Consider the following 68,413-nt stretch of genomic DNA (forward strand, 5'->3'; position numbering starts at 1 on the left):
TAAAACTTTTTTGTTTGATGTCATCCCATTTGTTTATTTTTCTTCTGTTTCTCCTCCCCAAGGAGAATATAAGAAAAAATAACACTAATAGATGTCTGAGGATTTACTGACATATTTTTACCTATGTTTCCTTCCTGGAGTTTTATGGTTTTAAATCTTACATTTAAGTCATTCATCCAGTTTTAGTTTATTATTGTACGTGGTGTAAGAAGATGGTCTAGTTTCTTTCTTTCTTTCTTTCTTCTTTCTTTCTTTCTTCTTCTTTCTTTCTTCTTCTTCTTTCTTTCTCTCTCTCTCTCTCTCTCTCTCTCTCTCTCTCTCTCTCTCTCTCTCTCTCTCTCTCTTTCTTTCTTTTCTCTTTTTTTGACATGTATCTGCCCAGTTTTCCAAACCCATATGGAACAGTCTGTCTTTATCCCACGGTATGTTCTTCCCTCCTTTATCATAGATTAAATAACCATATAGTGTGGGATTATTTCTGAGCTCTCTACTCTGTTGCATTGATCTATCTGTCTGTTTTTATGCTCTTTTGATCACTGTAGACTTGTAGTACAGTTTAACACATTATTTTCAAACTCTTGTATCTCAGCAATATATGCTTTTGTGATTTTTCTTCAGCCTTCCTTCCAAAATCTATTTTTATAAAATTATCTCACAAATACAACCCTAAGATAAGGTATAAATGATTCATACCATTTAATACCTTATTCTTTGTACATGAATGTTACTTTAAAAAAAGAAAATTCTAAAACAAAGTAATAATTTTCTATTAAATTTGGGCATTATTAAGTGAGATAGGCAATGTGGTTCTGGAACTAAAGGAGAAATTGTTTTCTGTTAATTAATTTAAATAATTAGGTGTCCAATTGCTTAATATTCATTGCCATATTTTCCGAGTGTAGAATGAATTTTAGTAGGTAACTTCAAAGGGAACATTGCCATTAGTTATATTATTATTTTCATCAAATCTTTGATATGAGAATACAAGAATCCTGGACAGAAATCCAAATTTTCTAAATTAAAGAGATTAAAGATATAACATATTACAATATATATGCTTTTAATTCATCTTTATATACAATAGAAATTGATATAGATGCAATCATAAGTATACATATACTTTCCAAAGTAAAAAGTATATATACATTGGGTATGTTACAAATATATACCTATACTGTGTCATTTATACACAGCATGTGTTAAAATGTATATAAACATGCATATATTTCCTAATACAAGTTTCTGAAAGCTGTAGGACTTAAGAATATTAGGGTAAACATGACTTCTTAAGTATCTTCCCAGTTGGGAGGCTCCCGACCAGACACTGACAAACCATTTCTGTGAGGGGCCAACTGGTAAAGGAAGCATTTTAGGCTTTGTGAGCTGTAATCCCTGGCAACTACTCAACTTGGCCATTGCAGCACAAAAGTAGCCATAGACGATACATATCTGATAAGAATTTCTGTTTCAATTAAACTTTACTCATGGATACTGACATTTAATTTCATATCATTTTCACATCAAAAATATTATTTCTCTTCTAATGTTTTCTAGTATTTTAAAAAATATAGACTTCATTCTTAGCCTGAGAGATGTAAAAACCAGAGAGTTGAGCCGGATGTGGCTCAAGCCAGCAGTTTGCAGACCTCTGATCTACACCTACCCCTTCAGGATGAGCCTGGCAGAGAAAGGATAGGCTGAGTGTGAGTTAGGCTGAGTGAGGTGACAATGCTCTCAGACAACAAGGCAGGAGAGCACCTCTGCAGCATTTCATCTATAATAGCAATAGGGACCCTCTCTTAGCTCTTGTACTGAGGCTGAATCTAAGTTTCTGCCTGTCTCTTGAGCTCAAAATCCCTTCCATCTGATTTCCCTATATTCAGTATGTTTTAGTCTAGAATTCCAGTTTTCTTTCTCTGCCACTGGCCCTGATGGTAAGAAAGGGAGAGGAGAGGTGCCTGAATTCTGTGCATTTTTGTTTTCCTTATATCTGGGCTCTCTATTTTGTTCCATTGATCTATGTGTCTGTTTTTATGCCAGTACCATGCTGTTTTGATTACTGTAGCCTTGTAGTATAATTTGATGTGAGGTATCGTGATACCTCCCACTTTGTTCTTATTTCTCAAGATTGCCGAGGTTATCTGGGGTCTTTTATGGTTCCATATAAAATTTAAGATTATATGTTCTATTTCTGTGACAAATGTCCTTGGTAGTTTGATAGGAGTTGCATTGAAACTGTATATTGCCTTAGGCAGTATGGACATTTTAACAATATTAATTGTTCCTATCCATGAGCATGCAATGTGTTTCCAACTTTTTATATCTTCTTTAATTTTTCTCCTCAGTGTCTTATAATTTTCTAAGTACAGATCTTTTACTTCTTTGCTTAAATTTATTCCCAGGTATTTTATAGTCTTTGAAACGATTTTAAATGGGATTTTCTTAATTACTCCTTTTGATATTGTATTATTGGTATATACAAATGCAACTGATTTCTTAACATTAATTTTGTATCCTGCTCCTTTATTAAATTCATTTATCAGTTCTAATAGTTTTTGGTGGAGTCTTTAGGGTTCTCTGTATACAGTATCCTGTCATCTGCATATAATGACAATTTTACTTCCTCCTTACCAATTTGGATGCCTTTTATTTCTTTTTCTTGTCTGATTGCTGTAGCTAGAACTTCTAGCACTATGTTGAATAGAAGAGGAGAAAGTGGGCAACTTTGCCTTGTTCCTGATCTTAAGGGGAATGGTTTTAGCTTTTCCCCATTGAGTATGATGTTAGCTGTGGGTTTATCATATATGGCCTTTATTATGTGGAGATACGGTCCCACTATTCCCACTTTCTTAAGAGTTTTTATCCTAAATGGCTGCTGGATTTTGTCAAATGCTTTTTTGTATCTATTAATATGATCATATGATTTTGATTTTTCATTTTGTTAATGTGGTGTATCACATTAATTGATTTGTGGATGTTGAACCACCCTTGCATACCAGAAATGAATCCCACTTGAATATCACAAGTTCTTAATGGAAAGAAAGCTACCTAAGATCAGACGACATAGCTTTCCATACAATAATACAATACAATAATATTTGTAATTAACCACAAGCGTGAACTTGCGAACATTACATCAACTCTCTGAACATCACCTAACTTATCTACAAGCAGACTCTTAGAGATATTTTCTAACTGCATCAATGTTGATAGTTCCTGTAAACATCACTTGACTGAAACCCTTAGGAAGAAAATAAGTTTTGCTAAATATGTAAGAAAATTATGGAAAGATAAGCAAAGGAGGAAAACAGCAGATTTAAACAGGAAATTCACATTTGTATTTTTGAATTTAATTAGTTCTGATTAAAGTATTCAGGATAAATATAGCTACACTATTTTCTTCCTTGTTTGTTTTCCTGGAACAAACCCTACTTTATCTGATTGAAGCACCTCTGATATGTATCCATTTCCTTGAAAGAAAAAGAAGAATGCATTTTTTTTTTAATTCTCTGAATTAAGACTGACATTTCAGATGTTTCTATGATTTCATTTATAATGCAGTTTTGCTTTATAGTTTAAGTTCATAGGAAACAATACAGTTCTTCAGTTTATTTTTATCTTAATTCCTAAAAAATGAGTTATTTTTTCTTTACTTTTGGGTTTTACTATTATTACGGGAGGAACTGTCTTTTCATTGGAAAAATCTACTGTAGGTAGTTTTGGGGAATGCCAAGTGCTTCTTTACACCAAATAATAATCAGCTTTTATGTCTTTTTTCTTTTGGGTATTTCTGCTTATTATTTACCATCCGTGTGTTGTGACTCTTAGTCAACTCACTTTGCTGTTGCTGTTCTTGAAGAAAATTGCTTCACTGAGAATTGGGTGACAAAGAGCTAAGGATAAAAAAATTCCGTATGAGAACCATTTCAAACTCAAATTTGTAATATTTAGGTAAAAAAGAAAGTTCCTGGCATTAAGCCACAGGAACTCTGGTTTATGTCAGAGCTGTCAATTGGAAAACAAAATTCAAAATATTTTGAAATTTAATTCATTTAATTTTTCTTGTAACAGGATTAGAAAATATGATTAAACCTAGTAGTATATGCATTCACTGGATGAGTCTGACCTTGTATGAAGCAAATAGAGAGTAAAATTTCAAAGTAGAAGAAAGAAAGGAGTTTTAGAGCTATTGTCCCTAATGGAACTTACAAACAAAATTAGAATACACTTACTAGAAATTTAAAAAATAAACAGAAAACTGGCATTTCATTTTGTTGTCCTTATAGTTTCCATGTGGCTGCATTTGCAGTTTAAACTCTGGATGCATGTGTGCTAAGCAACCTACTTTGAGATAAAAGCCCACCAATAGGTGTATACAAATGAAACTGATTTCTGAATATTAATTTTGTGTCCTGCCACTTTACTAAATTCATTTATCAGTTCTAATAGTTTTTTCGTGGAGCCTTTGGGATTCTCTTTATATAGTATGATGTCATCTACATATAATGACAGTTTTACTTCCTCCTTTCCAATTTAGATGATTTTATTCGTTTTTCTTGTCTGATTGTTGTGGCTAGAAACTCCAGAACTATGTTGAATAACAGTAGTGAAAGTGGGCAACCTTATCTTGTTCCTGATCTTAAGGGGAATGCTTTTAGCTTTTCCCCATTGAGTGTGACGCCATCTGTGGGTTTATCAAATATAGACTTTATTATGTTGAGATATGATCCCTGTCTTCCCACTTTGCTCAGGTTTTATCCTAAATGGCTGCTGTATTATATCAAATGCTTTTTCTGCATCTATTGATATGACCATAGGATTTTTATTTTTCATTTGGTTAATGTGGTGTATCACACTAATTGATTTGTGGATATTGAACCAACCTTGCATAGCAGGACTGAATCCCCCTTATCATGGTGTATGAAGAGAGAAATTAAAGGAGATAAAAAAAAAATGGAAATATATACCATGCTCATGGATAGGAGGAATTAACGTAGTTAAAAATCTCCATATTACCCAAGGCAATATATAGATTCATATAGATTCAATGCAATCCTTATCATATTACCAATGAAATTTTTCACATAATTAGAGAATATAATCCTAAAATTTATATGGAACCATAAAAGATCCCAAATAATGATGGCTATCTTGAGAAATAAGAACAAGTTAGAGGTATCATGCTACCTGACATCAAATCATACTACAAGACTATACTAATCAAAAAAGCATGGTATTGGCATAAAAACAGACACATAGATCAATAGATCAGAATACAGAGCCGAGAAAAAATCCATACCTATATGGTCATTTAATCTATGATGATGGATGCAAGAATTTACATTGGAGGTAAAGACATTCTATTTAATAATTTGTGCTGGAAAAATTGTTATAGGCACATGCAAAAAAATGAAGCTGGACCACCTTCTTACACCGTATACAACAATAAATTCAAAATGGATCAAAGACTTAAATGTATGACCCCAAAACCATAAAACTCCTAGAAGAAAATATGTGAAGTAAATTTGCAGATATTACCCTTAGCAATATTTTTACTTACATATCCTCTTGGGCAAGGGAAGCAAAAGAAAAAATAAACACGTGAAATTATATCAAACTAAAAAAGTTTTTTTATAGCAAAGGAAAGCATCAATAAAAGAAAAAGTCATCATACAGAATGGGAGAAGACATTTGTCAACTTACATTTGATAAGGGGTTCATATCCACATCTATGAAGAACTCATACAACTCAACACTACAAAAACAAACAATCTAATTAAAAAATGGGCAGAGGACATGAAGAGACGTTTTTTCTAAAAAGAACAACCAGATAGGCAACAGACATATGAAAAAATGCTTAACCTCACTAATCATTAGAGAAATGCAAATAGAAACCACAATGAGATACCACCTCATCCTGGTCAGAATGTCTGTCATCAATAATCTAAAAACAACAAGTGCTGGTGAGGATGTGGGGAAAAGGAAACCCTCATGCACTGTTGGTGGGACTGCAGATCGGTGCAGCCGCTATGGAAAACTATGGAGGTATCTCAAAAAATTGAAAATGGAACTACCTTATGACTAAGCAATCCCTCTCCTGGGATTTCAGAAATCCAAAACACGAATTTGAAAATGATTATGCACCCCTGTGTTTATTGCAGTGCTATTCACAACAGCCAAGATATAAACAACTGAAATACCCATTGATACATGATTGGTAAAGAAATTGTGGTATACTTATACAATTGGAGTATTACTCGGCCATAAAGAAGAATGAAATATTACCATTTGCAATGACTTGGATGGACCTAGAGAATATTATGCTAAATGCAATAAGTCTGACAGAGAAAGATAAATACTGTATGTTCTCACTTTATGTGGAATCTAAAGAACAAAATAAACGAACACACAAAACAGAAATAGACTCATAGATATAGGGGAAAAACCAGAGAGTTGCTAAGTCTGAGGTGCGGGAGTGGGGATGGTTGGAGAACATAACGGGATCTAAAGTACAAATTAGTAATCACAGTACAGGCATGGGATATGAAAGACAGTTTGGGGAATATAATCAATAATATTGTAAAGAATTTGTAGGGGGTCCGATGGGCATTTGTTTTATTAGGGAGACCACTTCATGGAGTGTGTAGATGTCTGAGCACTGCACTGTACACCTGAAGCTGAAGCTTAATAATAAGGAGTATCATCTATAATTAAATACACACACACACACACACACACACACACACACACACACACACAGTGCCCAAAAATGTATAGACATATGAAGAAAGGAGAAAAAGAAAACCTGTATTAAAATTGTAATGTTCATATTATATACCGATAACAAAAGATGAATACAAGGTATGTGTATACCTTTTTTTGGCACCCTCAGTATATTGTCAGGGGATGTAGAATACAGCATAGCGAATACAGTCAATGAATTGTAACAGCTATATCAGAGGGGTAGTAGATTGGGGGGGATATAAATGTGTGAGTGTTGTAAAAGTCTAACTATGACATTGTTTTTCACACATGAAACTAATAAAAATATAAAAAAAATAAAACATGCCAAGGTGGAAAAAAAAAAAAACAAAGTCTACCAGTAGAAATTAAGTATTTATCAATTAAGTATTTGATAAATAAATTCTATAAATGCTTTCTAAGTAGTTCTTGGCGAACAAGTATCAGGTGATTGAGGTGGAAATGTTCAAAAGCTGCTGTGGGTGTGGGCGTGTGTTCTGCAATGGGGGAGAAACAAAAATCACTGTGCAGTACAAGGACTTATAACAATAAAGGGTATAAAATCTAAATAGGACTACGCTTTGATTCCCTTTAAGTAGAAGTCTGGTAATTTCGTTTTGAGTCACGGAGATTGTGTGTGTGACTGTGTCACGGGAATGGTGATATTCTAACGCAGTGCTCTTCCTGCTTTTTACATCCGTGTGCATGTTGCACGAGCTCCGAGCCTCTTTGAAACTCGTACTGGGTTAGTTTCCACATAGAGGAATTTAAGGACAGAAAGATGGAAAATTCCTTCTAGATGCTTCTAAAATTAGGATAGATCTCAAGAAAGATGACATATGAATCAGGATCTAAACGAAAGGCATAAAAATAAAAAAGGCATAAGGATATTTCATGTTTTATAATAAAGAATTCTATACTTCTAAGCATCATGGACATAAGTGTTTGTTGCTTTCTAAATCTATTCCTTTACATAACATTCTTATTTTCTGAAGGAAGCCCAGTGTCCTGCTATAACACTATTCATTCTCCTGTATCGTTATTGCTGATTAAAGATTAAAACTTTTCTCATGAAACTTAGTACCTTTTGTTATTTAAAGAAGAGAAATTCTCCTCTTTATCTGTTACATCTTAAGTCACTCACTATAAATATATAAATCAGATATAAGGACAATTGAACAAGAACCTCTAGTCCTATTCATCCCGTGGGAGCACAGCTGTGACGTATTTCAGAGATCTTTGTGATTGCTCAGGCCTAAGCACAACCCTATAAAATGAGGGGCTTTGAAATGCAGGTCAGGGTAGACTGCGAAGCAACTGCTGGCAATAATACCAACCCTTAGCCAGGACGAGGTTCTGGTTCAGCTCTGAGGGCAGAGAACTGGTGGAGCCAAAGACAAGCTTCCCAGGTCAGAGAGTAAGTACAGAAATGTCTCACGCCCCACATGTGAAGGGCTTTTCAAATTACTTTTGTTGAAAGATGCTTTCCCTGCTTGCTCTCTTACTCAATACTGACTGTTTTTTAAACAATGTATTCATGTAGGGTCTTTTCTTTCTTTTTTGTTTGAATACAAATTTTTGACTGAAGGGATCTTTTATTTTGCAAGGCTACATTTTGTTTTTTAAGTGCTGTTCTTTCTACGTCAATTGTTGATTACATGAACCTGTGGAATATTTATTTTTCATTTTATTTTAAGTTTAAATGCTGTCATTTTTATAGACAGAGAGAAAAAGAGACCTTGAACTTTTAATGTTTAACTAGAAATTATTTGGAAATATAACGTGTATGTGTATTAGTTGTAAAAACACATTCAATTTTAAATATAAGGTTTTTTGTGTCAAAATTATTCCAATGGTAGTATGTGGGTGAATGATTTTTTGGGGGATATTAATTTTCACTATTAATTAGATAAAATGTTCAAAATCCCTATGTAAGGAAATACGTTCCCAGTGATAGCTACAAAAAGTGGAAAAGGAATTTATATATAATACAATATTTATGTTAATAGAAATATCTCAGTTTTATATTAATCAGATGCAAAACTTAAAGTAGAAGAACAATCAGATCTTTGAAACTGTCAGAAAAGATACTAAACTTGAATGCCACAATTCTGTTATAAGGATATGTTCCCCGGGGTTACTTCTAACAACATATGAATATGGTACTCAGTATGTACGAAGCCAACTATGCGCCTTGTGAGAGATCCGCACCAGTTGAAAGGGACGTTAATTTTTAATCAAGGACTTGTCACTGAGAGAAATCCTCTCGATTTAAATGAAACCATAATGCGTGCAACTCTTTCTATCAGACGAAAAGTGTTTTCCAAACACTGTAAGAAGCTTTAGAAACTTGTGCTGGACATTAGGATTCCTGTATATCTACCCTAAAAATTTAAAAACACTTATTTGTAAAGATAAGTGTACCTGTAACTTCATTGCAGCTTTATTACTGGTGTGCAAGACATAGAAAAGACTAAGTGTCCTGGGACAGTTGATTGGATAAAGAAGTACTGGTACATATAAACAGTGGAACACTACTCTGCCATAACAAATGATAAAATATTGCCATTTTCGAGAACACGGACAGATCTTTAGAGTATCATGCTCAGTGAAAAGATTCAGAGAGGAAAGGAGCAGAACTATAAGACTTCACTCACATGTGGGACATAAAACAGAAAGCAACAAATGGGCAAGAAAAAAAACAGTCATAGACGTAGGCAACAGTATGGTGGTTACCAGAGGCTAAAGGGCGTGGGGGGCGGATGAAGATGGGGCAAAGGTGTCAAATATATGGTGACAGACTGAGTACACCTTAGGTCATGAGCACACAATTCAATATAAACAGGATGTCTAATACACGATCTCTAATAGAATTGGGCACCTGAAAATAATATAATGTTATTAACAAATGTTACCGCAATAAATTTAAAATAAAAAAGGAATTACCTGTCTGTGGACACTGTGGTTGGAAAATCTGATGTGACTCTCTCCCTTTCGTGGTGCAGAGATGGCAACCCGAAGAAAGCCCCAGCTCCTTGTGCGCCTGACACTGTTCAGTGTGCTCTTCTCACAAATGCTGGCTTGGCCTCTTTTCGAAGCACCTTTTCTGAAGTAAGTTCTCTTCCAGTTCAGACAGTTGAAGATTCCATGTTTATCTAACTGAGAATTTTCTATCTGTTATATAGAACAACTCATTTTTTTAAATTTCATATTATTTATTTAAATATTTTGTTGATATATTTTGCAAATTTTTCCACACCATATCAAGATGATTGTTCTTTTGTATATCTCTTACTGAAATTATATTAATACATAAGATTAGAATCCTGAAGGTCCCATAAAGTTCATTGAGCCTTAGTAACTATTCAGAGATAGAAAGAGTCTTTGGATTTGGTCAATAAAAAGAAACATATCGGGGACGGCCCGGTTGCTCAGGCGGTTAGAACTCCATGCTCCTAACTCCGAAAGCTGCCGGTTCGATTCCCACATGGCCAGCGGGCTGTCAGCCACCAGGTTGCCAGTTCCATTGCTCGACTCCCGCAAGGGATGGTGGGAAGCGACCCCTACAACTAAAAATTTGAACCCGGCACCTTGAGCTGAGCTGCTGCTGAGCTCCCGGATGGCTCAGTTGGTTGGAGCGCATCCTCTCAAACACAAGGTTGCCGGTTTTGACTCCCGCCGCAAGGGATGGTGGCCTGTGCCCCCTGCAACTAGCAATGGCAACTGGACCTGGAGCTGAGCTGTGCCCTCCACAGCTAAGACTGAAAGGACAACAACTTCACTTGGGAAAAAGTCCTGGAAGTACACATTGTTCCCCAATAAAGTCTGTTCCCCTTCCCCAATAAAATCTTTAAAAAAAAAAAAAAAAAGAAATATATCACATCAAGGTGAATTTTGAAGTAAATTTTAGAAACTTAGAGAAAGAAAAGGAGTTAATACTCAGCCTTTGAGAAATGTTTGAAACAAATGATGTTTAACATCAACAAACAAATAAACAAATTGCTTCCAGTTTTTATATTGAATATTAAAAATGCTTCATGGGTTCTATTTAGTATAAAATCTTTCTTCTTGTCGGATTTAACTTTGCAAAGCGAAGACATTACGAAGGAAGTGTACTTGGGTTAATGTTCAGATAGGGTTGAACCGAGTAGCTCTTAAGCTTAGGACACGTCTTGTGAAAGTTTTATGGAATCTGTGTTATGGGATAAATCTAAATTTTACTGTTAATACTCTCATAAACCATAGAAGCCATTGTCAATTATGCTATCCATATTGTGTAAATGGGTGATACTTCCCAAGATTTTGCGTGCCTTATTTCAAATGACTGTAAAACCAAAAGTGCTGCCTTCTGAGAAAGGAATGTGTCTACTTCTACTGTCTTTTTCCTGACATGTTGGGTGACAGCATACCATCTGAAGGAGCAAATGAGCTTGATCCAGCTTTACTACCACTAAACCCTGACGTCTCGCCTAATGCATTTGCTGAAAATGACAGGTGAGTTCATTTTATTGAGTTTAATTTAGAAAATGTATCTCTGAAGTATAAATGTTTCATTTTTGTGTCTCCATGAGCTATTCCCGCAGCATAACACTGCAGGTTTCCACGTGTCATGGCTCCCTCCAGCCTGACTTACTGCAGCTCTTGCAGCTGTCCATGGTGTTCATGTGCAGAGGCTGCAACAAGCCAGGATGAGCCCATCACTCACTTACATTCTGTTGCACAAAATTCAACTTCAGAAATTGTACTAATACTAGCAAAACTTCACTATTTAGGATTCCATGATAGAGGAATTCTAAGGCCAGCGTTTCGTATCTATGTGAAGATGCCTAATAACAAAAGTTACTCATTCACAAAACCACTTGTCAAAAGCCCCATTAAACTAGAGGCAGAGAAGCGGTGTACTAAAGACAAAAAATAAAAGCTTCCTCATCACAGCAGAAAGGTTCTGGATAGGCCCTCAGATCCTCCCCAATTTAAGAGATTTTGTTTCCACATATTTTTGGAGAAGGGAAAGAAAAGCCATAATAGGGTTTGTGTGAAAAATAGGGTAGTTTTTTCTTATATGTTCTTATTCATGGTACATGAATAAAACATTAGGAATCAATCAATCAATCAAAAATAGGACCTAGTCTAAATATATTTCTCCCACGAGTATGTCTCATAGAATATTTAGTGTGAAAGCGTCCATCAGTGATCATTTATGTAGAGGTATAACTGTACAAAAGCTAATTTCTTTAATTTTTCAATATTTTGGACTGGGAATATTGAAACAATCTTGATATAAATCACAAGAAAACATTTTTCATTATGTTATTAAGAAATCCTTCTGCACTTAAGTTTGCACAAGAATCTGTCCTAATAATCTGATTAGTTTTTTTCTTATTCACTGAGCCAAATAATATTTAGAAAAACATTTTTAAAATAATGGTTATTCTTTCTTCGTTTTTTCAGGAATGCGAGACACACTGAAGATATTTTACCCGGTGACTATGAAAGACTTTTGGGTCAATTTCCTGCCAAAAGACACGTTGAGTCCTTTATTGGAAAACGAGATAGGTAAAGAAAATTTAATATTTTTACCAAATATGTTATGATTATTTAATCTGCAAATTATCTTTTCACTGTTCACAATTTATTTTTTTTGTTCCAAATTGGTAACTTTTGATAATATTCAATTTAGTTAAAAAATAATGTATATTCTTCAATAAAATATACCAGGCCCATGCATTAGAAAATCGGGCTTTCTAGTAATGTCATACTCACTGGTTCAGACACACTTAGTTTTGTAAATAACAATCATTTGTAAATCTGCAATCAAATTGAAGTAGACACTGTAAAATAAGACACCGTATAAACTGAAGCAAATTTTCGGGTCACCGTAGTACTTGTTTTTTAACTTCTTGCTCAAACCAAGCATTGGAAGATTCTTCTTTAACTGGACAATAGCTGGATATTTACTAGGTAGTATTTATGTCAAGTAGCTTTTTAAAAATCACTTAGTTTAAAGCAACTTCCTCCGAATGGCAGAACAAACTTCAAATATTTACCCAATTATGTTATTTTATAAATTTTTTGCTCGTTTAATACACAATATGTCTTCAGACACTCCCTGAAAATGCCAAAATGTGTTGGATTATTCCCACTTCCTCTATTTTTAGGTTTAGGTATATGTTTCTTTTAGAATTGTTGTGAAAGAAAATGAGTTGGGTGTTGGAATTCCTTTTTATCTGACACCAAAATATTTGGAACTTTGTTATATATACCATTTCTATTTAAAACTCTCTGATTTCTGTTTCCTCACATTTCACAGCGATGACGTCTCAGGGGACAGTGGTCCGAATGAATCTCAGTTAGATGACCAACAAGCACACCTTGAAAAGCAAGATTCTCTGAGAAAATACCTCCAGTACCTTCGTGATGAAAGGTAAAAACAAAAAACAGAAAACTTGGTATAATGAGTTATTATAAATGATTTTCTAAAAAGAAGCTACATAATGGAGACATACCTATCTCTGTTCCTCACTATCTATGAAATGGTAATTCTCAACCTAGACTGCCTGCCATTAGACTCCCTTAGAGAATCGTTCAAATACTGATGTCTGGCCTTACGCAAAACTCATGGCCAGGAAATTAATGCCTCTAGTGGTATGGCTCTAGACCAGGGGTGTCCAAACTGCTGCCAACGGGCCAACTGCAGCCCGCAATCCATTGTTAATTGGCCCGCAGCAAATTCCAAAAATATATTTAATTACCTTAAATAAACAAGATGAGGCAATACGTACTTCACCTCGAGTGAGGGGCCCGGCTGTGTGTGTATTTACCGCATATGGCCCGTGGTGAAAAACGTTGAAAAAAGTTTGGACACCCCTGCTCTCGACATTGGTATTTTCTAGGGCTCCCCAGAAAATTTTCTAGGGCTCCCCAGCTGATTCTATTGTGCCTCTAGAGTTAAAAATGATGAGTCTGAATCTGGAAATAGGTTTAATCAAAAGTGCTGATATTTGAAACATGTGAAGCTTTTTCAATTAGCAATTTGGTATCACATGGAACTCCCTTTATGTGCATATTCAAACCTGATTTTTACTAAATTCAGCCTTGAGTTCTTTTGACTGTTCAGATCCTGTAAAACTTGTGTCTCTCTGAGGTGATAGATATTGGAGAACAATAACAGGAAGTGGGGTGATCTCCCTTTTTATTCCAATTATTTTTGTTTAGATTGTGAGTACTAAGAACAATTCTGGTTGGGTGAGCTCAGACAAGATGACTATCTTTGCCTCCTGATTAAATTGTGTAAGAATAGTTATAGCTGCTTTAAGGTTGAAGAACAATTCATAGATAATAACTAAAATCAAAGATCATTATTTAGCCCCCAGAGCACTTTACGGAGCACAGATAATACCGTAGGTCACACATTATATCTTTAGATGCTTTGTCATCTAAGAGCCTTAACATGCACAATGTCTCTTTCTGATTGGCAGTGATGGGGAAGACTTTTCAGAAATAAGAAATAAGCTCTTTGGAACAAGCTGATGATAACTCCTCAGTGGAGTTATAAAAGGTCAGGGTCTCTGCACCCACCCACTGTGTGTTCTTCTTTTATTCTTACAAAAATCATTCAGTTATTTAAGTAGGTAAGAGTCACTTATAAGATACATCTTAGAGTTCTCACAGTAAGACCTCATGTAAGAAGGATACTTCTGGGGCCGCCCGGTGGCTCAGGTGGTTGGCGCTCTATGCTCCTAACTCCAAAGACTGCCGGTTCAATTCCCACATGGGCCAGTGGGCTTTCAACCACAAGATTGCCAGTTCAATTCCTCGAGTCCCACAAGGGATTGTGGGCAGCGCCCCCTGCAACTAAGATTGAACATGGCACCTTGAGCTGAGCTGCAACTGAACTCGCCTATGGCTCAGTTGGTTGGAGCGCATCCTCTCAACCACAAGGTTGCCAGTTCGGCTGAGCGGCACCCTCCACAATTAAGATTGGAAGGACAGCAACTTGACGTGGAAAAAAGTCCTGGAAGTACACACTGTTCCCCAGTAAAGTCCTGTTCCCCTTCCCCAATAAAAATCTTTAAAAAAAAAAAAAAAGAAGGAAACTTCTGCCTGAAGAGAACCCCAAGCCAGTAGACAGCTTAAAATGATTCATGCAGGGTGGTGATCACCTAACAGAGAAAGCTAAGAAGGAGTAAACAGTTTGATATCTCCTAGTTTGCTCAGACGTATTCCTATCCTTCTGTCAAAGATATAACACATAGAAGACTGTCTCACTCTAATGAGAAACACTGGCTTTCTTTGGAGAGCCAGCCATGCTGCTTTTGCTAATTGAAGTTTTAGTCCCACAATTGACTATTAGCACCTCACTGATGTACAGGAAATACGACCATATTACAGCATGACTCATTATTGTGAAAATACCAAGGTACTCTGGGTTTAATTGTATTCCTGAAGTACAGCAAACTTCCTACAGCAAAAGTCCAATTTAGGTTATTTTGCCTATGAAGTGAATATAGGTACTATGGCACCAAAAGCAGTCACTGTAAAATGTATTTTGTGAAGAGAAAACACAAATAAGTTTTTTTCTGTTTATTAATTGATATATTTGCTATCACAGTTGTTTTTATGTGTACATGGATACAAGACATATTTCTAACCTGAGTTACTTTAAGATAACATTAGCCCATAAAAGATGTTTATGAGACTTTGCAAGTGCTTAGTCATCACTGTATCACAAGTTGGCATAATTTTCTTTAAAAATTATGCAGTAAATATTTTTGGTTTTATTGCCTATATGGTTTCCATTGCAACTACTCGGCTCTGCTATAGTTGTGTGAGTGTTGCCACAGATAATATGTAAAATGACAGGGAGTGGATGTGTTACAATAAAACTTTATTGGTAAAAAATGAAGGTAGGTTGGCTCTACCCCTAACTAGGTCAAAAAGATTAAACTAGATGAGCTGAGACTGAAGACAATTAATGGTCATTCTTCAGTTCCTGGAGCAAATGTCTAAAGTTTTCATTAGACGCCTCAAGAGTAGACAGGGTGTCTGGGAAGGCACCTGCGCCATTGGTTGCTTCTGTCCACTGATTACAAAATCACCTCTACCAGAGATCAAGGTCAGGGGCTCTGCACCCGCGCACTGATTATTATGAAAGGAGATTTCAGGAAAGGATATTATGAAAGGAGATTTCAGAAAGGATAGTACTATGAAAGGAGATTTCACTTTGCTCAAAAACATACTTTAATTTCAAATGGGTAATTATTAACGACTTATCAGAGAGCCCCTTCGCATTGTAGTTCCATCTGTGACAAACAGGCCTTTGAAGATGCTCTCTTGATATTGCAGAATAGAGCCTCCTATCACAGGTCATTGACAAGGGGCAAAGAGAAAATGAAGTTTATCAAGTGAGTGGAGAAGGAATGAAACTAATATGCTGTAAATAAGAATATTTTACACTTACACACCAATTCTTCTTTTTCAGAGTTTTCGAAGAAAAATGATTAGGTGAAGTAATTATACTTTGATTTCTACTTAACTAATTCAAGAAACATCTTCAATATCAAAACCAAATAAAATACTGTGCTGGTCATGTTGTGACTTATTTTATTCCAACATAATAACTGTTGCTTACATTGCGAATATTATTTAAGAGTTCTTAAAATTGTCTTTAAATCATGAAAATCCTGTAATTCCAGAGGCTGCATATCTTTTCTAACAAAGATATATTTAATGACAAGTAAACACCAGGTTCATTCCAATTGTACGACGCTTTATGGAAGGGTAGTAATAGAGCAAAACTGATGTGTTTATTTATGGAGCACACTTAACTATTTAGAAGAACGGAGCAGATAATCAGTGTCTCCAAATTTCAATGTTAAGCAGATGGAATGCTGTGTTAAATGAACCTCAAATTGTCTAAGAGAATACCTACAAAATAAATTTTTTTTTTCAAAAAGATTTTCAAAAAATGTTTTGCATCCCCACATCCGAAGGCAAAGTTTATTTTGAATGAGAGTAATGGCCTCTGAAATTTGGATCTCTAATTGCCAAAGGCTCTCTTCTGATTTAATGCCTCAGTGAAGGAGAATGGCCTGTGCTTCTGACACTGGACCTTTTTTTTATGCTCCTATTAAGTATGTGTAGTATGTAAACTGAGTGGAGCATTTGTTTTTCAGTGATACATTTTTTTTCCATAACCACTCAAAGAATCCTTTGATCATACCACCTTCATCAATGAAAGTACATTTGGAGACACAACTATTTTCCTAAAATGATTGCATAAAATTACATACAGAAAATAAAGAGCTTTGATTGTCATGCAAACAGTTTCTATTGTTTTGATTAATTTAAAGGAAATGGCACCACCTTGTTTTAGCACTAAAGTCCTATGCACTAAATAGGTCTCTTTGATATGTAAGGTAGGACAATTTGAATGTTTTGTTATGTGTCACTCCTAAAGTAACAGTGACTTAAATAAGAGAGAAATTCCTTTCTCACATTAGGCCAATCATAAAATGTCAAGGGATAGTATGATGGTTTAGTTCCATAAAGCACTCAGAAATCGAAATCCCTTCCAAGTCACCGTTCATAACCTATGGTGTAGCCCTTCTCCCCATGATCCAAAGTTGCAGCTGCAGTTCCTGCCATCATACTTGCATTCTTGCATCAGACAGAAGAGTTAGGGGTAAAAAAAGAAAGAAGAAAGGAAGCAAAAGTGCATGCTGGTTCTGCTGATATCTTATGCTAGCATCCCCTGGCGGGGAACATATTTTTATGGTGATAGTCATTTGCAAAGGAGGCTGGGGAATGTTTGTTTAGTTTTTGTTTTATGTGCCCCACCAAAAACTGGGGTTTTATTCACATAAACCAAACAAAACATATTTTTATGTGGAGATGCTTTCTTTTCAAAACTCAGGGTATGCATCTTAAATTCTTATCAAGAGGCATAAAGAAATGATAGAGCAAGTGGGAATCAGAAAGATCCTAACCGTAATGAAGAATCAATATCATCACAAGGCAAAGCTTTGTTCACTTTCCTTTGCTACATTAGAAAAGATGCCTACATAAGGAGAGTCTAGAACTACAAGTAATTGCAAAGTATGTTACACAAGTTGAGGTGAAATAGACTAATTATATCTTTTAAATATCAGATTTCCCAAATTACTAAATATTTGTGACTTTTCTAAACAAAACACTGCAGTGAGCATAGAAAACTTTCAGATGTTACTTACACGCAAGAAATTTATAAAGATTTCTTGCCAAAAATGGGGCCATAGCACTAATGCCATTTGTGCTCTAAAGAATTTTATTTAATTTTATTAACTTAAATTCTTTCAACTTGTTCCTATTCTTTCAAGAACTATGTATTGAATGACTCTGATGTGTAATGTGATTATCTGAGAGTTGAGTTCTGGGCAGAGGGAACAGCAAGTTCCAGCGAGGAAGGGTCCTGGCGTATCTGGACAGCAAGGAGGGCAGTACGGCCGGAGTCGTGTGCACTGGAAAGGGCTGAGCAGGAGATGAGGTGAGAGAGGTCACCAAGGACTAGACCTCCTGGGGCCTCACAGGCTCCGGAAGGACTCGAGGACTGAGATGAGGAGATGGTACGGAGTTTGGGACAAGGATGTGACATTATCTGAAATCTATTTTATAGGGTCGTTCAGGCTGCTACATTGGGAATAGGGTGAAGGGCTGGAGGGGTGCTAGGGACGGAAACAGGGAGACAAACGCGGAGGCTACTGCCATGAATCAGGTGAAAGACGACGGTGGCTACCAGGGCACAGACAGCGCAGGTGGGGAGCAGTGGAGTCTGAATACGTCTTGAGAGTGAGTCACATTATTTGCTTATAGATTGAGGATATAAAAGAGCAAAGTCCAGAATGTTTCCAGGTAAAACACCTGAGCAACTTGAAGGATGGACAAGATGGGAGGAAGGAGCTTCCAAACAAGATGAGGAGTTTAGGTTTGGACACTTTAAAGCTGACGCTGAATAGAGTTGGAGACACACCTGAGGAGTCCTGAGGAGATGCTGCGCTGAAGACAAGCAGTTGGGAGGCTTCAGTATATAGGTGAGATCACCAAGGGACCAAACGTAGCTGACAAAGCATCTCAACACGTGATCCCTGGGTAGGTTCATTTACTCGGCTGCCATAACAAAAGACCACAGAATGGGGGCTTAAACATCAGAAGTTATTTTCTCACAGTTCGGAAGCAGATGTCCAAAATCAGGGTTCTGCCCACCCTGACGGCTGTGAAGGACTATCTGACCGATGTTCCTCACTGGCTTCTGGTACTTTGCTGGCAATCCTTGACCTGTGGAAGCATCACCATGCTCTGCCTTAATCTTCACATGTTGCTGCCTCTGTTTGTGTGTGTGTGCATGTATGAATGTGTGTGTGTCTCCAACTTCCCCTTTTCAGGAGGACACCTGGCATAATGGATCAGGGCCCATGCTAATCACCATTTCGACTCGGTTTCCCCTGTAAAAAATCACCTATCTCCAAATAAGGCCACATTCTGAGGTACTCGGTTTTAGGAGTTCACCAATTGAATTTGGGGACACAGTTCAGTCCATCCCACTCAGGCTCTCTTTCATTAATAGGCTGGGATGTTGAGGGGAAAAATAGGGTAAAATAATGAAGGAACGAGGTAGTGAAATGAGAAAAATAAGAAAGTGTGCAGTTTTGTGAAATAAGTAAAAAAGCAAAAGTCTTCTTAGGAAGACTTTTATATGCTGCTGCTGTGAAAAATAAGAATCACTTACTGGTTTATTAGACAAGTATGTATAAGGAACCTACTATGTGTTCAGGACTGTTCGATGTTATATTACAACAGTGTATAAAACACATGCAAACTTTCTCTGCATAGGGCTTACATTGTATTGAGGGAAACAGATGAGGAGAATAAATAGTTAAGAAAAATACATATTCTGATAGAAAGCGATACGTTCTGAGGAGAAAAATTAATGTACAGAAAGAGGATATTAAGTGTTAGAAAAAGAACAGATTTCAAATTTAAGATGAAGGTCCCAGAGTAGGCCTCACAATAAGGTGAATTTGAAAACAAAAGCCCAGAAAGAATGAGCATCTAGTATCTATGGGAAGATCATTCTAGACAAAAGGAATTCCAGATGCAAAGGCCCTGAGCTTGGGGCTTACCTACTATTACAAGGAACAGAGAGGGGGCCGATTTGACTGAAGGGAGAATGATTAAGATAGAGCATAAGAGACAAAGTCAGAGAAGTTTTAAGGAATGAGGCTGCATATTAAATCATAGGTCATAGCAAAACTTTGGTTTTCTTTTCAAACGAGATGGGAAACCATGGATACATAGGGTTCCTCACTGCACAGCCTAAAAAGAAAACGACCACTAATAACTTTCTACACACATTGACCTCAGACTTTCTAGCTATTCTTCTTGTTTTCTTTCCTTCCTTCCTCCTTTCCTTTTTTTCTTTCTTTCCTTATTTCTTTTATAAATTTTCCAAACAGATCACAGTTAATGTTTGTAGGTACTATTAGAAATATTGAATAGGAGTGAACAACCGAGGATCTCCAGATATTTGAGGAAAACTTGAAGAAGGAAAGGGCCAAATTTAAAAAAATGAATATCTTGAAAAAGCAATGTCAGAGAATAAAAACAATGTCTAAAAGATAATTTAAAAATATTGCATACATAGAAAACAAGGAGCTGATGCAGGAACAGTAAAAATATATTCTTGGACTGTGAAATTGCCTAAATGAAAATAAAATTTAACAGAAGTGTTGTATGTAAAATCAAGCAAATTGCCTACAGTATTAGAGATAAAACAGAAAGAAAAAAATGAGTCACAGATAAAACAAGAAGTTTGTAATCTGATAAACCTAAGTTTTAGTGTAAGAGAAAGGAGAACCTCGATGGGAGAACACAAGCAAAGAAATATCAGAAAAGTCATTTTTTACTTTCCCTACATTATACTTCTCGTGAGATCTGAACACGTGCCTATTTCACGCCTCAATAAATGCATATTCTATAGAGTATGAACTTTTCCTGAATATTTAATTATTAATAATTTGTTGAATTTGTCACTTTGAGACTACATTATTTTGTGAAAGGCACAAAATGCTCCTCGATAATCAGTTACTAATGTGCCAAATTAACTTTTAAAATGTTTCTAGACATCCTAACCGTTTTCATATTTACAGCTTCTGGGGGTGATGAATTCCAATACTTAGTTTTCTAAAATCTTGTAGGAATTAAATTGAATCTATCCAGTCTAATAAGCTGAGTAACATATTTGTTTCTGTGTTTACGTAAATAAAAACTATATATTACCATATGCTGTCTTAAACTGAAACACACCACACTGTTTCCAGTTTTCAGATACAGAAACTCTATTCTACAGGATATCTCAAATATAGAGACTAACAATTCTATAATAATATCCTTGATTTCCTGACACCCTTGGAGCCGCATATTTTAGTAGATCTAGATTTTAGAGAAATACACTCCAATTATGTATTTGCCTATTCTTGTTTCGGGCTCCAAACTCAAAAGTTACCCTCTCTGGTTTACTGGGAGCACCTACACTTGTTTGAAAAGACAGAGGAAAAGACACATGAAAACTTTCTGCCTTTAACAATCCTCTGTTGACAGCTTTCTCTCCTCCACTATTAGAAAACATTTCCTTCTTGCTTCTCTTTTGCCTCACGTAATTGCAAGTCTCCAGCCAGATGCATCTCCTTTAATACTTTAACTTTCTCATTTTTACCCCACACAATTGTGCTCTTTCCTTTTCTCCCCCTTGGACACTCGCCCTGGTTTCATAATTTTGCTTCTTTCTCTCTGACTCTTCTGTTTTCTATAGACTTGTGGTTTATGCATCAGGGCATATCTCACTGCTTCTTGTCTTACCTACATGTTAACCTCATTTGTTCCAGTGACAGAATTTTCATATACGTATCCTTCTCCCAAGATTCCTTTTTGTCTCTTCGATTTTATTTCTATTAGGCCTTAGACACACATGTCACGTTTGTTAAGCTATATTTCTTAATTCACATTTTAATCATATTTCTGGTTACAAGACCTAGACTCTTTGAGCTAGAAGTTTCCATTGCATAAGATTTTAGTTTAAGAACTAAGAAAACACCTACGCCATTACTCTTAGTACACAGGCTCTCACAATTAAGTTCACGAACTCATCCTAGAAGAAGTGCTACGTACCTCAATGCTGAATATCACTACAGTCACCTTTGAAGTACTCCCCTTGGGAAGCTATGGACCACTGACAGCTCCGAGTCCACCCTTCAAAGCAATTTTGGAGCTCTGTTACCCTTGATGTCCTGAATGTCATCAAAATGTCTTTCTTTCAATATTCCCTTTATCTTCGTGTAAAGAAAGAAGTCACTGGGAGCCAGGTCAGGAGAGTAGGGAGGGTTTCCAATACAGTTATTTGTTGAAGGTTATGTATGAACTCCATCACAAAGAGTGTCATGTGAGCTCGTGCATTGTAGTGATGAAAAGAGCTCCTATGGGACCATTTTTGCACACACCTTACTCATGCCAAGATTTTCAGTTAAGATTTTCCTAACTGTTTCTCTATGGATGTTTACTTAGTTTGCTATGCTTCTCACAATCGCCTGATGATTTTGATGCACAATTCCGTAAGCTTTTGCAATGTTTTCATCAGTTTGACCTTTACGGTCCACCCTGACCTCTCTTCATCAGTGATGTGTACTCTCCCTCAGAAAAACATTTAATCCACTTGTACACTGTCTTTTTCTTCATGGAATTATTCCCACAAACTTGTACTAACAAGTCCCTGATTTCCCTTTCACACTTGCCAAATTAACAAGAAATTTATGTTTGTTCGTTGCTCTAATTCAAGCTCAGATATTCTTGCAACGACACACAAAAACTATCTTATGTGGATCATATTAATTCAGAGAATTGTAGTTATACATGTAAATTCCACTTTTTGCCAGGGTTCACACTTACTGTGGGGTGTGTGTCAATGTGTGTCTGTGTGTTGTGTGTGGTGTTTCAGAAACAGTGGTTATATTTTGGAAATTAATCTCTTTTCAGATATATAGTTTGCAAAAATTTCTCTCATTCTAAGAACATAGTTTAGCTAAAAGGTTAAAATTTAAATTTAAAGATAAAAATGTAGAAACTTTCTTATTAATTCTAATGAAGGCTTTGGTTTTTTTGGGGTAATCGTAGTTAATCTGCTTTTGCAAGCGAAGGTCAGTCCCAGAAAATATAACCATGGATAACAAAGCTATGCTTGAGTGATTGAAAGGTAGTATCCCTTTGTTCTACAGGAATCAGGAGACTGGCTGAATCTAAATTAAAGATAACAGGAAGGAAGAACCTCAGGCTCCAAGAAGTCTACAATCACAGGAGATGTCTTCTTAGATACCATGGCAAGTCAGAAGTGACTCAGGAATCCTGGGGACCTGCCCTCCACCTCAAATCACTCACTTCCCCTATGAGATTTAGAACCAATAGCTCTCCCTTGGCATGTGAATTTCCCTTTTGAACCCCTTAAACTCCCCATCTTTCCTCTTTGGGGGTCTGGATTTGAGTTTTCCTCCTGTCTTTTCATTTGGCTGCCTCTGGAACTCAACTCTTTTCCTTGTTGCATACTTCTTGCTTCAGTGATGGTTTTGTTGTGCGCTGGGCATATAAACTTGGATTTGGTTACCATTCTATAGGCTGCTTTTCCATCCTTTGCTCTGAAAAAAGCTTTTTAGTTTGATGGAGTCCCACTTCTCTATTATTGCTTTTGATGCCTGTGATTTTTGTGTTATATTCATAAATTCATTGTCAACTCATATGTCAAGCATGTCTTTCCCTATGTAATCTTCCAGGGATTTTACAGTTTCAGGTCTTACATTTAAGTCTTTCATCCATTGTGAGCTGATATTTGTGTATGGTGTAAAGTAGGTGTCCAATGTCATTTTTATGTTTTGCATGTGGATGTTCAATTCTCCCAACACCATTAGTTCAAGAGACAATCTGTCCCCCCATTGTTACCTTTCTCAACCATCAGTTAACTGCATACTTATGGGTTTATTCCGGGGATCTCTATTCTTTTCCATTGGTCTATATATCTATCTTTATGCTAATGACATACTGTTTTAATTACTGTAACTTTGTAATTTATTTTGAAGTCAGGGAGTGATGCTTCCAGCTTTGTTCTTTTACAAGTTCACTTTGGCTATTATTGGTCTTTTGAGGTTCGACATGAATTTTAAGATATTTTTTTTTTCAATTTTGGTAAATTATCAAACTTCTACAACTCATTATCAAAAATTCTCAAATAACCCAATTTATAAAAATGGGCAAAAGACTGTTTTATCTGTAAATTCTTAAGAGTGTGTCTTTAAGACGTAGAAATTTATCAATAAATATAATCACAAAACTATTATCACACCTAAAGAGAAAATTTTGTACTATTAAATTCTGTCTTGATAGTATTCAAACATCTCTGTTTATATCATCGGTGTATTATTTAATTTGTTTTGTTCATATCATGATATAAAGTTTATACATTACATGTGGTTGATATAGCTTTCAGTTCATCTATGGAAAAAGGAAAAAATAAATCTATGGTTTTCCTTCCCCATTTATTCTTGCCATGTATTGGTTGCAATTCCCCACAAGCTGGGTAGCAATCCCATGGCATTGTTTAAATATGTTCTTTTCCTTCATGAATTTCCTATGAACTGGGAAGTTAGGTCTCAAGGCTTCACCACATTCTTTTTGGGGAGAATATTTCCTAGGAGGTTGTGTGCCCTTCCTACTGCATCGCATCAGGTGGCACATACTGTCTGGTTGTTTCCATCTCTCTGTGATGTTAGGATTCATCTGTGAGGTTGTGTATGATCCACCTGATACATCCGTTCTAAGGTTCCCTATCAGCCTTTCATATGACGATTTTAACAACCACTGATAAATGTTTCCTAGAGGTATATTTCATCAGGGAAAATATTACGTATTATATCTTTCTTTCTGCATTTCTTTGAAATATTTCAGAAAGAAGAAATTTCTGTTTATCAACTATTAGGTTATCCTCACATGCCTTTTACACAGAAAGGCAGAATAAATATTTATTCCCAAATTATTCCTAATAAATCAGTACCATTTATATATCTTTAAGAGCTTTTCAGTATACCAAGAAAGAGACAAAAGTTTTACTTTTATTGTATTTCCTTTTTTCAGAGTGAGAGGAAATTATTTTGAGTTGATTTCTTTAGTCTTCATTGGGTTGTGTGTAGTTACAGTGTGTAATCCTTTTGTAGGAGATATGATTGAGTATCTAGAAGTCATTTCTAACGCAGAAATGCTATCATTCAAGGTGGTGACACTGAGGAGCAGGTAAACTAGAGAGGAAGTAGAAAGAACGTGAAAAACTTGTCTTTTATAAGGAAGTTTGACAGGAGATGGAAACATGGAGAAAAGAGAATGGAGTAGAGTGACAGTGGGCAATACTTTTCTTGGTATGCTATCTGGTATTGTTTTGAAATATCATATAGATTCCCCCAAGATTTCCTTTTGTCTGTTAGATTTTCTTTCTATTAGGCCTTAGACACACAGGTCACACTTGTTAAGCTATATTTCTTAACTGACATTTTAATTTTCTTCAGGTTAAAAAACCTAGAATCTTTGAGCTAGAAGTTGCCATTGCACGTAAGGTTATAAGTTACTGCAAGAGAAATGTCTATGCCATTATTCTTATTTGTCATTCCAAAGTCATTTTATCCTTTCTCCTTAAGCAATAGTTTGCTTAAGATTAAAATAATTGGGGTTTCTGAGCTGGAATTTAATTAATGACCTACAGGAAAACACATGGTTTTGATGTTGTATTTTATCATCTCTAGAAGAGAATTGAAAGGAGTATAAAGAAAAAAATATTAAAACATAATTGTAGCATTAGGAAAAAATAAAGGGTGATTGAATTAATCATTGTAAAAGAAAAATAAATTAACACATTAAAATCAATGATTCAAAATTACTAAGAAGAAAGTTTAAAAGAAGCATTGAAAATTGTATAAATTTAGTTTATTTACACTAACTTGAGAGCTATTTTGAAACTATGGAAACATGGAAAAATATTTGTGATACAGTGTTAAGTAAGAGTGCAATTTGGCAAGTTGTATTTGCCTTATATATGCATGTAGATAAACCAGCAAAGGAAAAACCAAAAGTTGAAGTAGGCATAGCATATGTAAAATCATAGGTAATTGCTTTACTTATTCAGAGAACTTCAAAACAACTTTTAAAAATGTTTTTTAAAACTGAAAAACAATTCTCTTAATTATTGCTAAATTATGTTAAAGCATGATTTAAAATTCTTAAATCAGTTTTAAGACTCAGTGTGCACCTTGACAATTCTGGCAGAATAATTTGGCTGCACAGATAAACATTGGCTTCTTTACCAATACTGAAAGCATGTAAAGAATTATTAGCCCACTGTCTTATCATATCTCTTAGAAGATAGAAAAGTATTTGGTGAGTTGATAAACCCACGTATTAACTAAAGATATTTTTTCAGTAGTGTAAATAAATCACTTAAAGTTTGAAGAGATCTTCAAACTAAATCTAAGAGATCTAACTAAATATACACAATGTGCAAGTTATAGAAGTAAAGACAATGATCTGTGAGTGACGTTTACAGATGCTAAAAATGATACATAGAAATACAATTTCCCCATTGGGACATGCAGGCTTGCCGCTAAGATGGGAGTAGTGCTTTCAGAATTTTCTTCTGAACTCTAGGCAAACCTCCATGATTAGTCTGCATTCTACAAAATCAGATATATCACTGAATTTCAGACAAGCTGAACTGCAAATCATTGGTCCCCACAGTATCAGTGATCATGGAAAAATTTAACACTTCAGAAAAATGAAAGTAGAGATATTGTAGAAGTCTACAAATTATGATGTTTACTCTTTCATTTTATTCATGACCTTAATTAAAAAAAATCAATCTGGCATCCCCCTCTATTTTTCTCATCTTTCTTCCATTCCAACCAGACTGTCCTACTCCCTGTAACCCAAACAAACCAGCCAGTGTAGCATCTACACTGTTTTTGCACTGTCTTTGCCTTCTTGCATCTCTCATTCCTGCACCCATCAACACTGCAGTAATTCTACGAAGCTCACACAACCCCCAAACCTCAGGAAGGGACCCCAGTGATCCCTCTTCTCTCAGCCGCTACATTGTTTAATGAAGCAAACACTAAACTGCTCTACACTATTTGCCATCTTTTGATGCTCCTCAGCTTTTTGCTACAGTCTTCTGAGGGTAGGAATCATAACTCTCACTTCTTTGTACCCCCAAGCACTAAGAACTTTGCTATACAAGCTAAAATTCTACTAACATTAAAGGGATGATTTGGGAGAATGTTTTAACTTACAGTTCAAGTATAAGTGAAAAACAAACAAAAAGACATCTTTGGAACATTTGAATACAGTACATTCATCAATAAAGATTTTGAAGTTTTCCAAACTTACACTCCTATGTGAAATTGTTCAAATCCAGAAGTAAAAGATCACCTGAGGTTCACTCAGAGAAGTGCCTTCCTTGCTAATCAGTTTTAGTTTAAAAATTATTCTTAAATATGCATTGTACATCCAGTGAAAACTATGGAGCATACGTAAGGGTTTTTTCCCTGTTGAAAACCCTTTATTGACTTTCATTTCAAAAAATTACCTCAGCATAAGGTGTAGTCCTCTTTCTTCACTCTTCCTGTGGAGCTGTTTGTTATTGTTTCCTTCCACACATTTCCTTGGCTTTTATTCCCACTCGGATGTCTCCTTTCTGATTTCAGTGGTATTAATCGAAAGCATAGCACTGGGTGGGCTGTGCATTCTCTTAGACAAACAAAATGGATGTTGGACGTGTACAATTGTGTGTCTGTGACTGCATACATCCTGAAATAAGGTGAGGGGCATGGATTTGTAAAGAGGCTTCGAATTTCCAGATTTCAAGACCCACTTCTAATCATTAAGGCAATTGCAATTCTCTTTCTGGTCTTTTCAAAGGCTGTTATAAACTATCACTATCCCCCTGCTTTTCAGACTTACAGCACTTCAAGGTTTCACCTTTACCTTTGAAAGGAGGCAAACATCTCTATTATCACAATGGGACTCCACACAGCATGATGGGGGTGGCCAGGTTTCCTTCTGGAAGTACTGCATTGTCACCTAATCTGCCCAAGATCTGGGATGCGATATTTGTAATCTGAACTTCTAGGAGCTGACAAATACAATTAAATAATTCTGATAAAGCGAGTCACGGAGATCTGAGCTATGACTATTACTCCACCTTTTCATTATATAGGGAAACAAATATTAATGGAAGAAGTTAAACTTTTAATCATAGAAACATTCAGCCGTGGGAACTCTCTTCACATTTCCGGCACATCATAGCTTCACTTTCCCTCTGTCTTCGCTTGGTCATTTCTCCCCCACTAACCTGGAAGTCACAGAGCGCCTTGGGGTTCTGTTCTGATCCCACCTCTCGTCTCCCTCTGCACTTTCTCCATGAGAAATATTAATAGCACCTCGCCCTGAGGTTCCCGTTACCTCATGCAGGTAGATGAATCTGGTGTATCTCCCACTCGTACCTGTTCCTTAAACTCCCAATCCAGATGCCCCACCATCTACTGTCCATTTATACTACGTGACTTACAGCTCCTCAAGCTCAACGTGATCAAGACTTAATTTATCATCCTCATTCTCCCCACGTAATTCACCAAGAACCAATCAGGTCCTTCTCCAGCATTTCCTATTCTCCTGGTGGCCACCAGCACCCAGCCAGCTCAAGCTAGAAATCTGAGAAACCTCCTGGGTTCTCTTCCACCTCCTCTATTTCCAGTCATTACGTAACCCATCCAGTGCTCCCACCTCACAAAAGCCTCCGTGACATTTTCACCGGCACCACCGGCTAACTGGTTGCTCTGAGAGGGGTTACTGGGAAACCCACCCAGTGGCCTAGGCCCTTTTAGGCAACTCCCATCCACACAGATGCACTACCACCAATCACTGTTGTCTTCAAATTTTCTGTCAGTGTTTCATAAAACTGTTCAGTAAAGTATTTAATTCTACAGTCTGATCACTGAGTGTCTGTCACCCGCAGGTCAATCTGGCCACTGCCACCACTGACTGTCCCTCACCCTCAGGTCAATGAGCTGCCCCGCCCCTTCATGCCTCGTCACCTGGAAAAGGGTAAGAGATCCACCCAGCTGGTTGTGGGACAAGGAGTGGAGAATGGCTAACTTTCCAGCACACACAAGCCTAGGCACCTGGTAAGGAAAGTTCTGTACGAGACAAAGAACCCAGCTTTCTGGGGTCAGAGGGTGCAGGAGCACGCCCACCACTCACTCAGCCCAGTGACTATCCCCTTAGCCCACACTGAACTCGGCCTGAACTGAATCCCCTTTCTGACTGAAGCATCTGCCCATTTACTCCTACTGTGCACTGGGAGGCAGCATCAAGTTTGCTTGTATTTTCCTCGCATTCTGCGAATCAAAGTGTACAAGGTCTGACAATTAAGTTTGCAAACTTGTTGCACCAATGTTGCTTACCTTTTTGATATCAGAGGGATTATTCATTATGAGATTGTACCAACTAGACAGACAGTTAACCAATTTATTATTTTGAAATGCTGAAAAGACAGCTTGAAAAACTTATAAGAAAACGACTTGAACTTTCACCAAGTCATAGCTTTCGCATCACGACAATGCACAAGCTCACGTGGCAGTGTCTGTCAGGGAGATTTTAGCCAGTAAACAAAAACTCCATTGGAACACCGTCCCTACTCACCTGATCTGAACCCCAGTGACTTCTTTCTTTAACCGAAGATAAAGGAAATATTGAGCAGAAGACATTTTGATGACATTCAGGACATCAAGGGTAATACGACTACAGCTCTGATGGCCATTCCAGAAAAAAAGTTCCAAAATTGCTTTGAAGGGTGGGCTAGGTGCTGGTGTTGGTCCATAGCTTTGCCACGGGTGTACTTTGAAGGTGACGGTAGTGAGATTCAGTTGTGAGGTATGTAACAATTTTTCTAGGATGAGTTCACAAACTTAATTCTCCCACCTTATATGTCAAAGATCTCATCCTGAGGGAGAAAATCTACTTTTACGTCCTCTGGACCTGGAATGCTAGTCTTTATCACTAATGTACAGTCCTTCTGCATGCCAGTACCTGACTTGTACTATGCATAGCAGCCAGAGTGATCTTTTAAAAACAGATACCAGCTCACCTCATGCCCCTACTTACTGGCTTTCTCTCTCCTTAGGATGAGGCCCTGTATCAATTCACCATTTATGCCACACCTCCACGTTCTCTGAAACTATTTTTGTTGTTATTGTTACAATAATTTTCTCCTTTACTATATTTTTTCGCCGAAGTTCACCTGTTCAATAAAACTCAGTTTGATATACCTTCCTCATAAATACCTCCTCCAGCTATCATAATACATTGTAGTACTTCCCACATTAAATCACTTATTGAAAGCCTGAGTTTTCATTGGTTTTTAAAGCTGAGACCATCTTTGGCCTTCCAAATCTGTATTCATAATGAAATAAAAAATGTCATGAAAGAATTACATTTCCTCTAAGGTTAGAAGCAATAGGTAATAATTTTATATTGAATTTGTGTCCCAAATACATGTGATTTTCATTTTATTTATTCACTCATTCTTAGGAAAGGACATTTTGAAATGTCAACCATTAATGAAACAATGTTTGATGGTATTAAAAATTCAAGGGTATTCTGATCAATTTGGCCTCTCTTTCAATGCCTCAAAGATGGAACACATGGAAACATTTTGAAGTGAGAGGGTGGGAAAAGTATTTCAGAGTTACTGTCCAAGGGACAATTTCAGTAAATGTAGTACACTGAATAATTAACTTCAGGTTTTCTACTGGAAAACAGTAATAGATGTTAAAAGACTTTGGTTGATATATAGCAGCTTTGACAAGCTTTTCTTATAAAGGCCCAGATAGTACATATTTGCGGCTTTGAGGATCACTCCGTTTTTGTCATAGTGATTCTACTCTGCCATGCAGCACGAGAGCAACCATAGGCAATGTTTAAATGATTAGGCATGGCTGACTTTCAACAGAACTTTATTTACTAAAATTTAAATTTAATATGAGTTTTGTGTGCCACAAAATATTTCTCTTTTGTTTTTGTACCATCAGATAAATTGTAAAAAACATTCTTATCTTTCAGAACATAAGAGACAGGTGATAAACTGGATTTGGTTCACAGGGTATAGTGTACCAACCGTTGAGGCAGAGTTTAAGTATAACCACAAAATCGAAGAGTTAGTTCTCTTCAAAGTCTGCAAATGCCTTGTCCTATGAATTCAATAAATACAGCTCCAGAGGCTTTACAAATTGAAACCAAATATTGGGACTCTTTTATGTAAGACCATTCCAGATTTTTTTTTTCTTTTTTGCTTCAGCCTTAGAAACACAGGAGATTCAATACGAAGATTAAATAATATCAAATGAGAGAAAAATAAAAACTTTTCCATTTTTCTTATATAAATTAACTCATTTCATTCTGATCAACAAACATTAAGAGGAACTTATAATATACCAGGTGTTGGGAATATAATGATGCATAAAACTCAGTTCCAGTTAAATCAATTGAAAATTTGATTACCGTATGGAAAACATTATGAAAGAAAATGCATAAAGAGTGCTTAAAAAGCAAGTCTAGAAAGGTGAGAGAAGACATTCTAAAAGAGTGATAAATCATTCACTTTTTAGAAAATATTCCCTATTTCTTTGTGAAAATATATTTTTATAAGAACTTTACTGGCTTGGACCAATGTTTAACTGGTTAAAATAGTTCCCAATCCCTAATCAAACATTAACCAGAGGGCTAATGTATACATACTGTTTCTTTTAGGGCGTAAAAGAGAGCTTATTTATTGTTTACTGAGATGTAACTCTACAAAAAAACAATGAACTTAACTGAGAAATTTTTTTAAAGATAAAATTGTTAAAATTTGGGAAAAAATCATCCTACTCAAAAACTAAGTTAGATATAAAGATGGGAAAGAAGTGTTGGATATTGGACCAAAACAAGGTTTTAAAAAAATGTAGAAAGATTTGAGGTCCAAAGCAAATACAGTTGAAATGAGTACCATCCCAATCTCATGCACCCACTTACCTGACACAGATCCTGAGCCCCTGGGATGTGTCAGGCACTGTACATGCACATGTCACTGAGGACGTGTCCAACGTAATATGCTCTAGTCACAGTGTGGTCCATGTTATGTTGGGGAAATGCACAGTCAAATGAGAGCTCCAAACAGGGCACTTAGCCTGGTTTTAAGGGGAGAAAGTTTTGGGATCTTTCTGGAAAAGAATCCTGTCAGCTGAGACTTGAAAGAAAAGAGGATATTGGAGTGGGTCCTCCTGAGAGGAGGAAATGGTGTGAGTGAGAAACCACAGGTAACAGAGAATACTGTACTTCTGAGGAACAGAAGTTTAGCATGTTTAGCATGGCTTGCGAATGGAATATGGTGGGTTGGGGTGGGGTCTGCGAGGAGCCATTGATGAGTACAGCATGGACTAGGCTACCAAAAACCCAGTACAGGAGAAGGGAACTGGAGACCTGGCATTCTTCAGTGACTCCTCAGTTGGTCATCTGAAGACCCTCAAATCTCATATTTGACTGTTGTTGTTTTTTATCCTTAAATGATAAGAACTGCTATGTATATACCCATAAATGTCAGAGATTATTGATATCTGTGCCTAGAAACACAGATAAATCCAAACTATATAATTCTGATTCCCTTCTCAAGAAAAATGCTAAGAACAGCTCTTCTTGTGGATGCAGAGAAGAAGGGTGGAGAGTCGTTTCTATCTAATACTTAAGTTCAGGACTGTTATGAGAAAAGAACTGGCAGGGATTGGATTTCTTTCTCTCTGCCTGCTGTTTCTTGCCACAATCTAGAGGCCTTAGTGCCACAAAGAGACCAGTGTAGACCAGGGAAGCAATTCTTATATGACTTCACACAGTTTCATTTGGTTACTATTTGGCACAAGAACTACGTTGAAACAAATGGAAATCACTGGATGTCACTGTCTCTTAATAACATCAATACACATTACTCAAGTGTCTGTGGGAACCCCACAAGATCACAGCAGCCAAGTAATCATGTCCTCATCCTCTCTGTTCCCTGTCACTTCGGTTCACAATACATTCTCCATGCTGTTGGGCATGGATTTTCTAGCTTCACAGTCCAGCAAAATATCAGTGAACTTGCGGAGAGAAAAGAAGGGTCCCAAACCTAGCTCTGCTATTCATTCAAAATCACTTGTCTTGTTGGACAATGAATTGCTATAATGTCTCAAAATGAAGTAGTAGGGCTAAATTATCTTACATTATTTCCAGCTAAACATATGGCTTTTGTGAGTCAAAGAGGGTATCAGTCTCTCAGTCTAGGAAGAGACTAGGAAGTAAAATAAGTACAGATACAGGATACTAGAAAGATGATTAAGAAAACAACAGAGCTTATCAAATAGCCACAGGTCCTGCTTCCTAGACAGTGATGTTTCCTTTTCTGAGAATGAGGCACCAGGAGACTAGGAGACATGGAGGCCATGGTTGCCTCAGCTCTCCTTCCCCAGGTCCGTTCTGCTACTCCCTGCAAAGACCCCTGTCAGGATTTGATGTTTGGCTTCTGGCAGCACATCGGCCTTTCTGCCTGCCATGTGTTAGCAGTGAATCCAGCCTCTTTTCCTGGAGGGACTTGAGTGGCATCAAGGGTCTGAACGGGCTTCCAATATATGTGTGTTTCAGCCAAATTTTTCAAATACAAATTGCTCACCAATCTGACTGATCTGCTCAAGGCTAGAGTGACCTTCCTCCAAGTTTCCACATTGATTATTCTAAAGAATCTCCCAACTTGAATTAAAAGTATTAAAACTTTAGAAAGGAACAGCCCTTCTAAAGCTATTGAATCTTAAAATTAAATGTCTCCAGATATTCTTAGAATGTGAGGTCTCATGCAGTAGTGGGAGTGCTCCAGGTAGGGACTCAGAAGGATATAAATATCTCCCCAAAAGTTAATGGAGGGGAATTTAATAAAGATGTTAAGATGTTAAGAACCAGAGAGGTGGTAAAGGACCCAGGGACTAGCCTCAGCAGGAAGCTGTTGGCAACTCTAGGGCTGCAGTTGACAAGCCAACTACAGAATCTGGGTCTTGGAGGAGGAATGTAGCATTTTCCAAACCATGGTTCATGGAAGTAAATATGAGAACTCTGTATCCTCTAATCTCCAGGCCCTTAAATTTCTACCAATCTTCCCTTTGCCTAAGTCCAAACAGAAGCCAGGGGACCACAGGGCATGATGGATCTGGAGGTCGGCATGTAGGGAACATAAAGCAGAGTGAAGAAGAGCAGAGAGAAGATCCAAAGAGGCATCTGGGGGACATTTAAGCAAGGAGGGCTCCTGGGTTTGCAACCTGTGGGTTCAGTTCTGCCCTGAGAGAAAGTCAAGAGTTGTAATGGGAGTTGAACTGAGTCCAAATAAAACAAAAAGGCTGAGAGCCTGAAGGCCAAGAAATGGGCTGAGAAAGCCTAAGGAGGAAACCAGATACCAAGTCTGGGGACCAGCTACATGACTGAAGGCAAAGTAGTTGGAGGAAGACATAAGGCAGGTCTTTTTCTCAGATGGGTCTCAAAGTTACCAGGCCGCTATCTCATAGTATAAATTCAATCTAGTACTAAGTAGAATACAGGGTCCTGCAAAGACTCCTCCTAGGCAAAGTATGATCACAGGAAACTCAGGGTTATTTGTAGAGCAATAGCAAGAATGGACTTTCACAAACCACATAGCATAATGTACAATAATTTTAGTTTTAAAACTTTTCTCCAACTCAGCTTCTATTTGGATTCCACATTCCACAGAAAATATGTTCTTAGTCATTCCTGGGTAAACACAGTAACGTTTCAATTCCGTCAGTTCAGGATTTTCTGTCCCCCTCTTTTCCTCAGAGCAGCAACTAAGCTTCTTAAAGTGTATATAACAACATGATACCTGGGAGGCTGCCTGTGGGTCCTCAGGAGATGCTCTGGGCCATGCTGTCATCCCCTGAGATGTGCAGTTTCCTCTGGTCCAGGGAAAGGTCTGGCTCTTGGTGAAAGATAGGAACGCTCTTTCTATTCTTCACTCCCTGGAGGGCACTTAGGGTCTTACCAAGGAAGATATGGGGGGATATGTTGTCCTTCAGGTTTATCTACTTCCTCCTTTACCAGGGCTAAGACTGTTTGTTTATTGTTGGAAATTGGAAATCAGATGAGAAATATGACAAGGTAGCCTTTACTGTTTAGTCCCCAAGATTAATAGGGCAGGGCTCTGCCATCATCCCTTCATCCCTACCATAAACTCCCACTAATTTAGGGGCAGACAGTTGCCTCCCCATCTAATAACTTCTTCTCTTCCCCATCTCAGAGGCTCTTCCGTTGTCCAGGGAGAATGGACTCAGTGGGGCAGCCGACCCGAGGACCCACTCAGTAAACATTCTGCCTAATCTTTTACTCTCACATCAACACTTTAGTGTTCTTCAAGGTAAGAACCAGGAATTAGATATCATTATTTTCCATTTTCTGCATTGATGACCTCTCTCTCTCCTTGTTGAGGTGATGTATTCTGATTCTAAGTAAAGGGCGTCACCCAGTTAAAACCTAGCAACATTGAATGTGTGTATGGTGTGTGTGTGTGTGTGTGTGTGTGTGTGTGTGTGTGTGTAGGGCACATGCATGAAGCTCATGAAATTTGTTCTTAAATACTTAACTTGTTATTTCAATTTTATTTTATTTTTTATTATTTAGTTACTCTTTTCAGTTACATTTGATGTTCAGTACTATTTTATATTAGCTTCAGGTGTACAATACAGTGGTTAGACACTTATATAATTTATGCAATGACCCCCCCCCAATTATTTTGGTACCTACCTGGTACTATACATTGTGATTATCATATTATTGACTATATTGTCTATGCTGTACTTTAATTGCTGTGACTATTTTGTAACTACCCATTTGTATTTCTTAATCCCTTCACTGTTTTCACCCAGATTTCCAACCCTCCTCCCATCTAGGAAACATCAGTTTGTTTTCTGTATCTATGAGTCTGTTTCTGTTTGTTCTTTTATTTTGTTCTTTAGATTCCACATATAAATGAGATAATAGGGTATTTGTCTTTCTCACTCTGACTTATTCCACTTAGCATACTATCCTCTAGGTTCATCCATGGTGTCACAAATGGTAAGATTTCATTTCTTTTTATGGCCACATAATATTCCATTTTATATATATATATTACCTCTTCTATATCCAATCATCTATTGACGGGCAGTTGGGTTTCTTCCATATCTTGACTATTGTAAATAGTGCTGCAAAAAACATAGGGTTGCATATATCTTTTCGAATTAGTGTTTTAGATTCCTAAAGATAATTAGCCATAAGTGGGATTGCTGGGCCATATCGTAGTTCTATTCTAAATTATTGGAGGAATCTCCAAACCGTTTTCCAAAGTAGTTGCACCAATTTGCAATCCCACCAACAGGGTATGAGAGTATCTTTTATTCACATCTTTGCCAATACTTGTTGTTTTTTGAATTTTTGATGGTGGCCATTCTGATAGGTGTATAGTTATATCGCATTGTGGTTTTATTTCTATTCCCCTGAGGATTAGTGACATTGTGCATCTTCTCGTATATCTATCGGCCAGGTGTATGTCCTCTTTGGAGAAATGTCTATTCAGGTCTTCTGCCCATTGTCGAATTGAATTGTGTTTGATTTTTTTGGTGTTGAGTTGAACGAGTTTGTTTTATAAATCTTGGATATTAACCTCTTATGGCATGTATCATTGGCAGATATCTTCTCCCATTCAGCAGGCTTTTTGTTTTATTAATAGTTTCCTTTATTGTGCAAAAACTTTTTAGTTTGATGTCATCTCATCTGTTTATTTTTTCTTTTGTTTCCCTTCCCAAGGAGACATATAAGAAAAAATATCACTAAGAGATGTCAGAGGGTTTATTTGACATCTTTTCACCTATTGTTTTGGTAGGAGTTTTATGGTTTTAGATCTTACATGTAAGTCTTTAATCCAGTTTAAGTTTATTATTGTACATGATGTAAGAAGGTGGTCTAGTTTCATCTTTTTTACTTTTTTTCAATGTATCAGCCCAGTTTTCCCAACACCATTTATTGAATAGCCTGTCTTTACCACACTGCATGTTTTTGCCTCCTTTCCCAGAGATTAAATAATCGTAGAGTGTGGGATTATTTCTGGGCTTTCTATTCTGTTCCATTGGTCTACCTGTCTGTTTTATGCCATTACCATGTTTTTGATAACTGTAACCTTGCAGTGTAGTATAACAATGCTATTCTCAAACTCTTGTATCTCAGCAATATATGTTCTTTAGATTTCTCTTAAACCTTCCTTCCAAAATCTATTTTTATAAAATTATCTGACAAATACAACCCTATGATAACATATAAATGATTCATACCATTTAATACATTATTCTTTGTACATGTATGTTGTTTTAAAACAAGAAAATTCTGAAAGAAAGTAACATTTTTCTATTAAATTTCGCCATTAGTAAGTGAGATAGGCAATGGGTTTCTGGAACTAAAGGAGAAATTGTTTTCTGTTAATTCATTTAAATAATTATGTGTCCAACTGGATAATATCCATTGCCACATATTCAGAGTGTAGAATGAATTTTAGTAGGCAACTTCAAAGGGAACATTGATATTTGTTATAACATTACTTTCACCAAATTTCTGATATGAGAATACAGAATCTTGGACAGAAATCCAAATTTTCTAAATTAAAGGGAATAAAAATATATTGCAATATATATATGCTTTTAATTCTTTATATACAATACAAATGTGATAGAGATGCAATCATAGGTATACATATACTTTCCATATTAAAGTATACATACATTGGGTATATTACAAATATATACTTAAACTGTATCATTTATAAATGGGATATGTTTAAAATGTATATAAACATGGATATTATTCCTAATATAAGTTTCTGAAAGGACTTAAGAATATTAGGGTAAACATGACTTCTTAAGTACCTGCCCTAATAGGAGGCCGTAGACCAGACACTGACAAAGCATTTCTCTTAGGAGTCAACTAGTAAAGTAAGCATTTTAGGCTTTGGGAGCTGTAATCCCTGCACAACTACTCAACTTGGCCATTGCAGCACAAAAGCAGCCATACACAATACATATCTAATAAGCATTTCCTTGTTTCATTTAAACTTTACCTATGGACACTGACAATTAACTTTCATATCATTTTCACATGTCACAAAATATTAGTTCTCTTCTAATGTTTTTCAGTCTTTAAAAAAATACAGACCTCATTCTTAGCCCGAGAGATGTAAAAACCAGAGCGTTGAGCCGGTTATGGCTCAAGCCAGCAGTTTGCAGACCTCTGATCTACACCTACCCCTTCAGGATGAGCCTGGCAGAGAGAGGATACGCTGAGTGTGAGTTAGGCTGAGGAAGGTGACAATGGTGTCACACAAGGAGTTAGGAGAGCACCTCTGCTGCATTTCATCTATAATAGCGATAGGGACCCTCTCTTAGCTCTTAGCACTGAGGAAAACAGGGTGAATCTGAGTTTCTGCCTGTCTCCTGAGCTCAAAACCCCTTCCAGCTGATTTCCCTATATTCAGTAGTTTTAGTCTAGAATTCCAGTTTTCTTTCTCTTGTGCTGGCCCAGATGGTAAGAAAGGGAGCGGAGAGGTGCTAGAATTTTATGCACTTTTGTTTTCCTTATATGATCTGTTAGCGTCAACAATGGTGATATCAACACTTACAGAATGTCACCAGTTCTTAATGGAAAGAAAGTTAACGTAAGATCAGAAAACCTAGCTTTCAATACAATAACACAATACAATAATATTTCTAATTAACCACCAGCATGACCTTGCAAACATTACATCAACTCTCTGAACATGGACTAATTTATCTGTACAAGAAGGTTCCTGGAGATTTGTTCTAACTGTATCAACATTGATAGTTCTTATAAACATCACGTCATTGAGAGACTTAGGGAGAAGATAAGTTTTGCTAAAGATGTGGAAAAATATTGAACGCTATGTCAAAGTAGGAAAACAGCAGATTTAAACAAGAAATTCACACTTGAGTTTTTGTATTTAATAAGTTTTATACTAAAGCATTCAGGATCAATTTAGCTACAGTATTTTTTCCCTTGTTTGTTTTTCTGGAACCATCCCTACTTTATCTGATTAAAGGACTTCTGATTTGCATCCATTTCCTTGAAAGAAAAAAAGAAACAATTCTTTTTAAAACTGTGAATTAAGACTGAAAATTCAGATGGTGCCATGATCCCATTTCTAATGCAGTTTTGCTTTATAGTTTAAGTTCATAGGAAAAAATACAGTACTTTAGTTTATTTTTCAATTAATTCATAAGAAATGAATTATTTTTCTTCACTTTTGTGTTTTACTGTTATTATGTGAGAAACTGTCGTTACCAATGGAAAAATCTACTGTAGTTAGTTTTTGAGTACGCTAAGTGCTTCTTTATTTACACCAAATAATAATCAGCTTTTATGTCTTTTTTTTGGGGGGGTAGTTCTGCTTATTATTTAGCATCCATTTCCTGTGACTCTCAATCAACTCACTTTGCTGTTGTTGTTTTTGAAGAAAATGGCTTCACTTAGAATTGGGTGACAAAGAGCTAAGGATAAAAAAATTCCATATGACAACCATTCAACCTCTATTTTGTAATATTTAGGTTAAATAAATAAATAAATAAATAAATAAATAAATAAATAAATAAATAGTTCCTGGTATTAAGCCACAGCAGCTGTGGTTTAAGTCAGAGCTGTCAACTGGAATACAAATTTCCAGGTATTTTGAAATTTAATTCATTTAATTTTTCTTGAAACAGGATTAGAAAATGTGATTAAACCTAGGATGTAGTAGGATGTGCATTTACTGGATCAGTCTGACTTTGAATGAACCAAATAGATACTAAAATCGCAATGTAGAAGAAAGAAAAGGGCTTTAGAGCCATTGTCCTTTAAGGAACTTACAAAAAAATTAGAATACACGCAGTGAAAATTTTAAAAATAAACAGTAAGCTGGCCTTTGACTTTGTTATTTATAGAGTTTCCCATGTGGCTGCATTTGCAGTTTAAACTCTGGATGAATGCATGCTAAGTAAGCTACTTTGAATTAAAAGCCCACCAATAGATGTATACAAATGCAACTAATTTTTGAATATTAATTTTGTATCCTGTTACTTTGCTAAATTAATTTATCAGTTCTAATAGTTTTTTTTTTTTAAGATTTTTTTTTATTGGGGGAGGGGAACAGTGTGTACTTCCAGGACTTTTTTTTTTTTCCAAATCAAGTTGTTGTCCTTTCAATCTTAGTTGTGGAGGGTGCAGCTCAGCTCCAATTGTCATTGCAGGTTGCAGGGGGTGCATCCCATCATCCCTTGCGGGAATTGAACCAGACAACCTTGTGGTTGAGAGGATGCGCTTTAACAAACTGAGCCATCTGGGAGCTCAGCAGGAGCTCAGCTCAAGGTGCCGTGTTGCACGGGGCGCTGCCCACCATCCATTGTGGGACTTGAGGAATTGAACCAGCAACCTTGTGGTTGAGAGCCCACTGGCCCATGTGGGAATCGAACCAGCAGCCTTCGGATTTAGGAGCATAGAGCTCTAACCACCTGAGCCACCAGGCCGGCCCCAGTTCTAACAGCTTTTTGGTGGAGTCTTTGGGATTCTCTCTATATAGTATCATGTATTCTGCTTATAATGACAATTTTACTTCCTCCTTTCCAATTTAGATTACTTTTATTCCTTTTTCTTGTCTGTGGCTAGAACTTCCAGAACTATGTGGAATAAAAGTGGTAAAAATGGGCAACCTAGTCTTGAGTATGATGCTAGCTATGGGTTTATCATATATGGCCTTTATTATGTTGAGATATGATCTCTCTATTCCCACTTTGATCAGAATTTCTATAAAAAATGAATGCTGGAGTTTGTCAAATACGTTTTCCACACCTATTGAAATGACCACAGGATTTTTATTTTTCATTTTGTTAATGTGGTGTATCACATTAATTGACTTGCAGATATTAAACCAACCTTGCATACCAGGACTGAATCCCACTTGGTGTTGTATGAAGAGAGAAATCAAAGAAGATACAAATAAATACAAACAGATACCATGCTCACGGAGAGGAGGAATTAATACTGTATTTCCCCAAAAATAAAACCGGGTCTTATATTAATTTTTGCTCCAAAAGATGCATTAAGGCTTATTTTCAGGGATGTCTTATTTTTTCATGTACAATAATCTACAGTTATTCATGCACAAAAATCTACATGTATTCAAATACAGTCATGTCATCTTCTTCAGGAACATTGTCATGATTCTCCAAACCCCAAATTCTGGCTTGAATTTCTTGTGACTCCATTTCCTGTAGAACCATTGGCCCCAATCTCTTCCCAATAAAGAGAGCAATAGAGCTCTCCTTAAATGAGCACTTCTTGTCCATGTAGCCTGCTCGTAGTGCATTGGCAACACAGCTGTCAGTGATTTTATCCTGTGAATTCTTCACCCAAGTCATGACCTATTTCAGGCTAGGCTTCACAAAGTTTCCATGCTGATTTCTCCCGATTCTATTTTCAATGTAGTCATTGATTTCCATGAGCAAATGGTCCTTGAATGGCTTGTTTATTGCAATACCAAGAGTCTAGATATAGACAGTCATTCCTGCAGGAATAATTATTCGATCTATTCTTCTCTCTGCAAGGAAGTTTGTCACGTCTTTAGCATAGTGAGTGCTGGCTGAATCCCAGACTAGTCAACCTCTTTGGCCACCTTGCAAAACAATTGGCAGCATTAAATCTACCCGCTTCCTTATAACTGCTTGTGTATACCAGGCTTTTTTGATTTCAAGAACATAAATGCCTGAAACACATTCAACCTTATCTTTCTTGCCCTTACTGATGATTAGAGGTGGGGCTTTCTTTCCATCCAGATGAATTGCCAAAATACAGGTAATGTGCGCTTTCGTAATGAGTGGAAGGAATATAGATTGATGAGGCACCCCTCTGATCAATTGTCGTTTGAGATCCTTGACCCATAAACACTGCAATTTCATCCATAGCAATCATGTTGGGGAGTTCGTATTAAGAAAAGTCGAATCCGTCAACAAAGGACTTGAATGCAAGTACACGTTTAATAACTTCAGTATCTTCCAGCTTGAACAGTGTTGTTGATCTTAGAGACAGTTCATATCTCTGAAGGAAGCCATCCAGTCACTGTTGTGATGCTTTGAATTCTTCTGGGGATATTTATAACTGTGGTGCCATTGCAAGGGCAAATGCTTGAATGAACATCAGCCCTGAGCACAACCAATGCCTTTGCTCTCCTGTCAGCAATTCATTCACAGATGATGTCTTCCAGCTCAGGAAATAATGGTTGCCAAACTAATCCACACTTGGCTTCTTAGCATTTCTCTCGTCCATCTATTGACTGAGGTTATCATACCCTGCTCACCATTTTTTTGACCATTCAGAGATCCAACTTCTTCTCTTTGCAGTAAGCCATAGAATTCTTGCCCTGGGATTCCTCCATAATTCCTTTCTTGTACTGGACAGAATAGCTCTTTCTTTTTGCACTCATCTTGTCAGGAGGTCAAAATATTACTCCTTTGAGATCTACCATTAAGTCACGTACAAAAGAATGAGACTGGACTGTTATCTGTCACCATATATGAAAATTAGTTAAAAATGGATCAAAGACTTAAGCATAAGACCTGAAACAATAAACTGCACAGAGGAATACATACGTACTAAACTTATGGACCTTGGGTTCAAAGAGCATTTTATGAGTTTGACTCCAAAGGCAAGGGAAGTAAAAGCTAAAATGAATTAATGGGACTATATCAAACTTAAAAGCTTCTGCAGAGCAAAAGAAACCATCAGCAAAATAAAGAGGCAACCAACTGAATGGGAGAAGATTTTTGCAAACAGTGCCTCCAATGAGGGGCTAATATCCAAAATATACAAGGAATTCATAAAACTCGACAACAAAAAAACAACCCAACAGACAAATGGGCAGAGGACCTGAAGACACATTTCTCCAAAGAGGACATACAAATGGCAAATAGACATATAAAAAAATGCTCAACATCACTAATCATCAGAGAAATACAAATAAAAACCACAATGAGATATCACCTCACCCAAGTTAGAATGGCTATCATCAACAAGAAAAACAGTAACAAGTGTTGGAGAGGCTGTGGGAAAAAGGAACCCTCATACACTGTTGGTGGGAATGCAGACTGGTGCAGCCGTTATGGAGGTTCCTCACACGTTAAGGCAGTGTGGAGGTTCCTCAAAAAATTATGAATAGAATTACCGTAAGACCCAGCAATCTCTCTCCTGGGTGTCTACCCCAAAATCTGAAAACACTTATCTATAAAGACAAGTGTGCTCCAATGTTCATTGCAGCTTTATTTATGGTGGCCAAGACCTGGAAACAACCAAAATGTCCTTCGATAGACAAATTGATAAAGAAGTTGTGGTATATATACACAATGGAATACTATCCGGCCATAAGAAAAGATGAAATAGGACCATTTGTGACAATATGGATGGATCTTGAGATTATAATGCTAAGTTAAATAAGTCAGACAGAAAAAGTAGAGAACCATATGATTTCACGGATATGTTGTATATAAACCGAGAATAAAAAAAGAACAAGACAAACAACTGAAAGAACAAAAAAACTCATACACTTAGACAATAGTTTAGGGAATACTAGAGGGTAAAGGGGGAGGGGAGAGAGGGACTCTAGAAGAGGGTTAAGGGGGTCAAATATATGGTGATGGAAAGAGAACAGACTCTGGGTGGTGAACACACAATGTGAGATATAGATAATGTATCACAGAATTATACACCTGAAATCTATGTAACATTACTAACAATTGTCACACCAATAAACTTTAATTTAAAAGAAAAAGGTCACCAGTGAAGGGTTATTCCTAATTGGATAAGTAATAGATAGAGGTATATAATGTCACTTTTTGGCATACAAACACCACCTTAGTTATAGAGACATTGCCTGCAAATAATTGAATGAAAGCAAATACTTAACAGAGAAATCGTGACTGTAATCTACATTACACTGTGTTCTATATGAATTCCAGATGTGAGTTTTGTCTGTATGCCACAAATAAATTTAATCCAATAATAAAAAAAAGAAATCTACTATTAAATCAAGTGTTAATTGAAGACTTACAAGATAGGCGTGGCAACAAAAATGATGACAGGTAAGAATGATGGTCCACACAAAAGTGATGAAAAATTGCAGGCACCAAAATTCAGAAAACGTTTCTTTGTTTCACACGAGTGCATTAAGTTCGCCTGTTACAACACACGATGTATTGAATTATGAAGATTCATATTAGACAGAACCACGTCCGTTCTTTATCAAGTATGCAGATTATTCGTGCTTTGCGTCTGTACTCCGATTGGTCATTCTGCAGAAAGTCTCCAGTTTATCTGTTTACATAGGTGTTTACCTCTCATTTAAAGGTGCCTGCTTGGGTATTTACAAACACTTAATTATAATTTATATTATCATTTATTTTAAGCATTAATGTCAATAATATTTATTTTTATTTAATTATATATTAATATTATTATTTTATAATTCAATATGTTCATCGTGTGTTGCAACAGACATACCAAATGCATCTCTGGCTGATGACCTTAACTGGGGCTTATTTTTGGGGAAGGGCTTATACTACCAGCATCCTGAAAAATCATGCTGGGGCTTATTTTCCTGTTAGGTCTTATTAGGGAAATGCGGCATAATTAAAATCTCCATTATACCCAAGTCAATATATAAAGATTCGATGCAATCCTGATCAAATTATCAATGACATTTTTCATGGAATTAGAAAATCTAACCCTAAAATGTATATGGAAGCATAAAGACCCAAAATAGGTATGGTAATCTTGAGAAATAAGAACAAAGTGAGAGGTATCATGCTACCTGACATCAAATCGTAATACAAAGCCATAGTAATCAAAAAAGCATGGTATCGGCACAGAAACAGACACTAGATCATGGAACAGAATAGAGAGCCCAGAAATAAATCCATACCTATATGGTCATTTAATTGATGATAATGGAAGAAGGAATTTACTTTGGGGTTAAGACATTCTATTTAATAAATGGTGCTCGGAAAATTGGACGGACACATGCAAAATAATGAAGCTGGACCACCTTCTTGCACCATATAAAACAATAAATTCAAAATGGATCAAAGACTTAAATATAAGACAAAAAACCATGAAACTCCTAGAAGAAAATATAGGAAGTAAGTTTGCAGACATTACCTTTAGCAATATTTTTACTTACATATCCCCTTGGGCAAGGGAAGCAAAAGAAAAAATAAATATATGGGATTACACCAAACTAAAAGATTTTTCATAACAAAAACAATCATTAATACGACAAAAAGGCATCGTAAGGAATGGGAGAAGATATTTGCCAAAGATACATCTGATAAGGGGTAAATATCTAATATCTATAAAGAATTCATACAACTCAACATTACAAAAACCAACAACCCAATCAAAAAATGGGCAGAGGACAAGAGACATTTCTCCAAAGAGGACATACAGATGGCCAACAGACATATGAAAAAATGTTCAGTGTCACTAATCATTAAAGAGATGCAAATAAAAACCACAGTGAGATACCACCTCACCCCAGTCAGAATGGCTATCATCAATAAATGAACAAAAAACAAGTGTTGGCAAGGATGTGGAGAAAAGGGATCCCTCATGCACTGCTGGTGGGATTGCAGACTGGTGCAGCCACTATGAAAAATTGTATTGAGGTAGCTCAAAAAATTGAAAATGGAACTACCTTATAACCCAGCAATTCCACTCCTGGGTATCTATCCAAAAAATTCAAAAACACTACTTCGAAAAAGTATATACACCCCTATGTTTATTGCAGTGCTATTCACAATAGCCAAGATATGTAAATAACTGAAATAATCATAGATAGATGATTGGTAAAGAAATTGTGATATATATTTATACAACAGAGTATTACTTGCCCATAAAGAAGAATGAAATATTACCATTTGCAGTGATTTAGATGGACCTAGAGAATATTATGCTAAGTGAAATAGGTCAGACAGAGAAAGACAAATACCATATGTTCTCACTTATATGTGGATCTAAAGAACAGAATAAATGAACAAAAAAACAGAAGTAGACTCAGAGATATAGGGAAAAAGAACACCTGAGGGTTGCTAGGTGGGAAGGGGGTGGCAATGGATGGAGAACATAAAGGGATTAGAAAGTACAAATTAATAATCTAATCACAATATAGACATGGGGATATGAAAGACAGTTTGGGAATATAATCAATAATGTTGTACAGATTTTGTAGGGGGTCAGATGGGCAGTTGTCTTGTGAGGGAGACCACTTCATGGAGGGTGTAGACGTCTGAGCGCTGCACTGTACACCTGAAGCTGAAGCTGAATAATATGGAAAGTCACATATAATTAAAACACACACACACACACAGAATCCCCAAAAATGTATACACATACTAAGAAAGGAAAAAAATTGTATTGAAATTGTAATTTTCAATATATACTGAGAACAAAAGATGAATACAAGTCATGTTTACACCTGTTTGTGGCACCCTCGGTATATTGCCACGGGATGTAGAGTACCGCATACAGTCAATGGGATACAGTTCATTGGACTGTACAGTCCATAGGGAATACAGTCAATGGAATTGTAACAGCTACATACCATGTCAAGGGTTAATACACTGGGGGAGGAGGGTTATCAATTTGTGAAGGGTGTAAAAGTCTAACTATGACATTATTTTCACACCTGAAACTAATGAAAAAAAAAAAGAAAAAACATAAAACAAGCCAAAGCAAAAACAATAAAAAGCCCACCAATAGAAATTAAGTATTTATCAAAGCTCAGTAATCTGTAAATACTTTCCAACTAGTTCTTTGCGACCACGTGTCAGGTGATTGAGCTGGAAATGTTCAAAACTGTTGTGGGTGTGGGAGTGTGTTCTGCAATGGGGGAGGAACTAAATCACTGCGCAGTACAAGGACTTATAACAATGATGGTATAAACTCTAGATAGGACTACGCTTTGAATCCCTTGAGGTAGAAATCTGGTAATTTCGTTTTGAGTCACGGAGATTGTGTGTGTGACTGTGTCACGGGAATGGTGATATTCTAACGCAGTGCTCTTCCTACTTTTTACATCCGTGCGCATGTTGCACGAGCTCCGAGCCTCTTTGAAACTCGTACTGGGTTAGTTTCCATAGAGAGGAATTTAAGGACAGAAAGATGGAAAATTCCTTCCAGATGCTTCTAAAATTAGGATAGATCTCAAGAAAGATGACATGAATCAGGATCTACATGAATGGCATAAAAATAAAAAAGGCATAAGGATATTTCATGTTTTATAATAAAGAATTCTATACTTCTAAGCATCATGGACATAAGTGTTTGTTGCTTTCTAAATCTATTCCTTTACATAACATTCTTATTTTCTGAAGGAAGCCCAGTGTCCTGCTATAACACTATTCATTCTCCTGTATCGTTATTGCTGATTAAAGATTAAAACTTTTCTCATGAAACTTAGTACCTTTTGTTATTTAAAGAAGAGAAACTCTCCTCTTTATCTGTTACATCTTAAGTCACTCACTATAAATATATGAATCAGATATAAGGACAATTGAACAAGAACCTCTAGTCCTATTCATCCTGTGGGAGCACAGCTGTGACGTATTTCGGAGAGCTTTGTGATTGCTCAGGCCTAAGCACAACCCTATAAAATGAGGGGCTTTGAAATGCTGGTCAGGGTAGACTGCAACAGCTGCTGGCAATAATATGAACCCTTAGCCAGGACGAGGTTCTGGTTCAGTTCTGAGGACAGAGAACTGGTGGAGCCAACTTACCAGGTTGGCTGGTAAGTACAGAAATGTCTCACGCCCCACATGTGAAGGGGTTTCCTGAATTATTTTTGTTGACAGATTATTTCCCTGCTTGCTCTTTTACTCAATACTACTTTTTTAAAATAATGCATTCGTTTAGATTTTTTTTTTTCTGTTTTTGCTTGAATATAAATTTTTGACTAAAGGGATACTTGGGTACATTTATTTTGGAAATTCACAACTCATTTTTTTCTACGTCAAATGTTGATCATATGAACCTAGGGAACATTTACTTTTCACCTTAAGTTTAAACCCCATGATTTTTATAGACACAGAGAGAATGAGACCTTGAACTTTTAATTGTCTGCTGAGAAACTATTTTGAAATATAATGTATATGTGGATTACGTGTAAAAAGACATTCTATTTTAAATATAGTATTTTTTGCGGCAAGAATTATGTCAATGATTTTTTTATATTAACTCTCACTATTAATTGAGTAATATTGTTGAAACTCATACGTAAGGAAATAAGTTCCCAGTGATATCTACAAACAAGCAGAAAAAGAAACATATATATAATTCAGTTTTATGAAATTTTATAAAATTAGGCATAGCCCAATTTTATATTATTCAGATGCAAAATTTAAAGTAGAAGAACAATCAGTTTTTGAAACTGTCAGAAAAGATACTAAATTTGAATGCCACAACTCTGTAATAAGGATACGTTCCCCGGGGATACTTCTAACAGCATGTGAATATGTCATTCAGTACATACTTGAGCCAACTATGTGCCTGGTGAGATATCGGCAGCAGTTGAAAAGGATCCTAATTTTTATTCAAGCGCTTGTCACCAAGAGAAATCCTCTTGATTTAAAATGGAAACATACTGCGTGTAACTCTTTCTGTCAGACGAAATTTATTTTCCAAACTCTGCAAGAAGCATTAGAATGTACTGCTAGACACTATGGATTCCTGTGTATCTACCCCCAAAAATTGAAAACACTTATATGTAAAGACATATGTACCCGTAAGTTCATCGCACCATTATTAATTGTTGCCAAGACAGAAAACACAGAAGTGTCCTCCAAGTATTATTTGGATAAAGAAGCAGTGGTACATACCCTGTTTCCCCGAAAGTAAGACATAGCCAGACAATCAGCTCTGCGTCTTTTGAAGCAAAAATTAATATAAGAACCGGTATTATATCATATTAAAATCCTGGTCTTATATTATAGTAAACTAAGACCGGGTCTTATATTAATTTTTGCTCCAAAAGACTCATAAGAGCTGATTGTCCAGCTAGGTCTTATTTTCAGGAAAAATGAGTAGGTAAAATTGAGTACTACTCTGTCATAAATAATGATGAAATAGCACCATTTTGGACAACATGTTTGGATCCCGAGAGTATCATGCTCAGTGAAAAGAGAGGAAAGGGCCAGAACCATAAATTTTACTCATATGTGGGGTACAAAACAGAAAGCAACAAATGGACATGCAAAACAAAGTTATAGACATAGGAAGCAGTATGTGGTAACCAGAGGCTAAACGGCTTGGGGGGAGGATGAAGAGGAGCAAGGGTGTCAAATATATGATAACAGACTGAGACTAGATTTCAGGTTGTGAGCACACAATACAATACAAACATGATGTTATCAGAGATTTGGATACCTGAAACTTATATAATTTTATTAACAAATACCTCAATAAATGATAAAAAAAGAATTACCTGTCTGGAGACATTGTGGTTGGAAAATCTGATATGATTCCTTCCCTTTCGTGGTGCAGATATGGCAACCCGAAGGAAGCCCCAGCTCCTTGTGCGCCTGACACTTTTCAGTGTGCTCTTCTCACAAACACTGGCTTGGCCACTTTTTGAAGCACCTTTTCTGAAGTAAGTTCTCTTCTAATTCAGACAGTTGAAGAGTCCATCTTTATCTAAATGAGAATACCCTTTCTGTTACATAGAACAACTCATTTTTTAAATTTTCATATTATTTATTTAAATATTTGGTCGATATGTTTTGCAAACTTTTCCCCACCATGTCAAAATGACTGTTCTTTTGTATATCTCTTACTAAAATTATATTAATACATAAGATTAGCAACCTGAAGGCCCCACAAAATTCATTGAACTTGAGTAACTATTCAGAGATAGAAAGATTCTCTGGATTTGATCAATACAAAGAAATATATCACACCAAGGTGAATTTTGAACTAACTTTTAGACACCTAAAGGAAAGCAGTTATTACCCAGCTATCAAGAAATGCTATTTGTTAAACACTAACAAATAAACAAATTGCTTCCAGTTTTCATATTGAATATTAAAAATGCTTCAAAGTTTCTATATTGTATAAAATCTTTCTTCTTGTGGAATTTAACTTTGTAAAGTGAAGACATTACAAAGGATGTATACTTTGCTTAATGCTCAGATAGGACTGAACTGAGTAGCTCTTATGCTTAGGACATACAGCTTGTGAAAGTTGTATGGCATCTACATTATGCAATAAACACAAATTTTACTATTAATAATCTCATAAACCATAGAAGCCATTGTCAATTATGCTATTCATATTTTGTAAATGGGTGATACTTCCCAAGATTTTTAGTGTCTATTTCAAACGACTGTAAGATCAGACGTGCTGCCTTCTGAGAAAGGAATGTGTCTACTTCTATTGTCTTTTTCCTGACATGTTGGGTGACAGCATACCATCTGAAGGAGCAAATGAACTTGATCCAGCTTTACTACCACCAGCCACTGACATCGAGGCCAGCGCATTTCCTAAAAATGACAGATGAGCTCTTTTTGATTGAGTTTTATTTTAGAAAATGTATCTCTGAAGCACAAATTTTAAATTTGGCGTCTCCATGAAGCTACTCCTACAGCATAACACTGCAGGTTTCCACGTGTCATGGCTTCCTCCAGCCTGACTTACTGCAGCTCTTGCAGCTGTCCATGGTGTTCATGTGCAGAGGCTGCAACAAGCCAGGATGAGCCCATCACTCACTTACATTCTGTTGCACAAATTGCCAACATCAAGATTGTGCCGATTCTAGTAAAACTTCAGTATTTAGGATTCCATGATAGAGGAAGTTCTAAGGCAAGAGTTTATGTCTTTGTAAAGAAAAGATGGCTATTAATAAAAGCTATATATTCACAGAACCACTTGTCAAAAACCCCATTAAATTAGAGACCGAGAAGCTCTATACTGAAGACAGAAAATAAAAGCTTCCTCCTTAGGACAGAAAAGTTGGTGGATAGGCCCTCAGATACTCTCCATTTAAGAGATTTTTGTTCCCAAATAGTTTTGGAGAAGAAAAAATAAAAGGCATAAGAGTGTCTGTGCTAAAATCAAGATAGTTTTTTTCTTATATATCCTTCTGGTACATGAACAAAGCATGAGGACTCAATCAATCAATATATCAACCAAAAATAGTACCTAGTTTAAATACATTTCTCCCACAAATATGTCTTAGCGGAGATTTAGTTTGAAAGCTTCCATCAGTGAGCATATATGTTGTGCTATAACTCTAGAAGAGCTAATTTCTTTAATTTTTCAACATTGTGGGCTGGAAATATAAAAAATATTTTGATATAGATCACAAGAAAATATCTTTCATTAGGTTAAGAAATACTTCTGGATTTAAGGGAGCACAAGAAACTGTCATAATAAGCTGATTAGTTAGTTTCTTTCTTATTCATTGAGCCAAACTAATAATTTAAAAAAAATTTCAAAAAACTGGTCATTCTTTCTTTCTTGTTTTAATAATGCCAGACACAATGGAGAAGGTTTAATGAGCAACTATGAAAGACTCTTGCGTCAACATCCTGCCAAAAGACACGTTGAGTCCTCTATTGGACAACAAGATAGGTAAAGAGAATTTATTATTTTTACCAAAAATGTTATGATTATCTAATCTGCCAATTATATTTTTGCTGTTCACAATTTATTTCCTTTGTTCTAAATTGATAACTCTTGATAATATTCAATTTAGTTAGCAAAATAATGTATATTCTCCAATAAAGTGTACCAGTCCCATGCCTTATAAAATCAGGCTTTCTAGTAATATCATACACACTGGTTCAGACAAATTATTTTTGTAAATAGCAATTCTTTGTGATTCTGCAATCAAATTGAACCACACGCAATAAAAATCAGACATAGTATAAACTGAAGCAAATTTTAGGGTTAACCATAGTACTTGTTTTTAACTTTTAGCTCAAACCAAGCATTGGAAGATTATTTTTTTAACTGGAACATACCTGAATATTTACTACGTACTATTTACGTCGAATAGCTTTTTTCAAAGCACTTATTTTTAAAGTAATTTCCTCCTAATAGCAGAACACAACTTCAAATATTCCCCCGTTTGTATTATTTTATAAGTTATTTGCTCATTTACTACAGAATGTGTCTTAAGACACTCCCAGAAAGTGCCAAAATGTGTTGGATTATTCCTAACACCCCTATGTTTAGGTTTAGGTGTATTTTTCTTTTACAATTGTGAAAGAAAATGAGTTGGGTATTGGAATTCCTTTTTATCTGACACCAAAATATTTGGAACTTTGTTATGTATACCATTTCTTGTTAAACCTCTCTGGTTTCTATTTCCTCATATTTCATAGCAATACCTTCTCAGAGGACTATGGTACAAACAAAAATGACTCGGCTACGTGGTTCACTGACCAAATTACCCATCATGATAACGAACAAGCTCTGATAATATTCTTGGAGGATCAGCTTGGTATTAGGTAAAGAAACAGAAAACTTGGTAAATGAGAAATTATAAATGACTTTCAAAATGGAAGTTACATAACGGAGACTTATCTATCTCTCCGCCTCACTATCTATCAATACTCTGTGAAGTGGCGATTCTCAAACTGGTTGCATTAGACTCCCCTGGAGAATTGTTACAATACTGATGTCCGGCCTTACCCCAAACTCATGGCCAGGTGACTAGTGCCTCTAGAGGTATGGTTCTAGACATTGGTATTTTCTAGGGCTCCCCAGCTTATTCTACTGTGGCCTCTAGAGTTCAAAATGCTGAGTGTAAAGGTATCTAGTCTTAAACTGTAAACAGGTTTTTAGCCAAAGTGCTGACATTTAAAACATATGAAGCCCATCAATTAGCAATTTGGTATCACACGGAACTCCCTTTATGTGAATATTTAAAATTATTTTACTAAATTCAGCCTTGAGTTCTTTTGACTGATCAAATCCTGTAAAACCTGCGTCTCTCTGTGGTGATAGATATCGGAGAACAATAACAGCAAGTGGGATGATCTCTCTTTTTATTCCAATTATTCTTGTTTAGATGGTGAGTACTAAGCACAATCCTGGTTGGGTGAGTTCAGACATGATGACTGTCTTTGACCCAAGATTATAATTGTGTAAGAATAGTTATAGCTACTTAAGGGTCAAATAATAATTCATAGATAATAATTAACTTCGAAGATCATTCTTTAGACCCCAGAGCACTTTACAGAGCACAGATAATAGCATAGGTTACACGTTATATCTTCTTTAGATGTTTTCTCATCTAAGAGCCTTCACAATAAAAATGTCTCTTTCTGATTGCTAGTGATACGGGAGTGACTTCAGAAATGAGGAAAAAGCTCTTTGGAACAAGCTGATGAAAGCTCCCTAGTGGTGGGTATACCTGTGTTCCTATTTTATTCTTACAGCAATCATTTAGTTATTTAAGTAGGTAAGAGTCACGGAGTAAGGAATATCTTAGACTTCTCACAATGAGACCTCATATAAGAAGGATACTTATGCCTGAAGAGAACCCCAAACCATATTTGTTGAGATATAACACAGAGGAGACTGACACCCAGTAATGAGAAACACTGGCTTTCTTTGGAGAATCCAGCCATGCTGCTTTTGTTAATTGAAGATTAAGTCCCACAGTTGACTGCTAGCACCTCACTGAAGTATAGGAATTACGAACAAATTACAGCATGACTCGTTATTGTGAAAAATACCAAAGCATTCTGGGTCTACTTGTATTCCTGAATACAGCAAACATCCTGCAGCAAAAGTCCAATTGAGGTTATTTTACCTATAAAGTGAATGTAGGTACTATAACTCCAATAGCAGTCATTGTAAATTATGTTTTGAGTAGAGAAAGTACAAATAGGTTTTTTGTTTGTTAACTGATAAATTTATTATCGTAGTTGTTTATATGTGTACATGGATACAAGACATGTTTCTAACCTGGGTTACTTGAAGGTTGACATTAGCCCATAAAAAATGTTTACGAAACTTTTCAAGTTCTTAGTCATCACTGTATCAGTGGTTGGCATGATTTTTCTTTAAAGGTAATGCAGTAAATATTTTTGGCTGTGTTGCCTATATGGTTTCCATTACAACTTTGAGTTCTACTGTAATAGCTTGACAGCTGCCACAGATAACACGTAAAATAAGAGGGAGTAGGTATGTCACAACAAAACTTTATTTGTAAAAAATGATGTTTTACAAACATCATTTTAGAGGTTGTAGGCTAGACTACAACCTCAGACTAGGTCCAAGAGATTAAACTGGATGAGCTCAGACTGATGAAAATTAATGGTGTTTCTTCAGTTCCTGGAGTGAAAATCTCAGGTTTTCATTGCACGCCTCAAGAGTGGACAGGGTGTCTGGGAGGACATGTGCACCATAGGTTGCTTCTGTCCACTGATTACCCCTTCACCTCTAACAGAGATACAAAGTCAGGGGCTCTAGATCTGCTCATTCTTTATTATAAAAGGATATTTCAGAGAAACATGTCCCATTGCTGAAAAAAGCTACGTAATCCCACGTAGCTTCTTGAGAAAGTGTTTTTTTAAGAAGAAGTCCCTCTCCATTAAAGAAATACAATACACACTAAAACATAAAGGAGGATAAATCACTCAGGTTTCTTAGTTGTTTGATCATTGTTGGATTCCATTCTTTATTCTTCCTGTTTCATTTTCGAATGGGTAGCACTTGATAAATTATTTCGACAGAAAACCTTGTGGTTCAACCATTTGTGAAAATTACAAATGGGTGAGTGTTAATGACTGACCAGAGAGCCCCTTCACATTGCAGTTCCATTTGTGACAAACAGTTCTTTGGAAGATGCCCTCCTGATATCCCACAACACAATCTATCACAGGTTGTTGACAGGGGCAAAGAAAACTGATGTATATCGAGTGAGTGGATAACTGAATGAAACAAAGATGCGGTAAATCAAAACATTTTTACACTCATATACCAATTCTTTCTTTTTCAGAATTTTCGAAGAAAAATGATTGTGTAGAATAATTATATTTTGAGTTCTACATATATAATTCAAGAAACATCTTCAATATCAAACTGAATAAATTACTGTGATGTCCATGTCGTGACTTATTTTATTCCTACATAATAACTGTTGCTTACATTGCAAATGTTATTTAAGAGTTCTTAATATTGTTTTTAACTCATGAAAATTCTCGAATTCCAGAGGCTGTGTATATTTTTTAACAGATATATTTAATGTCACGTAAACACCAAGTTCATTCTAATTATACGAGGTTTTAAGCAATGGTAGTACTAGAGCATAATTGATGTGTGTATTTATAGAGCACACTTAACTATTCAGAAGAGTGGAGCCGATAATCAGTGTGTTCAAATTTATATTTTAAATAGATGGAATGCTGTGTTAAATAAACCTCAAAATGTCGAAGAGAATACCAAAAAATAAAATTCTTTCTTGAAAAAAGATTTTCAAAAAATGTTATGCATTCCCACATCAGCAGGCAAACTTTATTTTGAATGGGATTAACAATCTCTCACATTTTGATTTCTAATTGTCAAAGCATCTCTTCTGATGTAGTGCTTCAATGAAGGAGAATGGCCTCTGCTTCTGACACTGGACCTTTCTTTTATGTTCATATTAAGTATGTGTAGAATGTAAACTGAGTGGAGCATTTGTTTTTCAGTGATATATATTTTTTTTCATACCACTAAAAGAATTTTTTGATCATACTAGCCTCCATCAATGAAAGTACATTTGGAGACACAACTATTTTCCTAAAATGATTGCATAAAATTACATATAGAAAATAAAGACCTTTGATTGTCATTGCAAACAATTTCTATTGTTTTGATTAATTTAAAGGAAGTGGCACTACCTTTTTTTAGCACAAAAGTTGTATGCATTAGATAGGTCTTTTTGATATGTAAGGTACTATTTGAATGTTTTATTATGTGTGAGTCCTAAAATAGCAACGACTTAAATAAGAGAGAACATCCTAACTCACGTTAGGCCAAAAATAGAATGTCAAGGGATAGTAAGATGGTTCAGTTCCACGAAGCCCTCAGAAATCTAAACCCCTTCCAGGTCACCTTTCATCTCCTAGGGCCGGGCCCTTCTCCTCATGATACAAAGTTGCAGCTGGATTTCCAGCCATCATATCTGCATTCTTGCAGCAGTTGGAAAAAGAGGCTCCAGGAAAAAAATGCTTAAAAAAAGAAGAAAGCAAAAGTTCTTGCTTGTTCGGCTGATATCTTATACTAATATCCCCTTGAGGATAACATAGTTTTATGGCGACAGTCATCTGTAAACGAAGCTGGGGAATGTTTTCTTTAGTTGTTGTTCTATGTGCCCCACCAAAACCTGGGGTACTAGTAATATAAAACAAAGAAAACATATTTTTATTTGGAGATAGTTTCTTTTTAAAACTCAGACTATGTATCTTAAATTCTTACCAGGAAGACTTATAGAAATGATAGAGCAAGTGGGAATCAGAAAGATCCCAACCATTAATGAAGAATCAATATCACACGGCAAAGCTTTGCTTACTATCCTTTCCTACAATTAAAAAACATGGCTACATAGGGAGAGTCTAGAACTGTAAGTAATTGCAAAGTGGTTTACACAAGTTGGGGTGAAGTAGACTAATTATGTATTTTTTAATATATGGTTTCACACATTATTAAATAGTTAAGTGACTTACCTATACAAAGTACTGCAGTGAGAACAGAAAACTTCTAGATGTTTAAACAAGAAATTTATAAAGATGCAATTGTGCCATAGTAGTAGTGCAATTTGATTGTGAATCTATTGAATCTTATTTTATTTCATTAATGCAAATGAATTTCAAGTTATTTTCTGTTCTTTCAACAAATACGCACTAAACGCCACTGATGTGCAATGTAGATATCTATAACTTGGGTTCTGGGCAGAGGGAACAGCAAGTTCCAGCGAGGGAACGGTCCTGGCGTATCTGGACAGCAAGGAGGGCAGTGCGGCCGGAGCCGTGTGCACTGGAAAGGGCTGAGCAGGAGATGAGGTGAGAGAGGTCACCAAGGACTAGACCTCGTGGGGCCTCACAGGCTCTGGAAGGACTCGAGGACTGAGATGAGGAGATGGTACAGAGTTTGGGACAAGGATGTGATGTTATCTGAATTCTATTTTATAGGGTCGTTCAGGCTCCTACATTGGGAATAGGGTGAAGGGCGGGAGGGGTGCTAGGGATGGAAACAAGGAGACAAACGTGGAGGCTACTGCCATGAATTAGGTGAAAGACGACGGTGGCTACCAGGGCACAGACAGCGCAGGTGGGGAGCAGTGGAGTCTGAATACATCTTGAGAGTCAGTCACATGTTTCCAGGTAAATCACCTGAGCAACTTGAAGGATGGACAAGATGGGAGGAAGGAGCTTCCAGAACAAGATGAGGAGTTCAGATTTGGACATTTCAAAGCTGATGCTGAATAGAGTTGGAGACACACCTTCAGAAATCTGAGGAGACGCTGTGCTGAAGACAAACAGTTGGGAGACTTCACTATATAGATGAGATTTAAAGGCACAAGTCATAAGGTCAACAAGGGACCTAATGTGGCTGAAAAAGCATCTCAACACGAGATCCGTGTGTGGTTCATATACTTGGACTGCCCCAACAAAGGACCACAGAATGGGGCTTAAACATCAGAAGCTGTTTTTCACAGTTTTGGAACAGACGTCCAAAATCTGGGTGCTGCCCTTCTGAGGACTGTGAAGACCAATCTCACCCGTGCCCCTCACTGGCTTCTGGGACTTTGCTGGCAATCCTTGAACTGTGGAAGCATCAACACCCACTCTGGCTTAATCTTCACATGTTGTTGTCCCTGTTTGTGTGTGTGTGTGCATGTATGTATGTGTGTGTGTCTCCAACTTCCCCTTTTCAGGAGGACACCTGCCATATTGGATCAGGGCCCATGCTAATCACTGTTTTGACTTGGTTACTCCTATAAAAACAACCTGTTTCCAAATGACGCCACATTCTGAGGTACTCGGTTTTAGGACTTCACCAATTGAATGGGGGCGGGGGACACAGTTCAGCCCATCCCACTGAGGCTCTCCAACTTTAATAGGCTGGGATGTTGTGGAACAAATGGGGTAAAAAGGAATGAACAAAGAAGACAATGAAATAGGAGAAATGTAGGAAAGTGTTCAGTTTTGTAAAACAAGTAAGAAAATCCTTCAAGGAAGAAGGCATCATTAACAAATTTACACGCTGCTGCTGTGAAAAATAAGAATCATGTATTAGTTTTTTAAACAAGTATTTATAAGGAAACTACTATGTGCTCAGCATTGTTCTATATTCTGGCAATACAACAGCGATCAAAACACACAAAATTCTATCCAAATGGGGCTTATATTCTATTGAGGGAAAAGGATAACAACACACACAAAAAAAAATGGTTAAGGAAAACAAATATTCTGTTAGAAAGTGACAAGTTCTGAGGAGAAAAAATAATGTATAGAAACAAGATATTAAGAGTAAAAAAAAAAAAGAAAAGAAAAGAAAAAAAGATTAAATTTAAGATGAGGTTCCCAGAGCAAGCCTCACAATAAGGTGAATTTTAAAACAAAAGCCCAGAAAGATTGAGCTCTGAGTCTCTATGGGTAGATCATGCTAGACAGATGGAATTCCAGATGCAAAGGCCTTGAGCTTGGGGTTTACCTACTATTATAAGGAACAGAGAGGAGGTCGATTTGACTGAAGGGAGAATGATTAAGGTACATCGTAAGAGAGAAAGTCAGAGAAGTTTTAAGGAACCGGGCTGCATAGTAAATCATAGGTTATAGCAAAACTTTGGTTTTCTTTTCAAATGAGATGGGAAGCCATGGATACAATGGCTCCCTCCCTGAACAGCCTAAAAAGAAAAGGCCACCAGTAACTTTCTACACAGAGTGACCTCAGATTTTCTAGCTTCTCTTTTCTTTGTTTTCATTTCCTTCTTCCCTTCCTTCCTTCCTTCCTTCCTTCCTTCCTTCCTTCCTTCCTTCCTTCCTTCCTTCCTTCCTTCCTTCCTTCCTTTCTTTTATAAATCTTCCAAGCAGACCCCAGTTAATGGTTGCAGGTCAATTACAAATATTGAATATAAGTGAAGAACCAAGGATCTCCAGGTGTTTGAGGAAAACTTGAAAAGGAAAGGGCCAACTTGAAAAAAAAAATGAATATGGTTGAAAAGAAATGTCAGACAATAAAAAAACAAAGTCTAGAAGGAAACATAAAAATATTGTATAAATAAAACAAGAACTTGATGCAGGAACTGAGATGAAAATACTCTTGGACTGTGAAATTGCCTAAATGAAAATAAAATTTAACAGAAGTGTTGTATGTCAAATCAAGTAAATTGCCTATAATATTAGAGATTAATTAGAAATAAAAAGAATGAGTCACAGATAATCAAACCAGAAGTCTTCTATCTCATAAACGGAAGTTTCAGAGTAAGAGAAAGGAGACCTTGATGGGAGAACATAAAGACGTATCAGAAAAGTCATTTTTACCTTCCCTATATTATACTTCTCGTGACATCCGACCACATGCCTATTTCATTCCTCAAAAAATGCACATTCTACAGTATATGAACTGTCCCAGAATATCTAACTAGTTTGTTGAATTTGTCAGTTTGAGACAACATTCTTTTGTGAAAGGCACAAAATATTCCGTGACTATTGGTTGCAAAAGCGGCAGACTAACTCTTAAAATGTCTCTAGACATCCTAACCATTTTCATATTTACGGCTTCTGGGGGTAATAAATTCCAACGCTTAGTTTTCTAACATCTTTGCAAGAATTAAATTGAATGTATGCAATCTAATAAGCAGAGTTGCATATTTCCTTCTGTGTTTATGTAAATAAAAACTATATATTACCAGATGTTGCCTTAATATTAAACGAACACATACCACACTGTTTCCAGTTTTCAGATACAGAAACTATTTTACAGGATATCTCAAAGATAGAGACTAACAATTGTACAATAATATCTGTGAATTCCTGAGACCCTTTGGAGCCACACATTTTATTAGATCTAGACTTTAGAAAAATATATTCCAATTATTTATTTGCCTATTCTTGTTTAGGGCTCCATCTCAAACTGTACCCTTTCTGGTTAACAGAGCAGCTGCAATTGTTTGAAAAGACAGAGAGCGGAAAAGACACATGAAAAGCATCTGCCTTTTCACAATCTTCTGTTGACAGATTTCTCTCCTCCACTATCAGAGAGAAAATATTTCCTTATTCCTTCTCTTTTGCCTCATGTAATGTAAGTCTCCAGCCAGATGCATCTCCTTTCATACTTCAACTTTTCTCATTTTTACCCCACACAAATGTGCTCTTTCTTTCTGTTTTTCTTGGACACTCGCTTTGGTTTCACAATTTTGCTTCTTTCGCTCTGGCTCTTTTGTTGTTTATAGAGTCTTGGCTCCATGCACCAGGGCATATCTCTTTGCTCCTTTTCTTACCCACACGTTAACCTCATTTGTTCCAGTGACAGAAAATTCATATACGCATCTGTGTCCTCAGATTTCTTTTTGTCTCTTCAATTTTCTTCTATTAGGTCGGAGCTTGAATTAGAGCAATGGACAAATATTGAATTTCTTGTTAACTTTGGCAAGAGTGGAGGTGAAATCAAGCACTTGTTAGCCCAAGTTTATGGGGATAATGCCATGAAGAAAACGGCAGTGCACAAATGGATTAAATGTTTTTCTGAGGGTAGAGAACGGGCTACTGATGAAGAGAGGTCAGGGCAGAGAATAATGAGCCAACAATGAGCCAACCTGACGAAAACATTGCAAAACTTCTTTGGATTGTACTTCAAAATCGTCAGTTGACTGTGAGAAGCATAGTAGACCAAGTAAACATCAATAGAGAAACAGGAAAATTTTAACTGAAAATTTTGGCATGAGAAAGATGTGTGCAAAAATGGTCCTGAAAGACCTCACAGATGAACAAGAGCAAAGGAGAGTTCAAGTTTGCCGAGACCTTTTGGAGAGGTAAGACGAGGTCTGGGGCCATGTTATCACTGGTGATGAAACGTGGGTGTACCAATACAACCCTGAAACAAAATGTCAAAGTGCACAAAGGAAGTCAGTCAATTCTCCATGACCAAAAAAGTTCCACCCGTGCAAATCAAGAGACAAAACGATGTTACAAAGCTTTGTTAATTTCAGAGGGATTATTCATTATGAATTTGTACCAACTGGACAAACAGTTAACCAAGTTTACCTTTTGGAAGTGCTGGAAAGGCTGCGTGAAAAAGACGAAATCAACCTGCACTTTTTGCTAGCAATTCATGACTCTTGCATCACGACAATGCACCAGCTCACATGGCACTGTCAGTGAGGGAGTTTTTAGCAGTAAACAAATCACTGTATTGGAACACCCTCCCTACTCACCTGCTCTGCCTCCCAATTACTTCTTTCTTTACTCAAAGATAATGAAAATATTGAAAGAAAGACATTTTGACAACATTCAGGACATGAAGGGTAGTAAGAAGACAGTTCTGATGGCCATTCCAGAAAAACAGTTCCAAAATTGCTTTGAAGGGTGGACTAGGAGCTGGCAATGGTGCACGGCTTCCCCAGGGGAGTACTTGGAAGGTGACCATAGTGATAGTCAGCAACGAGTTATGTGGCCCTATTTCTAGGACGAGTTCGCAAACTTGATTGTCCCACCTCAAATGTCAAAGATCTCATTCTGAGGGAGAAAATCTGGTTTTGTGTCCTCTGGAATAGAACGCTAGTCTTTATCACATTAATATACTGTCTTTCTGCACACAGGACTTAACCTGTACTCCATATAGCAGCCAGAGTGATACTTTAAAAACAGATACCAGCTCACCTCATGTCTCTGCTTACTGGCTTTCTCGTTCCTAAGGATGAGACACTGTATCAATTTCCCATTTATGCCACACCTCCAGGTTCTCTGAAACTATTTTTGTTGTTATTGTTATAAATGGATGTTCTTCCCTCTTTCCTCCTTTATATTTTTCAAGCCAAAGTTCACCCGTTCAATGAATGTCAGCTTTGATATACCTTCCTCTTATATTAATTTTTGTTCTGAAAGACGCATTAGAGCTGATTGCCTGGCTAGGTGTTATTTTCAGGGAAACACGGTATCATTTTTGTGTGCCAAAAAATATTTTTCTTTTGTTTTTCTACAACCAGTTAAACTGTAAAAGCCATGATTATCTTTCAGAACATATGAGACAGGTGATAGACTGGATTTGGTTCACAGGCTGTAGTTTGCCAAACCTTGATATAGAGTTTAAGTATAACCACAAAATTGAAGACATAGTTCTCTTCAAACTCTGGAAACACCTTATCCTATGAATTCAATAAATTCCTCTACAGTCTTTATAAATTGAAAGCAATAATTGGGACTCTTTTATGTAAGACTATTCCAGATTTTTTTTATTTTTTGCTTCAGCCTTAGAAACACAGGTTTCAACAATAAGATTAAATAATGTCAAATGAAAGAAAAATAAAAACCTTTCTATTTTTCCATATAAATTATTCATTTCATTCTGATCAGTGAGCATTAAGAGGAACTTATAATGTACCTAGAGTTGGGGATATAATGATACCTAAGAGTCAGTTCCAGTGACAGACACAGTTAAATCAATTGATCATTTCATTGCAGTCTGGTAAACACTATGAGAGAAAAATACAGAAAGAGTGCTACAAACACAAGTCTAGAAGGATGAGAGAAGACATTCTAAAAGAGTAATGAATCATTTACTTTTTAGAAAACATTCCCTATTTCTTTGTGAAAATATATTTTTATAAGAATTTTACTGGCTTAGACCAATGTTTGACCAGGTTAAAATAGACGCCACTCCTTAATCAAACATTAACCAGAGGGCAGCTAATGTATACATACTATTTCTTTTAGGGAGTAAAGGCAGCTTATTTATTGTTTATTGAGACATAACTCTAGAAAAAGAAACAATGGACATAGCTGAGAAAATTTTTTAAAGATAAAATTGGTAAAACTTGGGGAAAAGCATCCTATACAAAAACTAAGTTAGATTTGAAGATGGGAAAGAAGTATTGGACATTGGACCAAAAGAAGTTTTTTAAAATGTAGAAAGATTTGAGGTCCAAAGCAAATACAGTTGAAAAGAGCACCATCCCAATCTCATGCACCCACTTACCTGACACAGATCCTGAGCCCCTGGGATGTGTCAGGCACTGTCCATGCACATGTTGTCACTGAGGACGTGTCCAATGTAATATGCTCTAATCACAGAGTGTGCTTGCTCCATGTTATGTTGGGGAAATGCAGAGTCAAATGGGAGCCCCAAACAGGGCACTTAGCCTGGTTTTAAGAGGAGATTTGTTTGGGATCTTACCGGAAAAGTATCCTCTTAGCTGAGACTTGAAGAAAAAGAATGATTAGAGTGGGTCCTCCTCAGAGGAGGAAATGGTATGAGTGAGAAACCACAAGAAAAATAGAATAGCATACTTCTGGGGAACTGACAGTTTTTTAGCATGGCTTGAGAATGGATTATGGTTGGATGGGGTGAGTGCAGCATGGACTAGGATTGCAAGAAACCCAGTACAGGAGAAGGAAAACGGAGACTTGGCCTTCTTCAGTGAATCCTCAGTTTGTTATCTGAAGAACCTCAAATCTCACATCTGGTTTTTATTTTTATCCTTAAATGATAAGAACTGCTATGTATATACCCGTAAATGTCAGAGATTATTGATATCTGTGCCTAGAAACACAGATAAATCCAAACTATATAATTCTGATTCCCTTCTCAAGAAAAACGCTAAGAACAGCTCTTCTTATGGATGCAGAGAAAGACAGTGTGCCGTTTCTAATACTTTAGTTCAGAACTATTATGATAAAAGAACTGGCAGGGATTGGATTTCTCTCCCTCTCTGCCTGCTGTTTCTTTGTGGCAATCAAGAGGCCCTAGTGCCGTAAAGAAACCTCTTTTTACCTATGTTTGCTTCGAGGGGTTTTATTGTTTTAGATCTTACATTTAAGTCTTTAATCCAGTTTTAGTTTATTCTTGTTCGTGGTGTACGAAGGTGGTCTAGTTTCTTTTTCCTTTTGTTTCTTTGTGTCTTTCTTTCTTTTCTTTTTTTTTTTTTTTTGCATGTATCTGCCCAGTTTTCCCAACACCATTTATTGAATAGTTTGTCTACCCAATTGTATGTTTTTGCCTCCTTTGTCATAGATTAAATAACCATGTAGTGTGGGATTATTTCTGGGCTCTCTATTCTGTTCCATTGTTCTATCTGTCTGTTTTTATGCCATTACCATGCTGATCACCGTAGCCTTGTAGTACAGTTTAATACATTATTTTCAAACTCTTGCATCTCAGCCATATATGCTCTTGTGATTCCTCTTCAGCCTTTGTTCCAAAATCGATATTTATAAAATTATCTGACAAATACAACCCTAAGATAAGGTATTAATGATTCACACCATTCAATACATTATTCTTTGTATATGTATGTTGGTTTAAAACAGAAAATTCTGAAACAAAGTTAAGTAATAATTTTCTATTGAATTTCGGCATCATTAATTGAGATAGACAATGTGGTTCTGGAACTAAAGGATAAATTGTTTTCTGTTAATCCATTTAAATAATTATGTGTCCAATTGTTTAATATTCATTGCCATATTTTCAGAGTGTAGAATGAATTTAGCAGGTAACTTCAAAGGGAACATTGACATTAGTTATATTATCTTCATCTAATCACTGCTAAAAGAATACAAGAATCCTGGATAGAAATCTAAATTTTCTAAGCTGAAGGGATTAAGAATATAACATCGCAATATATATGCTTCTAATTCCTCTTTATATACAATACAAATGTGATAGAGATGCAATCATAGGTATACTTTCCATATTAAAAGTATACATACACTGGGTATATCACAATTATATACTTAAACTGTTTGATTTATAAATGGGGTATGTTTAAATTGTATATAAACATGGATATTATTCCTCATATAAGTTTCTGAAAGCTATAGGACTTAAGAATATTAGGGTAAACATGACTTCTTAAGTACCTTCCCAAATGGGAGGCCATAGACCAGACACTGACAAAGCATTTCTCTGAGGGGCCAACTAGTAAAGGAAGCATTTTAGGCTTTGTGAGCTGTAATCCCTGCGCAACTACTCAACTTGGCCATTGAAGCACAAAAGTAGCCATAGACGATACATATCTGATAAGCATTTCCATGTTTCAATAAAACTTTACCTATGGACACTGACATTTAACTCTCATATCATTTTCACATATCACAAAATATTAGTTCTCTGCTAATGTTTTTCAGTCTTTAAAAAAATATAGACTCCCTTCTTAGCCTGAGAGATGTAAAAACCAGAGAGTTGAGCCGGATGTGGCTCAAGCCAGCAGTTTGCAGACCTCTGATCTACACCTACCCCTTCAGGATGAGCCTGGCAGAGAGAGGATACGCTGAGTGTGAGTTAGGCTGAGTAAGGTGACAATGGTGTCACACAACGAGGCAGAAGAGCACCTCTGCAGCATTAAATCTATAATAGCAACAGGGTCTCTCTCTCTTAGCACTTTGCACTGAGGAGAACAGGGTGAATCTGGGTTTCTGTCTATCTCCTGAGCTCAAAATCCCTTACATCTGATTTCCCTATATTCAGTATGTTTTAGTCTAGAATTCCAGTTTTCTTTCTCTGCCGCTGGCCCTGATGGTAAGGGAGCGGAGAGGTGCTAGAATTTTATGCACTTTTGTGTTCCATTTCTGACCTGTGAGCGTCAACAGTGGTGATAGCAACAGTTCCAGAATATCACTAGTTCTTAATAGAAAGAAAGCTAACCTCAGATCAGAAGACGCAGCTTTCACTACCATATTGTAATTAACCACCAGCCTGACATTACAAATATTACATCAACTCTCTGAACATCTACTAACTTATCTGTACAAGAAGGCTCTTGGATAGTTGTTCCTAGGTTTTCCAGGCGGGAATTCCCGCCCATTCTCAGGAATTTTTTTTTGGTTTCCCATTCCTGAATCCCGAGAAAAGTTGGTCGGGAAATCAGGAAAATGGACTCCCTGAACCCAGGTGGTTGGTAGTATCGGTCGTCACTTTGTGGAAATGATTTCTCATGGAGAACAGAAAACAGTTTATATCTCAGGATTCAGGAACGGGAGAGCGGAAAAAAATTCCCGAGGACACGTGGGAATTCCTGCCCGGAAACCCTAGTCTTACTTTATGAATGTATGCAGTTTGTATAAACATCACTTGGCTGAGAGCCTTAGGTAGAAAATATGTTTTGCTACTGATCGGGGAAATTATTGAAAGATATGTCAAAGTAGGAAAAAAGCCGATTTAAACAGGAAATTCACGTTTTTATATTTAATGAGTTATATCCTAAAGTATTCAGTTTTCCCTTGTTTGTTTTTCTTGAATCATCCTGACTTTATTTGATGAAAGAACTTCTGATTTACATCAATTTCCTTGAAAGAAAAAAAAGAAATACATTTTTTTTAATTCTGTGAATTAAGATTTTGAAATTTCAGATGGTGCTATAATCTCATTTTATAATGCAGTTTTGCTCTCTAGTTTAAGTTCACAGGAAAATTATAGTTCTTTTTTTAAATTAATTCATAAAAAATGAATTATTTTTCTTTACTTTTGTGTTTTACTGTTATTACGGGAAAAACTGTCTTTATAATTGGAAAAATTTACTGTAGTTAGTTTTTGGGAATACTAAGTGCTTCTTTACACCAAATAATAATCAGCTTTGTTTTTTTTCTTTGGGGTATTTCTGCTTATTATTTAGCATCCATTTTCTGCTACTATCGACCAACTCACTCTGCTGTTGCGTTCTTAAAGAAAATTGGTTCACTGAGAACTGGGTGACAAAGAGCTAAGGATAAAAAAATTCCACATGAGAACCATTTCAAATTCAAGTTTGTAATATTTAGGTTAAAAAGAAAAGTTCCTGGAATTAAGCCACAGGAACTCTGACAGTCAGAGCTGTCAATTAGAAAACACATTTCCAGACATTTTGAAATTTAATTTATTTATTTTTTCTTGTAACAGGATTAGAAAGTATGATTAAACCTAGTAGCATATACTTTTGCTGGATCAGTCTGACTTTGAATGAACCAAATAGATAATAAAATCTCAAGAAGAAAGAAAGGAGTTTTAGAAGTGTTGTCCCTTAAGGAACTTAAAAACAAAATTAGAATACATGCACTAGAAATTTAAAAAAAATAAATAAATGGAAAGCTGGCATTTCACTTTGTTGTCCATAGAGTTTTCCATGCGGCTGCATTTGCAGTTTAAACTCTGGATAAATGTATGCTAAGTAAGCTACTTTGAGTTAAAAGCCCACCAAGAGATGTATACAAATGCAACTATTTCTGAATATTAATTTTGTATCCTGCTACTTTACCAAATTCATTTATCGGTTCTAATAGTTTTTTGGTGGAGTCTGGGATTCTATATATATAGTATCATGTCATCTGCATATAAAGACAATTTTACTTCCTCCTTTCCAATATGGATGCCTTTTATTTCTTTTTCTTGTCTGATTGCTGGGGTTATAACTTCCAGAACTATGTTGAATAAAAGTGGTGAAAGTGGGTAACCTTGTCTTGTTCCTGATCTTAAGGGGAATGCTTTTAGCTTTTCCCCATTGAGCATGATGTGGGTTTATCATATACGGCATTTATTATGTTGAGATATGATCCTTCCATTCCCACTTTGCTCAGAGTTTTTATCATAAATGGATGCTGGATTTTGTCAAATATTTTTTCTGCCTCTATTGATATGACCATAAGTTATTTATTTTTCATTTTGTTAATGTGGTGAATCATGTTAATTGATTTGTGGATATTGAACTAATGTTGCATATCAGAAATGAATCCCACTCAGTTGTGGTGTATGAAGAGAGAAATTAAAGACGATACAAATAAATGTAAACTTATACCATGCTCATGAATAAGAAGAATTAATATAGTTAAAATATTCGTACTACCCAAGGCAATGTATATATTCAATGCAATCCCTATTAAATGAACAATGACATTTTTCAAAGAACTAGGAATTATAATCTTAAAATTTATACAGAATCATAAAAGACCCCAAATAGCCATGGCAATCTTGGGAAATAAGAACAAAGTGGGATGTATCACACTACGGGACATCAAATCATACTACAAGACTATAGTAATCAAAACAGCATGGTATTGGCATAAAAACAGACACATAGAGCAATAGATCAGAATAGAGAGCCCAGGAATAAATCCATACCTATATGGTCATTTAAGCTACGATAATGGAAGCAAGAATTTACGCTGGGGTAAAGACATTCTATTTAATAAATGGTGCTGTAAAA

At 36.4% G+C, this 68,413-nt stretch overlaps 2 long non-coding RNA genes across 3 annotated transcripts; both read left to right on the plus strand.

The window, feature by feature from the left end:
- Window positions 1–8,025: 8,025 nt before the first annotated feature.
- LOC117020404 (uncharacterized) lies at window positions 8,026–50,547 on the plus strand. Of its 2 annotated transcripts, none has more exons than XR_004422690.1 (3): window positions 8,026–8,158; window positions 9,747–9,852; window positions 50,491–50,547. It is a non-coding gene; the product is annotated as an uncharacterized LOC117020404 (long non-coding RNA). The 2 variants fall into 2 exon arrangements; XR_004422689.1 differs by lacking the exon at window positions 50,491–50,547 and adding an exon at window positions 11,146–11,235.
- LOC117020405 (uncharacterized) lies at window positions 12,202–16,330 on the plus strand. The gene is made up of 3 exons (XR_004422691.1): window positions 12,202–12,297; window positions 13,052–13,165; window positions 16,223–16,330. It is a non-coding gene; the product is annotated as an uncharacterized LOC117020405 (long non-coding RNA).
- Window positions 50,548–68,413: the final 17,866 nt, after the last annotated feature.

Source organism: Rhinolophus ferrumequinum, chromosome 3 (genome assembly GCF_004115265.2).
Source record: "Rhinolophus ferrumequinum isolate MPI-CBG mRhiFer1 chromosome 3, mRhiFer1_v1.p, whole genome shotgun sequence".
NCBI lineage: Eukaryota > Metazoa > Chordata > Mammalia > Chiroptera > Rhinolophidae > Rhinolophus > Rhinolophus ferrumequinum.